At 43.6% G+C, this 67,638-nt stretch overlaps 2 protein-coding genes across 4 annotated transcripts; one reads left to right on the forward strand and one right to left on the reverse strand.

Annotated features, from left to right (window-relative positions):
• Window positions 1-23,863: 23,863 nt before the first annotated feature.
• Window positions 23,864-52,047, forward strand: LOC110302492 (zinc finger protein 809-like). 3 transcript variants are annotated; one of them, XM_085844486.1, is made up of 6 exons: window positions 23,864-24,037; window positions 30,956-31,082; window positions 32,122-32,214; window positions 33,805-33,914; window positions 34,671-35,382; window positions 37,270-39,635. In XM_085844486.1, exons 1-6 carry the CDS (start codon window positions 24,035-24,037, stop codon window positions 37,350-37,352), a joined length of 1,128 nt encoding a protein of 375 aa, XP_085700612.1. In that variant the 5' UTR covers window positions 23,864-24,034; the 3' UTR covers window positions 37,353-39,635. The 3 variants fall into 3 exon arrangements, with proteins under 3 accessions (XP_085700612.1, XP_085700614.1, XP_085700613.1); XM_085844488.1 differs by lacking the exon at window positions 37,270-39,635 and adding an exon at window positions 51,918-52,047 and having other exon boundaries at window positions 23,865-24,037; XM_085844487.1 differs by having other exon boundaries at window positions 23,867-24,037; window positions 37,221-39,635.
• On the reverse strand, window positions 43,967-58,261 carry LOC110301466 (uncharacterized). The gene is made up of 6 exons (XM_029481406.2): window positions 58,093-58,261; window positions 56,347-56,623; window positions 52,039-52,131; window positions 48,193-48,296; window positions 45,221-47,189; window positions 43,967-45,010 (listed from the first exon to the last, which is right to left on the reverse strand). The coding sequence occupies exons 2-5, from the start codon at window positions 56,483-56,485 to the stop codon at window positions 45,870-45,872; spliced, it is 1,656 nt and encodes a 551-aa protein (XP_029337266.2). The 5' UTR covers window positions 56,486-56,623; window positions 58,093-58,261; the 3' UTR covers window positions 43,967-45,010; window positions 45,221-45,869.
• Between the last annotated feature and the right edge of the window lie 9,377 nt (window positions 58,262-67,638).

The raw sequence follows: 67,638 nt of genomic DNA on the forward strand, positions 1-67,638 counted from the left end.
ACAAGGAGCTGGGGAGGGGGCTCAGCGCTTCTTAGCTCTGAGGCTCCTGCTGAGGACTAAGCTTTGCCCCTGAGACCCTCTTAGTGGCTCACACACATCTGTGACTCCAATTCCAGGCTATCCCATGCCCTCCTTTGACTTCAGTGGGTACCAGGTGTGCGTGTGGTGCCCATAGGTGTATGCGGGCAAACACTCATATATATAAAACCTATAGAAAGCATATAAAAGCTACAAACTGGTTTTCTTTCTGAGTAATAACAATCTCATGTGAGATCTCTGTATTATGGAATTTTCACTATTTATTTCCAAAGAGTCATCGTAAGAAACGTGAGTAGGTCATGTTGGCCTCGTTGGGGTTGTGTTCATCTTAATAAATGCTGTCTGCCTATCCTGGAGTGTGTTGGCTCCATGGCTGAACCACAATGTTTGTAACTCACAGGATTTGAGGAATGCCAGAGTGCCTTTGTCCCATAAAATGTGCTTCTCAGTGGGAGAGTCTTTTCTTACCAATACTTGGAAAAAGATGACTTGTGACTTGTGTTGGCGGAGGTGTGCACAGGTGTGTGCACATCTCTAATCCCAGCCCTTGGGAGGTAGAGACAGGTGGATCTCTGTGAGTTTGAGGTCACTCTTCCATGGTTGTCATTTCTTTTGATATCTTTGTTACACATCTCCCCCATCAGTTTGCTGAGAATGTGTGTGCTCTCTTGAACATCACAGAGTTCTCTGTGCTCTACTCATTTATTCTCAGTGTGTTCTCTCTCTTTAAACAGCATGCTGTGATACTGTAGGACCCCAAATATGGGGACCCCCAACTCTAGTCCAGGGACAGGAAGCACCCACGAACACAAGAATCCTCTCTTGTTGCAAGACGCACGAGGCTTTATTGGCAGAGCTCTGGGCCTACACGTACCTCACACAGGAGGCAGGGGAGTCGACCCTGAGGCTCGGAAGCTAGGGGTTTTTAAAGAAGCAAAGGGTTAGGAGTACAAGGAATTTTGACAAAGGCACGGGATTGGTTCATTTAAACATTAACAGAAAGATTACATGTCAGCAAAAAGGGGCATCAGGACTTTGTTCCAGTGGGCTTGGGGCTTATCTTTGTTCACATAACAACCAGTTGATGTATGACTTTACCCGGCACCAAGGGGTAATAGACAGAGGGGAGGTTCAGGCCAGATGGTGTGGACTTTAGACAAGATAACCCTGCCTGTCCTCGGATTGAGGGGAGATTCCGGCCAGATGGTGTTAGCTTAGATAATGTAGCCCTATTTGTCCTTGAATACCTTTTCATCTTTACAGCCAAGATGTTCTTAGGAATGCCTTAACAACAGCCCTGCCCTGGCATGCCTGGGGGCTGTTCTGCTTTGTTCTCAATCCCAGGACAACTCACAAGTTACAATATTTCATCTTCCTTTAATACCCATCTGTTTGCAAATTTGCCTATCCTGCCAGCTGAAATCTGATCACAAGGCCCATTGCTTTAGTCAAAAACTTTCTTCTTTGATTCTGTTAGCTTTTGCTGAACTAGGGGTTTAAGCCTGGGGGCCCCCTTTGGGCTAGACAAGTGCTTTGCCACTAAGCTATAGCCCAGCTGCATAAATTACATTTTTAAATTTACAGTGTCAGCATTTTACTGATTCCGGGTTAGCATAGAAAGTAATCTTTTCTTCCATTTCCCAGATGATGTTCCTTCTGCTTTTTTCCAACTTGTTTGCCCTTTAATGCGCTCCCGACACCACAAACACACACATACCTCTTTTTTTTTTAATTTTTTAAAAGATTTATTTATTTATTTATTATATGTAAGTACACTGTAGCTGTCTTCAGACACTCCAGAAGAGGGAGTCAGATCTCGTTATGGATGGTTGTGAGCCACCATGTGGTTGCTGGGATTTGAACTCCGGACCTTCGGAAGAGCAGTCGGGTGCTCTTACCCACTGAGCCATCTCACCAGCCCCACACATACCTCTTAATGCAGGTTCATTACCAAAGGAAAAGCATGCAGTGCTTGTCTTTGCCAGTCTGACCTATTTTACCAAAATGTTTTCCAGTTCATTTGGTTCTCCTGATTTTTCATTATGGCTGCATAAAACTCTGCAGAATTTTATGAACAGGCTTGTTTGTTTTCAACGAGGTCTCACTATGCCTTAGCTGGCCTAGAACTCACAAACATCTGCTTGTCTCTGCCTCTGGAGCACTGGAATTAAAGGCTATGCCACCACACACATTCATTTTCTTTATGCGTTCATCTGCTGACAGACACCTGGCATTTCCTGGGTGTTGGGAATCGAGCAGCAGATGTGCAAATGTCATTGAGAGGTTGATGTAGAGTCCTTTGGATGAGCCATTAGTTTCAGTTTTTTGAAAAACTTACTTACTGATTTCCATAGTGGCCAATCAAGTTAAATTCCTACCAGCAGCAATAAGGGTTCCTCTTTCCCTATGTACTTAGCTATTTTCCAACAGTTATTCTGCCATCTTCTAGTGTCTCCTCAATTTATTTGTTTGTTTATTGATGTTGTTTTGTTTTTGTTTTTTCAAGATAGGGTTTCTCTGTGTGGCTCTGGCTTTTCTGGAAATCACTTTTAGACCTGGCTAGGCTGTCTGAAACTCAGGGATCTATCTGCCTCGGCCTCCCAGGCTAGGCTGTCTGAAACTCAGAGATCTATCTGCCTCTGCCTCCCAGGCTAGGCTGTCTGAAACCCAGGGATCTATCTGCCTCTGCCTCCCAGGCTAGGCTGTCTGAAACTCAGGGATCTATCTGCCTCTGCCTCCCAGGCTAGGCTGTCTGAAACCCAGGGATCTATCTGCCTCTGCCTCCCAGGCTAGGCTGTCTGAAACCCAGGGATCTATCTGCCTCGGCCTCCCAGGCTAGGCTGTCTGAAACCCAGGGATCTATCTGCCTCTGCCTCCCAGGCTAGGCTGTCTGAAACCCAGGGATCTATCTGCCTCTGCCTCCCAGGCTAGGCTGTCTGAAACCCAGGGATCTATCTGCCTCTGCCTCCCAGGCTAGGCTGTCTGAAACTCAGAGATCTATCTGCCTCTGCCTCCCAGGCTAGGCTGTCTGAAACCCAGGGATCTATCTGCCTCTGCCTCCCAGGCTAGGCTGTGTGAAACTCAGGGATCTATCTGCCTCTGCCTCCCAGGCTAGGCTGTCTGAAACCCAGGGATCTATCTGCCTCTGCCTCCCAGGCTAGGCTGTCTGAAACCCAGGGATCTATCTGCCTCGGCCTCCCAGGTGCTGGGATCATGATACCTGGCTTTGAACTATTTAGTGTCTTAAAATTTTCATTGTGAAATCTTACACCTTCTTGGTTTGGTTTATTTTCTCTGTGATTGGCAAGCTAGATTTAACTGGATTTTTTTTTTGCTACTTTTTGTTCCTTTCAACTACTTCATTGTTTTTCTGCAGAAAGTTACTGGCTCTTGCACATTGACTATATCCTCCTCTGTTGAAATGGTCTATCAGGTCCAAGAGTTTTCTGATGGAATCTTGGGTCTAATATCTATGAGTTTATGTCATCTGCAAGTGAGGATAGTTTGAAATCTTCCTTTCCATTTGGTGTCTGTTTTATTGTTCCAGGAGAGACACTGAACACAGTATTAAAGACAAGTGTAACAGAGAGTTATAGCTGTCCGGCAGCCATGGGCGAACTGGGCTTACCTGAAAGGGGAGCTGGAAATGAAAAGGTAGAGGGGTGAGAGAAGAATGAAGCCAAAACAAAGGTTCTGATCAAGGCTCAAAGTTTAATAATAAGCTTCACATTTATAAAGAGAAAACCCACAAACCTCATTCCCTTCTTCAGCTGGAGAATGTTGTAGAACAAGGTCAGCATAGGCAGCCAAAACAGCTAAGTTCCCATGAGAACCTGCAACTGTAGCCAAGACAAATGTCTCTGTCCAGGTTGATAAGACCTGTTGTGGCAAATATTCAAGGCCTTCTTAGTCTGCTCAAGGCTGGGAAGGTTATAATTCCCCCTTTTCTGTTTTTAAAAGATGAGCAGTACCAGTTACTGCACAGGGTGGGGTGGGGGTGGGGACAAAAATCACTTGTTTTCTATAATCCTGCCTAGGGTATAGAGTATCCAGGCAACAGTGCCTGTCTTAGGTCGGTATCTATATTGCTGCTTCTTACCTGTCATGGAAGCAAACATAGCATTGATGTATATCCTGCCTTAGGGCTACAGGAGCTCAAGAACACTCTTACCCATCTCTGACTAACTAGTCTTCTGTAGCACACTCTTTCCCATACAGACTAAAGCCACAAAGGAAATACCAAAGCTGCACTTAATGCATCTCTCCATAGTGATGAATAAATGACATCGTGAATAACTGAGCTTGCTGAAAGCCATCTTGTATGAAAGCAGCCAACCTTTTTAAAATACAAGGTCCAAAAATTAAAAGCTACAATTTTTTTTAAAGATTTATTTTATTTATTATATGTAAGTACACTGTTGCTGTCTTCAGGCACCAAAAGAGGGCATCAGGTCTTGTTACAGATGGTTGTGAGCCACCATGTGGTTGCTCGGAATTGAACTTAGGACCTCCAGAAGAGCAGTCAGTGCTCTTAACCTCTGAACTATCTCTACAGCCCAAAAGCTACAAAATTATAATTAATGGTCCAAGCAATGTAGAAATTAAAGTTGTAAGCCATGGAGAAGTGAAAAACCAGGATTCAAACCATCCCTGATTCTGGTCTCTTTATCTTTTCCTTTTGGCCAGTCCTTCTTGAACTTTAGCCATAGAATCCTTTACTACTCCTGAATGATAGATGCAAAGACAACATTCTTTGTGGAGGGCTGCACACAGTCCTCCATGTTGACGAAATAAAAGATCAAGTCCTCTCCTGCTTTGAAGGACTACCTCATACAAGGAGGTTAGAGACTCTTGCAAACAAGAAATAGAAGTTTCTATCCTTTCTATATCTGTATCTAGTGCTGTTCTAAGGAACTCATAATTTTTCCTTGCAAAACTAAGGCAGAAGTGCCTGTAGCTGCTCCTCCCATACTGAGCCCCATCAGAACTGAAATAGTTAATGCAATAGCAAGTTCTCTCTTGTATCAAGAGAAGTCTCCATCCCAATGATCCAAGAGCTCATCATAAGGATGATAAATGAGTCTAGGAATAAGTTGAACCAACACACAAAAATCTTTGGAGTTATCAAATACTTGTGTATGAATGCAGGGGGTAAGACCTATGGAACAAACTCACTATCCCTCTTTTGGAGGAATAAACTAAGATGAAGAGGTGGAAACAGTAAGCATTTTATTACATAAACTCTGTCTTTTACCTTTATGAATTTTTCACTATGCAGGTACCTAGTCCAGAAACTTCATGTAGAGAAAGACCTATGCCAGATTTCTGATTCCATCAAAAACCACAAGAGCTATTAGAATAAGAAACATTGCTGGATAATAAAGCAATACCTTCATAGTAAGGAGGAGCTATATCATAGCAAAGCCAACAAGAGTGAGTGATATTAGGATAAGTATCATTATGCATATGAAACATGCCTACCATTAATTCTGTTAGGTGAGTAGCAAATGTAGAAAAGGTAGTGGTGGCAACTGTAGGGCTATGAGGGATACCAGACACTGGAGAAGAAAGTAAGAAAGCAGTATTACTCCTATTCCTATTAGCATTATTCTTCTCTTTATCTCGGTTGTTCCTCTTTTTTGGCCTTCTTTATGATCTTTTTAGGTCCTACTGAAAAAGACATAGGTGCAATTTTAAGCTTAATGGTAAAGAGTAATCCTTCATCATAACCAGTTTTTTATAGTCTAAATCCCCAAGTCCTTCCTTTAAGCCAGTCTTCTCTAACCTTTTTGTCAGACTCAGTGACGTTCACTACAATAGGGTTACAAAAAACCAAACCAAACCAAACCAAACCAAACCAAACCAAACCAAACCAAAAAACCTTACACAAGATCCCACTCCTGTCAAGGACCCAGACAACACAATTGAGGCACAACTAAAGCCACGACAAAAATAATGTTCATTGCCTTTGCAACTAGAAATAAACAGGCCAGGACCGGTTGAATTCCTCACTACTGTAATTAAATCTCTTTGCGGCTTCCAATAAACATTTCCTGTGGTCTCACGTCCCCAAGCAGCACTGAAAAAAATCTTTTGTACCTCCACAGTTGTGAGCCTGGGATCTAGTCCTGCCATCCTGGGGCACACATAAAAAGAACAAGTGCGTAGATTGTCTCTACACACCGGATGTCCCCATCCCAAATTTCCAATCAAACCTTTATGTGAGTAAGGTTTGGGGGAGGAGGAGTCTTTTCCATCACACTCAGGTAAACCTCCATGGGGTAATTGATTACATATATCCCAAGTGCCTAGGCCTGCTGCAAGCCGACAGGGATCAAAAACAAGATTGGGCCACCAGGTGTAAGGATGGTGTCTCAGGGAGCTGAGTGTATTTGATCTCCAGTGGCATAGAGACAACACTCCAGGTCAACTTAGCTGGCTGATAGGGATTCTGAACTGTCTTCACCATTGTATTACAAGGGCCAGGATCCATGTCCACTTGATGAACCAATCTTTCAGGCAGTCATTGAGCTCCATTTTCTTTCTGTGGGAAAAAAAAAAAAAAAAAAAAAACAACCACAAGCAGAACCTTGCCCCCATATTAAAACAGGGTCAGGACCATTCTGTGTATTAGTTAGAGAGTCTCGCCATTTAACCACGGCATATGAGCTGGAAAGTGACTGGATGCCAGTGCTGATCCGCTGCAGACTGACCTTTAGCATCAGTTTGCAAACAATTTAAAACAAATAAGACAAAGCAAGGTATGCTTTTGGCGACCTTGGAGGGCATAACTCCTCCTTTTTTTGTTTTCAGAAGCCAATTTTTCAGAGTGTGATGTGTGCATTCAACAATTCCTTGTCCCATAGGACTATAAGGAATTCCAATTTTATGTTCAATACCAAATTCCTTACAAAACTGTATAAAGTTGTTTCAAATATAAGCTGGCTGGAGATGGAGAGATGGCTCAGTGGTTAAGAGCATTGACTGCTCTTCCAGAGGTCCTGAGTTCAATTCCCAGCAACCACATGGTGGCTCACAACCATCTGTAATGGGATCTGATGCCCTCTTCTGGTGTGTCTGAATGGTATACTCATATACATTAAATAAACAAATAAACAAACAAACAAATCTTAAAAAAAAAAAGAAGTTGGCCCATTATCTGTCTTGATAATTTTAGGCAGTTCCATATTAAAGGCCTGTATGCAATGATCAATTACATTTCTAGAAGCTTCTCCTGTATGTAGAGAGGCAAAAATGAATCCTGAACAACTGTCAATACAGACACACATATATTTCAATTTTCTAAATTCTGCATAATGAGTCACACCCATTTGCCAAATAAAAACAAAAACTTGAGGGGAGGTAGGATTAGTACTCTCCATAAGAATATCAAAAAAGGATTTCAATTCTCCCGTAGTAATCTTTAAATAAGGACAAAGCCAATTAATATCACCTAACAGCTTTTGAAAATCATTTAAAGTTTTTAAACTTTCCCTACGGATAATTATCTTCTGGGGGATAAATGTTTTGATCTGTAAACCTAAAACCTAAATAATTATAAGGATCTTGAGTTTGCACTTTTTTCTGGAGCTACTTGTAATCCTTTATTAGCTAATGCCTGTTGTAAATCTCTATAACATAAAAGCAAGCCCTGAGGATCTTTTCCTGCTAACAGGATATTATCCATGTAATGTATGATGTATATTATTGGCCATTGCTGTCTTATAGTTTGAATGGTTTGTGCCACAAATTTTTGACATAATGTAGGACTGTTAGCCATGCCCTGAGGGAGAACTATTCATTGCTTCCTTTTCATTGACTCTTTAAAATTAATAGAAGGAACCCTGAAAGCAAATCTTTCACAATCCTGAGTGTGCAAAGGAATAGGAAAGAAACAACCTTTCAAATCTACCACAATTTCACAATATCCTCTAGGAATGGCTACTGGAGATGGAACCCCAGGTTGTAAAGCTCCTATAGGTACCATGATTTATTAACCTTTCTTAGATCTTGTAGCAATCTCCATTTACCAGATTTTTCTTACTAACAAATACCGGAGTGTTCCAAGGTGACTGAGATTCTATTATATGTCCTGCCTCTAGTTGCTCCTGCACAAGTGATGAGGCAGCTTCTGTTTTTTCTTTAGATAAAGACCACTGATCAACCCACACTGGGCCATTATTAAGCCATTGAATTTTATCAGCAGTGACAGTGGTCACTACCAAAAATACCCTGAGACTCAAGTGTTAGAGTGAGACTTAGGCCTTTCAAATGTCTTAATACCTTGTCCTTCCTTTCCCAGTCCTTGACCAGGTAAAATCCTTGTCTTAGCATTTGTCTAGTCACTACTTCATTAGGACTGCACATCATAAGACCCATCTGTGACAAGAGATGTCTTCCTCAGAGAGTAACAGGCAAATGTGGCATGACATAGGGTTGGATTTGTCCTGAATTACCTTTCTCATCTTTCTAGGGTAGAAGTTTGGAACTTTGTTTTGGGTTATTGGAATAACCAATTCCTTGAAGGTGAGTGAGAATATCAGATAAAGGCCAAGTTGATGGCCAATCTTGTCCTCTAGTAATTGTTACATCAGCCCCAGTATCTATTAATTCTTCAAAACTTTTTCCTTAAATTAATAATTTAAGGTTAGGCCTCTTATTAGTAATAGATTGAACCCAGTACATGTCAGAGGAACCAAAGCCATCCTTTCCTCTTTTACTCTTAACAAATTTGGAAGGAAGTGGATACAAGGGAATTAAAACAAGTTGAGCAGCTCTTTTATTAGCAGGCACAGCTATAATACCATGGGGGGAAGCAACCATAATTCTAATTTCTCCTGAATAATCATTATCTATAACTCCTGGGTAAATCTGTAGTCCTTTTATATTAATGCTGCTTTAGCCCAGACATAATCCCCAGGCCCCTGGAGTCAAGGGCCCAAAAACTCCTGTAGGCATCATCTGACCCATTTCTAGGGTTAGCACTGTGAGGTGGTGGAACTGAGGTCCAATCTTGCACTTCCTGGGGGTGATCTGAAAAGTTCAGAAATGGATTTCCCTGGTTTGGCAACAGCTTCATGGCCCTATAAGCTGAATGCTGTGGGTGTCTGGGGGCCTGAGGCTGACCCCTCTGCTAATTTCCTGACAAGGGATGGCCCTGATTATCTGTTTTACATCTATAATCCCTGGCCCAGTAGTTATCCTTCTTGAATTGAGGACAAATTCCTGGGACACAACCTGATTGTCTGTACATGCCTTTGTTCCTAGAGCAATCATCTTTAAAGTGACCCTGACCTCCACATTTAAAACATTCTTGGGCTGGAGAAATGGCTCAGTGGTTAAGAGCACTGACTGCTTTCCCGAAGGTCCTGAGTTCAAATCCAAGCAACCACATGGTGGCTCACAACCATCTGTAATGAGATCTGATGCCCTCTTCTGGAGTGTCTGAAGATAGTGTACTTACATATAATAAATAAATCTTAAAAAAAAAAACAAACCCAAAACATCCTTTATTCCCTTGTCTCTGTGAATGCATCTCTTGCACATTGGTTCCTTGTAAGACAGCATCCATAGCCAGACCCTGATTGTATGAGGGCCCAATTTCTGCACAAAGATGAATGTATCCAGATAAGACTGTCTTTGCTTTGTATGGCCTGATAGTGGTGTGACAGGCTGCATTAGCATTCGCATAAGTGAATGTAACAAAAGGAACTCCTGATTGAGGATCTCCAAAAAATTCTACCAGCTGCTTTTAGCAGTCTGTCCACAGATTCCTGAAACGGTTCATCAGGACCTTGTTCGATGCCAGATGAATTCCCACTGAGATCCCCTTTAGTTGGGAAACGATTCTAAGCAAGAAGAGCAGCCATTGCAACCTGGGCATACTCTCCTGCAGGTAGCCTGATCTGATTAGCATTACCTTCATATTGACCTTCTCCTAAAAGCATGTTAATATCCTATTGAGCATTACCTGCCTCAGCATCCATCAGAGCAGTTCTTTTACTTGCTTCACACCATTTAGAAATCCAAAGTAAGTAATCTCCTCCTGACAAAGTAGCCTTACATACAGTTTTCCTGTCTTGAGGGGTTAAATGAGCTTCCATCACAGTATCCAACAAAGCCTGTGTAAAGGGAGCTATCGGGCCATACTATGCCACAGCTGTTTTTAACTCTTTTATCACTTTGAACTCTAACATTTGATATTATCTGACTACATTGCCCTGCTGATCAACTATCTCAACTACAGAAAAAGCCAACACTTCAGATGTATCCTGCCCCTCTCTGCAAGCCTGATTCACAGCTTTCTAATGGAGATTGGCATATCAGGATTGTTGCTCTTTCCTGTACTTGATGCACTCTTTAATTCTTGTAGTTCATTAGTCAATTTCTGAAGCTTAACTTCTAACTCTAATTTATAGACTTGCATGTCCTTCTGAGCAGCATTTCCTACATTAGAGGCCATAGGCAGAGCAGAAAGTACAAAAGGAGGCCAATCCTCATTATAGTATTTGACAGCCTCTTCTTCTAAATCTTCTTCCTCCTCTGCATCTAATTCATCATCAGTGCCACCTTGACCTTGTCACTAGAATTCCCCTGATGTTGATAGCCATGATTTAATAGCTGTGACGTTAATAGCTGACCCATAAGTTCAAAACATACTGCTGCTTTGCTGACCAACCACAAGGGCAGGCAGAGTGATGGACTAGGCCAAAGGTGACTTAGTCACCCTATACAAACCAACCAATGCCTGAAAGGGTTACTTGCTACACCAATTTGAATAAACCAGCTAGCTGGGCGTAGTGGCGCACACCTTTAATCCCAGCACTCGGGAGGCCGAGGCAGGTGGATTTCTGAGTTCGAGGCCAGCCTGGTCTACAAAATGAGTTCCAGGACAGCCAGGGTTATACAGAGAAACCCTGTCTCAAAAAACAAACAAACAAACAAACAAACAAAAAACCAAACCAAACCAAACCAAAACAAAACAAAAAACCCAAAAACAAAAAAACCAACAACAAACAACAAAAAAGAATAAGGCAGCTAACCCTGTTGCCTAAATCTGCCCCTTACAGGGTAGAAAAAGTGTGTTCTTTCTTTGTTCTGGGTCTCTCCTCTTGCCTGCGTGCTGAGGGGGTCCCCCAACATGTTGGGTCAATTAAAAAAAAAAACTCTTGTGGTTTTTAGCAATGGTGGTCTCTGTGGTCTTTGTGAGTGGGGATCTTTTGGCAGACTCCAACACAACAAAGGCCTGTCTACTCACTTTTTGAGTGGGTTGGACAGCAATGAATGGCTGGGTACATATGGATGGGAAGTCATTTTTGTTGTTTGAGACAGGGTCTCACTTTGTAGAACAAATTGACATAAATCAGCCTGCCTCTGCCTCCTGGGTGCTGGGATCAAAGGTGTGCCTGATTTTAGATCCTCCACAGCAGCATGTTGGCATTCCCATTTACCATAGACTCAAACACTTGTAATCTGTTCTATTTTGCTCTTCATCTGACAGCTGTGTTGAGACCTGGGCAGTCAGATATTTGAGAACCTCATTCTCATGCTCTAGTTTGTAGCTTGCTGCACCTGGGTGAACTTAACTAGACTTTCACAAACTACTGGGCTGGCAAAAAAGACCCATGTGGTCTCTTCCAAGTAGAAATAGTTCCAGAGTGGGCTGGGGAGACGGTTGTCTTGGTGTGTAAAGTGTTTGTTGAATAAAGCATGAGACCTGAGCTTGGATCCCCAGTACCCATATTAAAATCCCAGTGCTTATAATCTCAGTGTCAAACTCCACACGCAGTGAGAGAGCCTGTCTCAAAATAAAACACAGGAGTAATATTAACCTCTGACCGCTACACATACTCAAACAGTATGAGATCACACATGTGCACACATACACACATGCATATGTACACACAGGCTGCACACACACATACACACACATACTCACACACACACTCACACACACTCACACAGACACACACTCACACTATTTCTGAGGCTCATCTTGATACATTCCATGTATACATCTTAAGCTAGTCTCTGGTCGACATTTTTCTGTTAGGTTTTCGGTCTGGAACCAGTGCAGATGCCACAGAACTGTCTTTCTTTCCAGTCCTGTAAATTGTGGAATCACATGTACAGCCAACATAAATCTCTGCATGTGTGTGCCGAGTACCTACCTATTAAGTCCAAGTATAAGGAACACCCCTGTTTATTTTCCAGCTATTTGTGGCTAGGGTTGATTAGGGAAAATTCCCCTGATATGTCCATATGGCGATGCCTTCCAGAGACAGCTGTGGGAAGGAGATGGCCACTTTAACAACCAGCAGGCCAAGTCTCACCTGCACGGGGCTCTGAAGTGTGTTTAATTAAGACAGCTCATCTCTGGGGGGATTTCTGGAAGAGAGTGATGGGCATCATTTAAGAGACCTCAAGCAATTGGTACTTGGACGCAAGAAGTTGGCATAGATGGACCCAGGGAACTGTTAAATGGGAAGAGTATTCTCAGAGCCACCAGGAAGACGCTGTGGTGGTGATTTCCTATGCAAATGTGCAGGGCCAGCACATGGGGATTTTCTGCACCAGGTGCCAGAGTGTCAGCCATAGAGGACTCCCCACAGAGCAGGAAATGGCTTAAGTTAGTCCTGGAATTGCTCACAGCCTAGTCATCCAGGGAAGACTGTCCTTCCTTCCTTCCTTCCTTCCTTCCTTCCTTCCTTCCTTCCTTCTATTTTTTAAAGATTTATTTATTTATTTTATGTATGCGAGTACACTGTAGCTGTATGTTGTGAGCCTTCATGTGGTTGTTGGGAATTGAGTTTTTTTTAAGGACCTCTGCTCACTCTACTCACTCTGATCGGCCTGCTCTCTCTAGACAACTCTGCTCACTTAGGCCCAAAGATTTATTTATTATTATATCTAAGTACACTGTAGCTGTCTTCAGACGCACCAGAAGAGGGCATCAGATCTCATTATGGGTGGTTGTGAGCCACCATGTGGTTGCTTGGATTTGAACTCAGGACCTTTGGAAGAGCAGTCAGTGCTCTTACTGTCTGAGCCATCTCTCCAGCCCCAGGAAAGACTATTCTGATGTAATAGAAGCCCCTCAAATTGTATTTTGTCCCAACACAACCAGACCAGGTCACACCCACCTGGGGCACTTGTTAAGAATCAAGACATATGCTGGGAAATGGTCCACTCAGTGAAAAATGCTTGCTGTGCCAGCATGAAGCCCTGACTTTGATCTCCTATGACTTACATGAGAAGATAGGTGCACGCTGCACACAGTCATCCCAATACCAGGAAGGTGGAGGCAGGAGGATCCCTGAGGTGGGACAACCAGTTCTAGATGAATTTGTTTAGTGAGGGACTCTGTTTCAGAAAAGTATGGTAGACACACACACACACACACGAGGGCAGTTTTCAATAGGCCCCAGCCTCTGTCCCAAAGATTCTGATTCCATGATCTGTGGTAAGATATCTTACCAATACCTCAGAATTTCTAGTTGGTGTTCCCTGGCCATTCTTTGGGAATCCCTTCACAAAATGCTTCTATCATGGCCTCTCTTCAGAACTCCTGGTTCAGATATCAGCGTATGTACCAAGCTGTCCCAGCCTATCTCAGTGACATCATCCTCTCCTGGGGTCGTCCTACAGGAGGGCTACCCTCACCACATGCCTGTGCTCAGGTTTAGGAGCCACTCCTACACTCTTCCTCACGTTCAGCTCAGCAGCACCCTCCCGACACTGCTTCTGTTGAGCCACTGTGGTCCAGCTTCTTACCCTGTATCCTGAAGCAGCTGCCCACGTGACAAGACCCCCCCCCCAACCCTATATTCTGCTGCCCAGTTGCTCTCAGGATAGGCAGTGCTACTCCCTGAAGTAGCACTAGAGGGCCTTTCACAGCTGTGCCTGCCCACTCTCATCCCCCAGGGCTCCCTCCCTGGTGACAACTCCTGGACCTGCTTTTCCCTTCTCCCATTCCACTTGCATGATGGAGTGCCTTCCCAAGCCTGTCCACTAGCTGACCTTCTGCTGGAGAGCAAGGATCAACATGGACTTGACTTGCCCTCTCACCATCTGATGACTAAGCCCAGGAGGTCGGTGACATGCTCGCTTCCCTAGGATTTGTATCCTACAGGCTTACCCATCCTAAGTGCGCAATTTGTTTTGTGTAGCTGAAGAGCTGGGTGTTTGCTAATTTCAGAACATATCATTAGCCCAACAGAAGTCTTGAAGCTACTTATAACCCCTGCCCCACCTCCCACCCTTGTTCCAGGCAGCCAGAATTTATTTTCTGTGTTCACAGTTTTACACACTCTGGACTGTGGGTGGCAATGGGATGATAAGGTGAGTGTCTCCCTCCCTGCTGAAGCCTGTATCTGCTTGCCAAGCTGCAGCTCCCTGGGTAGACATACTCCCATTGTATTTATTGGGTCCTCAGAGGATGGGCACTTGGGTTGCTGGCACTTTCTAACTCTCACAATTGGTGCTAGCATGAGTGTTCACATACAAGTATTGGGTTGTGTTTTTCCATCCTATCTCTGCTTCAGTTTGCCTGTGAAATGTCTACCCAAGGCCTGTGGCTTAGTCACCAGCTTGTAGCACTGTTGTGAGGCAGTGGGACACACCCATGTCATCCCCTAAACCCAAGTCCCAGTAAGTGTCAGTTGCTGTGAGAACTTGGCTATCTGGAAATTTTCTGTCCATAAAGCACATGGTTCCAGAAGCCCCCAGAAACATAGGTGACATTTTGCTGCAAATCGTGACAGCTATAAAGGTGGTTCATGCAGTAACAAAGCCAAAGCAATTCTTTAGACTAAGAATCCTTCCAGACTCTTGGTTGGGACAAGACCTCCTTCAAGAAGCCAGCAGTGCAGGAGTCAGGGAGCTAGCTCATTGATTAAGAACACTGGCTGCTTTTCCAGAGGACCCCAGTTTGATTCCTAGCACCCACATGGAAGTTCACAACTGTCTTAGTCAGGGTTTCTATTCCTGCACAAACATCATGACCAAGAAGCAAGTTGGGGAAGAAAGGGTTTATTCAGCTTACACTTCCATACTGCTGTTCATCACCAAAGGAAGTCAGGACTGGAACTCAAGCAGGTCAGAAAGCAGGAGCTGATGCAGAGGCCATGGAGGGATGTTCTTTACTGGCTTGCCTCCCCTTGCTTGCTCAGCCTACTCTCTTATAGAACCCAAGACTACCAGCCCAGGGATGGTTCCACCCACAGGGGCCTTTCCCCCTTGATCACTAATTGAGAAAATGCCTTACAGTTGGATCTCATGGAGGCATTTCCTCAACTGAAGCTCATTTCTCTGTGATAACTCAGCTGTGTCAAGTTGACACAAAAATAGCCAGTACAATTGACCCCTTGTCAACTTGACACACAAACACATCACTAGTAAGCCTCAACCCTTACATTCTTATTCATCCCCAAGATCTAAATAACTTTAAAAGTCCCACAGTCTTTACATATTCTTAAAATTTGAATCTCTTTAAAATATCCATCTCTTTTAAAATCCAAAGTCTTTTTACAATTAAAAGTCTCTTAACTGTGGGCTCCACTAAAACAGTTTCTTCCTTCAAGAGGGAAAATATCAGGGCACAGTCACAATCAAAGCAAAAATCAATCTCCAACTGTCCAACGTCTGGGATCCAACTCACGATCTTCTGGGCTCCTCCAAGGGCTTGGGTCACTTCTCCAGCCATGCCCTTTGTAGCACACACGTCCTCCTCTGGGCTCCAGATGCCTGTACTCCACTGCTGCGGCTGCTCTTGGTGGTCATCTCATGGTACTGGCATCTCCAAAACACTGCATGACCCCTTCAGTCCTGGGCCTTCAATTGCAACTGAGGCTGCACCTTCACCAATGGCCTTCCATGGCCTCTCACAGTGCCGAGCCTCAGCTGCTCTGCATGACCCCTTCATGCCTTCAAAACCAGTACCACCTTGGTGAATCTTACATATTACCAAGTCCTGCTGCAGCAGGAGTACAACCTTGGCTATCTCTGGAAGACAGCCTCTTTGTGCTTTCAGAAAACACTTCCCAGAAGATATCACCTCAATGATGCTGGTCTCTTCTTAATCACCGCTAATTTCTTAGCTCCAGCTAACCAGCATCAATAGTCCCAGTAATGCAAAATTTTTGCTTTAGTAGTTCTGGTGTCTTGTTAATCACAGCTGATTCTTCAGCCCCAGCTAACCAGAACTACAAAATCTTCACAATCAAAGCAGCAATGGCCCTGAAAAGAGTCTTTAATTTTCCCTCTGAAATTTCACAAACCAGACCTCCATCTTCTGCACTGTTCTCAACATTATCTTCCAGGCTCCTACAATATCTGACAGAGCTCTTAACAACAAATGGATCTTCAAGCCCAAAGTTCCAAAGTCCTTCCACAGTCCTCCCCAAAACATGGTCAGGTTGTCACAGGAATACCCCACTCTGCTGGTACCAATTTGTCTTAGTCAGGGTTTCTATTCCTGCACAAACATCATGACCAAGAAGCAAGTTGGGGAAGAAAGGGTTTATTCAGCTTACACTTCCATACTGCTGTTCATCACCAAAGGAAGTCAGGACTGGAACTCAAGCAGGTCAGAAAGCAGGAGCTGATGCAGAGGCCATGGAGGGATGTTCTTTACTGGCTTGCCTCCCCTTGCTTGCTCAGCCTACTCTCTTATAGAACCCAAGACTACCAGCCCAGGGATGGTCCCACCCACAGGGGCCTTTCCCCCTTGATCACTAATTGAGAAAATGCCTTACAGTTGGATCTCATGGAGGCATTTCCTCAACTGAAGCTCATTTCTCTGTGATAACTCAGCTGTGTCAAGTTGACACAAAAATAGCCAGTACAACAACCATAACTCCAGTTCCAGGGACTTGGTGCCCCAAGGACGCCAGTACAACCTGGTACACATACATGCAGGCAAACACACGTACATATAAAAGAAATGACATTTTTTAGAAAAAGCTGGATGGTGCAGCAACTGGCACTTGCGTATTTGCTTACTATAAGAATGTGCTGGTATTTGTGGACACTTTCTCCAGGTGGACAGAGGCATTCCCAACTAAGGTTGAAACAGCAAAGGTAGTGGCTAAGGAATTGCTGGAGAACATGTCACCCAGGAATGGATTTCCTCATATGATAGGGTCAGACAGTGCACTGACATTTGTGTCCAAGGTAAGTCAGGGTGTCGTGAAGTTTATTGGGGCAGATTGGAAATTGCATTGTGCATACTGACCCCAAAGTTCAGGACAGGTCAAAAGGGATGAATAGAAGATGAAAAGAGACCTTAACTATATTAGCCTTAGAAACTGGCAGGGACTGGCTGATTCTCCTTCCCTTTGCCCTATATCTGGTGAGGAATTCTCCTTAGCAGATGGGACTAACCTCCCTTCAAATTATGTATGGTATCCCAGCCCCCACTGTACCCAGCCTGCACTCGGCAGCCACTGCAGAACTGGAAGATGATGATTTAATACTTAGGGTTACACTCAACAAATAACAGTTATTGTGTGTAACCAACATTCACTGAGGTGAATTCAGAGAGAGAAAAAAACCAGAGATGGGGGGGGAGAGGGAGAGGGAGAGGGAGGGGGAGGGAGAGGGGGAGGGGGAGGGGGAGGGGGAGAAGGAGAGAGAGAGAGAGAGAGAGAGAGAGAGAGAGAGAGAGAGAGAGAGAGAGAGAGAGAGAGAGAGAGACTGTAGGCTATCTCCAAGTGCAGCCTCAGAACAACAATAGGTCACTTGTCAGCTTGCATCTGCATCCTTGCCTGAGACTCTGATGTAGTAGCTACCCCATAAGCTTCTAAACATGTTTGGCCTAAATTATGTGCCCTCTATGAAGCAGGCCTGATTCTGGACTTGCATAAGTTTCAACCAGGAGACTTGGTCTATGTAAGGAAATTTCTCCAAGATGGTCTGAACCCAGGTGGAAGGGACCCCTTACATCATCCTGTTGACAACTGCCACCAAAGTGGATGGAATCACCAACTAGGAGCAGTATACTCACACCAGACCTGCTAACCTGTTCTTTACTAGATTAGACTACCTGACTCCAGCCACGCCAGAGTGGAGGGCTCTAAAGAGCACCAAGCCCCTCACGTTAAAATTGACTCTGTCCTGTGTCTACATCTCTGCTAACAGTACGGATTGCAGCCCACTCTGTCCTGTGTCTACATCTCTGCTGACTGTACGTATTGCAGTCCCTAACCCACACCAACCTTTTGATTTAACTAGGGTAACTGGCAATCCCAAGACTGGCTATTGCACCCAACTGGCCTATACAAAAGGGCCAATCAGAACTTCCTGGTTCCCAAACTTGATTTTTGATTTGTGCTGGCTAGCTGATAACTCATGGCCCAACACCCAACAGTCTCCTCAAGATTCATACCCTAAATGCCGATGGAGGACTTTTTATGTATGTCCAGGGGAAAAAGAACGACCAAATGTGGGGGTCCTGAAGAGTTTTACTGTGCTGCCTGGGGATGTGAAATGGGGGGTGGAGGATTTCAAGAGTGTCTGCAGAATAACTGCTTTTTGCCTTTGTGTACTATCTGAGTCTGGGGTATCAGCCTCAGGTGAATCACAGACCCTTATGGGGAGATTGGAACAGGACAGCCAGGACTACACAGAGAAACCCTGTCTTAAAAAACCAAAAAAAAAAAAAAAAAAAAAAAAAAGGAAGGAAAGAAAGAAAGGAAGAGAGAGAGAGGAAGAAAGATTGGAACATACTGATTTGACCCTCTGACATTGCCTGCCTAAGGAAACTAGGGTACAAGCTCTAAGAGACAGAATTTGGGCTTCTGAGGGACCCTTGGGGGAAGCTGCAAGGGAAATTAATATTTCGTGTGGAAAAGAGTTTGAAAAGCATTGTAGAAACCGATATTTGGATGAGCTCAATAAACAGGAGGAAGAGATTTGGCAAATTTAGACAAGCTAAAAATATGAACATTAATTACCCTGACCTGTTCAGCACCTTTGTGTTCTCAGGCTAACAGTGTAGCCACATGTTGTTGCCCAGGTGAGCTATGATTTGGAGGCTTTTCTCAGAGTTAAAAGTTAATATATAACTTGCTTTTGCAGACAATGAACTGTGCCTTTGTATGTACATTGTGCTTTCTGGTGACATAGCTACATGAAGCTTTGTGGGAAAAATAATGGGTTTGAGGAAAATAATGAAAAGGTTTTTGATTATGTATTATTGTATAACAAGGAAGTGTGTAACCGATAAAAGACTGAGGTGAACTCAGAGAAAACCTGAGAGGAGGGAGGGAGAGAGAGAGAGAGAGAGAGAGAGAGACTGACAGATGAGACAGACAGACAGACAGACAGACAGACTGCAAGCTGTCTCCAAGCACAGCCTCAGGACAACAATGGGTCACCTGTCAGCTTGCATCTGCATCCTTGCCTGAGACTCTGATTTCACTCTGTCCCAATTCTCCCTTCTCGAGACCCTGGAAACGACTGAGGCTGGTCCTTGGTAGGACACGTACAAACTACAGACGTGAGACTGAAAGCATGGGGAAGTCACCTACTCTTAGGCAGTTTCTCCTAGGTTTTCTCAGCGCTTTTGTATTGGAAGACTCCCTCAGCCTGAACCCAGTGAACTTCAGCTGGTGAAGCAGAATCAGCTGCACAGAGCATGTCACAGCCTGCTCCTTCTGGCTCCATTCCCACGTCGTGAGAACCTGATCCCAACCAGAGTTGACACTAGCTCCCTTACAGTTTCTCATAAGTAAGGGGACACATGTGGTTACAGAGAATCCCAGATGTCATTCTTGATGAAGGGCTCATTTCTGGGGAGGTGTGTCCTATTGTTAATTGATACTAATGTTTAGTTATCTCCATAATACATAACAGTGTATTACTTATACTGTTTTTAAAAGGAGGTTCTTACTGTGTAGATTCGTCTGGCTTGAAACTCTCTATGTAAACCAGGCTGGGCTGAAACTCTCAGACCTCCACCTGCCTCTGCCTCCTGAGTGCTGGGTTCGATAACACCGGATGATAAAGTTGCTATCAGTATTCAGATGCGAGGTAGGTGTGTAGGCACATACCAATAATCTCTAGATTTAGCGATGAGGATAATTAGGAGTTCAAGTACACAGCTACTACATAGATAATTGGAAATTTGAAACTAGCCTTGGCCACACAAGACTCTGTCTAAATCAATCAGTCAATTAAACAAAAGCCCAAACAAAATGAAAATCAGAGCAATCCCCGGGTCCTAAGGGAAGGAAATATAGAGAAGGAACACCAGAAAACATTCCCGAGATGATTAAAAGAGTAAATATTTAAATACATATGTAAATCAGAATAATTGTAGAATTCTAGTTTGTTTTAAAGTGGTTCACACAAGTTTGTATTCTCAGTATTTGGAGTCAGAGGCAGATGAGGGTTCAAGGCCTGTGTGGGGTATACTGAGAGTTCCAGGCTAGCTTGAGTTATATAACAAACCCTGTTTCATAGAGAAAAGAAAGGAATGAGAAAATAAAAATGAGTGGATATGGTGAGTATCCTATCTACACAGGATGGAGTTTAACACTTTGGGGTAGTTATTATCACAGCCTTTTTAGTCACGCCGAGATCTATTTGTTTGGATACAAATTTGTTGACTGACACGATTCTTACTTTTTTTGTTTTTTAACCAAAATGTCTACAGTACAAAAGTCTCCTGAAGGTGAGGACACTACACAGTTCCCCTCAGATCCTAGCTCACTACTACATTGGGCTCAGCCAGGAACAAAATTCGTAGTAAGGATTGCACTGTGTAACTGTAATGAAAGACCCCCGAAGGGAGACCCTCACTCAAGTCTCGGGACAGCCGCGAACCCAAGAAGACACTGAGACCGAACTCAGAATATAGGAAGGAAGATTTAATAAAGCAACAACAAGCAAGCACATGAACCAGAGCTCTGGGGCCGAAACTCATACACCAAGCATGGTGTAGAGGAGAATCGACCCCGACCCAAATTTTTCACAGGCTTATATAGGAAAAAGCCAGGGGGGAAGCAGGGTAGGAAAAGTACAAGTTTGCGTCACTAAGGGGTTTTGCCAAGGGTTTTTCCAAGGGGCTTTCCAAGGGGCTTTCCGTAACCAAGGGGTCGTGTCCTATATTTTGGCAATGTACCCGATCTATTGGAACATTCTGAGGTTGTTCTCTTTTTTTTTTTTTTTTTAAAGATTTATTTATTTATTATATATAAGTACACTGTAGCTGTCTTCAGACACTCCAGAAGAGGGCGCCAGATCTCGTTGTGGATGGTTGTGAGCCACCATGTGGTTGCTGGGATTTGAACTCTGGACCTTCGGAAGAGCAGTCGGGTGCTCTTACCCACTGAGCCATCTCACCAGCCCCGAGGTTGTTCTCTTATCTCAAAAATGTTCTTGGGGTTGCTCCAGGAAGCCTTTATCCTTTTATCTAAAAAATGTTCTTGGAACAGTCTTCAGTTGGGAGGGGTTGGACTCTGGGGTGAAGAGTTCAGGAATGTACTCTGGGGTGAAAAGTTCAGGAGTGTTCCGGGAATCAATCTCCAGATGGGAGGGGTAGGACTCTGAGTTGAAGAGTTCAGGAGTTCAGTAATTTTCCTCCTTCAGTAACACAGACGCCGCTGACAGGCCTCACACAGCAGCAAACCGTTTCCTAAGCCAATCACTTCACGTACATCCACACAGACGACTATTGAACAGTGTGGATGGTGGAGTCTCCAAACCCAGATTCTGACTGAACTGGATGATCTTAAGTTCTTTTTTTTTTTTTTTTTTTTTTTTCGAGACAGGGTTTCTCTGTATAGCCCTGGCTGTCCTGGAACTCACTTTGTAGACCAGGCTGGCCTCGAACTCAGAAATCCACCTGCCTCTGCCTCCCGAGTGCTGGGATTAAAGTCGTGCGCCACCACGCCCGGCAAGTTCTTATTCTGGATGTATATGCTACATGGATTCAACCATTGTGTTGCCATCAGTTTCTGTTTAGGAAAGGTTTTTCCTTGTGAGTATCAACAAACTCAAGGCACAATTCCTTGCTTTGCTGTGTTCTTAAATGGACACATCTGGACAAAATGGACAATGTTAGTTCATTTTACTAAACCATGTGTAAGCACAGTATCATAGCCTACAAATACTCAACGGAATGGAGGTAAGACGCATATGTGGGGCACATTATACAAGCCTTTAAATTTTCCTACATTGTTAATGCTGAGATTCACCAGAAAAAACCCCAACTCCACCATTTTGAGCCAAATTTGAAGTAAACTTTATTAAATATTGACCAAGAGATGGACTTTGGTTAGAACCACTTATTTCCTGTAATTTCCCAGCTGAAAGCGGGCCCGGGTCACGTGCTGCAGGCCCGGGTCACGGTCACGTGCTACAGGAGTTTGTAAAGACAAACCCATAGGCTACCCTCTACTTTCTTTGCCATGCGGTTTCCTTATTTTCCAGGAACTACAGCTTACAGATTTCCAGGAAGTTACCTGGTCCCCGGGCAGGTGGGGCTTACACGTTAATTTGGGATATTACAACATGACAGATTTAAAATGTTGTTGGTCTTCTATTTGGTTATTATAGTCTGAATGTTAATACAGAATGAATGAAAACAGTATAATTACACATCTGCATGAAAGGGCCATAATGCAACTCATTACTCTGAGCATTAGCCGTGGTTTTAATAAAAAAGTTTTGCAGTACTGTTTTAAATTTTGTGTTAAAAATTGCTTCTCAGGCTGGAGAGATGACTCAGCAGTTAAGAGCACTGACTTCCAAAAGGTCCTGAGGTCAAACCCCAGCAACCACATGGTGGCTCACAACCATTCGTAATGAGACCTGACGCCCTCTTCTGGTGCATCTAAAGACAGCTACAATATACTTAGATATAATAATAAATCTTAAAAAAAAAAAAAAAAGAAGGAAAGAAAGAAAGGAAAGAATAGAAAAAAAGAAAAAATTGCTTCTCAGCCGGGCGTGGCGGCTCATGCCTTTAATCCCAGCACTCAGGAGGCAGAGGCAGGCGGATTTCTGAGTTCGAGGTCAGCCTGGTCTACAAAGTGAGTTCCAGGACAGTCAGGGCTACACAGAGAAACCCTGTCTCGAAAAAACAAAACAAAACAAAACAAATTGCTTCTCATGTAAAGCCCCAGAGGGGCTTTGCCTGCTGGAAAACCCCAAGTGAGACAAGATCTATGCAAAAGCAAGATGTTTATTTTTTCTGGTGCGCAGGGATAGATCTTCAGCAGTCTCGCAAGCAAGAGACAGGAGGCGATCCCGGTTCTAGCTTACAAGCACCGTATACTTTTTTTTTTTTTTTCTTTTTTTTAGAGGGCAGATTACAGTAACAGCTTCTAGGCACTTGGTGATGGCTAGACCTTTTGTCTGATTGGCTGGGTGATATCTGATCATCCCTGGAGAATACCTTCGTTCCCCACAGGTAGCCTTGAGCCCGCACTTTTTTTTTTTTTTTTTTTTTTTTTTTTTTTTTCCTGGTAAGTGTTTTGTCGGAGTCGGCCTGGGAAATCGTCCTGGAGCCCGGATCGCGAAACTCTCCCGTGGGACTTAACGCCCTTTCCTGGAGCCTTCTCAGGTCTGGGTTGGGTCAGAGTTGCTTAATCTTATCATTTATCCACAGCTCAGCAGCACCACCACCCCCGCCCCCAGACACACACATACACAGAGAGAAACACACAGACACACACATCACATCACAGTAAGAAAACTTCACGGAAATGAAAAAATTATTGTGATACCGTTTTTCTGTCCGCTAAGACTTTCCGTATGATCAGACAGCCTTATGCCCATTGCTACGCCCCGCCTTCCGTCATCGATTGGTGCCTTTGACTGTCACTCAGGCCCTGTGACCGGACTGCTCTGACATGAGGAAGTTGGGTGGATTTAGAAAGTTCAGCGGAGGTCTGAGCCTGCCATCTTGGGTCCTGTGGTCCCCAGGCGTCTGTTGGGGACAGTTGTGCTGGTGGCGGAGACCGAGTCGCAGGACGCTCCCAGCCCCATCATGGTGAGCTCGGCGCGGCGTCCCTGCGGAGCCGGTGTGGATGGCTGTGGGATGGGGGCTGGGCGGGCTCCGGGCACCCCGAGGCGTCCTATCGCGTCCGGACCATGCCTGGGGACTCGAGCTGGCTGCAACGCCCTGCACAGCTCTGCCACCCACAGGCAAGAGACAGGAATGCCTGACCGCTGGGTCGCTTCAGCGCCGGTGTCACACTAGGAACTCTGGGCTTCCGATACCTGCAAGGTTGGGATGGGGAACTCTGCGCCCTGTCTGGAAACTCTCGGAAGCTGGGTGCAGGGAGCTGGGTCTAGTAGGGGTGACTCTCCATCTGTCTGTCACTCTTGGATAGGCCTGTCAGTGTCCTGGCTGTCACCGAGCTGGTGAAGCCCACATCTGCTCAAATCAGGAACTTTATAGACTTGGGAGATGTTGATAGAACCTATCCTTAGGATGGGTGAGAGACTAGTGGGTCTGAAAGGATCCCTGAGGATTAAATATTTGCGCATTAATTGGAGGGAGTGGGGAAGATAAAAATTCAGTTCCTTATCCTAAACAGTAGTTTTAAAGTATCTGATAGACTTAATCTTAAAATTGCTGAGGTACAGGAATAGCCACGCATTGGATGTGTGTGGTGCAGACTGTGACGTGGTACCGAGGAGCAGAAGGCAAGGGGGAAGCAGTATGACTATGAGATCTCTCCAGGCCCTGAGTTGGTTTTTTGGTTTTGTTTTGGTTTTTTTTTTTTAGATTTATTTATTTATTTATTTATTATATGTAAGTACACTGTAGTTGTCTTCAGATGAAAGACCCCCGAAGGGAGACCCTCACAAGACGGGACAAGAGCTCAAACCAGCAAGCTGGGGCCGAGACTCATACACCACGCAGGGGTAGAGGAAGGGGTAGAGGAGTTCGACCTCTACCCTATTTTTCAGCCCCGACCCTATTTTTCAGCAGGCTTATAAAGGCAAAAACCACAAACTAGGGGTGAGTCTGGGGGCGGATATTTACTTCAAGGCACCTGGGACATTGAAACATTCTGCAGTTGTTTTTCTCAAAAGTTCCGGGTGATTAGGCCATCTGGCAGGGGGTAGGGGGCCGGAGCCCCGGGGCAGGGGGCCAGGCCCGGGTGATAAGTTCATGTTCTCAAGGCAGTCAGTATTTTTCCACTCTTCACAGACAACACCAGAAGAGGGCGTCAGATCTCATTAGGATGGTTATGAGCCACCATGTGGTTGCTGGGATTTGAACTCAGAACCTTTGGAAGAGCAGTCAGTGCTCTTAACCGCTGAGCCACCTCACCAGCCCCGAGTTGCTTTTTTTTTTTTTTTTTTAAGGCAGGGTTTTAGTATGTAGTCCTGGCTAGCCTGGAACTTAATATGTAAACTAGGCCAGCCTATAACCCACAGAGACCACCTGTTTCTGCCTCTGAGCAGGATTGCAGGAATGCACACACACCTTGCTTTTCATTTTTGACAGTTTGCTTTATTGCGTTTATTTATAAGGGGGTATGCTATAGTGTGCATGTGGTGGACATCAGGCTTGGTGGCAAGTACCTTTTCTAGCTTGGCTTTAAGACCCCAACCCTCGATCCACTAGTGGTACTTACTTCGAGATGCCCCCGAGTGAGACACCGAGACACAGATCGATGCAAAAGCAAGAGGCCTATTTTCCGGCACATCAGGATCAACCTTCAATTAGACCCTCAAGACAAAGTGACTAGGTGACCCCCGAATGGCTATTACAAACAGTTTTTATAGTTTTTAGGGGGCACAGGTTACATCAGCAAGGTTCCAGTTTAAACTTATTGGCTAAGCATATTGACTTTTAAATCTATTGGCTAGCAAGCATGGGCAGATCATGGCACGCATTTGAACTCTATCTGGGACTTTGCAGAGGGTCAGGTGACTATCAGTACATTTTCTCAAGAATGTTCCTGCTCCTCCCAAGAACTGTGGGTGGAGAACAGAACTTTGCCTAGCCTTGACCCCCAGCAGAAAAGGGAACCTGTGTGTGTGGGGTGGTGGTGGTGGTGTAAGACTGGCAAAAGCCCTTAGGGCCCTTCACAGCCACTGTCAGCCCAAGCTTTTAATTTTTTTGTCCATTTTATCTATATTTTCCCAGTGACTAGCATAGTTAAATTGTTGAAAATGGGTGCTGGCAGCACAGACGCTGCATTCAAACTTTGGCAAGATTTTCCAATAAAGCCTGGCATTTACAAGGAAGAAAAAGCCAGTGTTTGTTTAGTTGTATCTGAGACCTATTGAGTTGAGAGCTTTCAGGGTCAGATACGGTTTTTAAATTGGCTGGAGCTAGTTACTTGAATGACTCTCTTTGTAGGGACTGTAGATACCAGGACTCAGCAGAGTACGGCGAGGATGGTTGGGAGTTGGTGGATTTCATTTTGTAATACTATTTGGGATTAGCCTTTTCTCCTGGGTGTTTAAGACCTTGTAGATAGCCACACATTAGACCCTGTTATGGTTAGACAGGGCTCCTTGAGGGTTTCTTTGAGAAGGTTGTTTGGAGAACCTTAGCCTCTTTTGCTCCTTTCAATTAGTTGTGTGATGTGCGGGGTGGGTCAAGGTCTTGGTAAGAAGTCTTTATCCTCTGGTCTCCTGTGACCTAGCTAAAATATTGATTGTCATCTCAACCCCTTGTCTTACTGGTCTTAGATTCCAATATAACTGTTAAATGCCCATAGTGTAGTTACAACAGATTTGAAGGACAAATTGTGGTTTGAAACACTGCTGTTCTGTAATGCTAAAAACTTGACGTACAATAAGACTTTTTATAATTGAAATATTTTGTTTTAAAGTTTATCTATTTAATGTATGAGTGCTCTGATGCACAGGAAGAAGAGGGCATCAAATCCCCTTATAGATGGTAGTAAGCCACCATGTGGGTGCTGGGACTTGACCTCAGGACCTCTGGAAGAGCAGCCAGAGGTCCTGCTCTTCTTAACTGCTAAGCCAGCTTACCAGCCCCATTTTTTAAAAAAGCATTTACCATTATGCTCATCTAAATATTTATTTGTTTTTATGTATGAGTACTCTATCTGCATGTACATCTGTATGCCAGAAGAGGGCATCAAATCCCATTATAGAAGCCACCATGTGGGTGCCAGGAATTGAATTTAGGACTTTAGGAGAGACTGAGCTATCTCTCCAGCCCTGCATTTAAAATCTTGACAAACTTAGTAGAAACTGCAAAAAAATTTTTTAACAAAACATATTGTCTTTGCTCTTTGAAAGCTTTATGTATTTTTAGCAATGTCCCTTAAGTTAGTTTGTGTAAGTCTCATTGTGACATGAATTTTCTGGGTTTGTTTTTTTTTTTTTTTTTTTCTGATCTCCTTTTCACAATCCTTTACTTCAGTACAAAACTATTTTATCATACAAAGCCCTTGCCAAAAAGCACTATTTCTCATCAGGATAGTGTCTCAGAGTGAAGAGGCCATAAAAGCCTGCACATAGATCACATCTAATTACTAAATTTATAATAGTTAAGCATTTATCTTTCTTTAAAAACTCTCTTGAGAAGTTCGTATGATATATGTGCTTTGTTCAAATCCTCTCTCTAGCTCCTTCCATACCCACCAAAACAAAAAATTTTCCCCCAACTAATGTAATTTAAAACAAAAACAAACCCTCACACTACTTAGCGCTGCCAGCATGAGAAGGGTCTAGGGTCTTTGCTGAATGTGGGCAGCCTGGGCTACAGCCACGGCGAACTTTACTCTCCTTGCCTCGGAGCCCCTCAGCCCAGGCATGTTGGAATTTCACCTGACTTAATCTTGAGCCTGTAGTCATAGCTTCTGTGAGTTCATGAGTTCAATGTCCCTGACAGGTCGGGAAAGCAGTGTTTCAGAGCAGTCCTCGGTAGCACCTGCCTCTTAGACTCTTTCTTCCCCTTCTCCCAAAATGATCCCGAGCCTTGGGCATAGGGAATGTGGTAGAGGTGCGCCATTTGAGGCTCAGTTGTCCAGTGCCTTGTTCTGTACACTTTGACCAGCTGGAAGTCCCTGCATTAACCACTGCCTGCTGCAGAACAAAGTGTCTTCAGGTTAGAGGGGATGTTGGCAGCTGCAGTTTCATATCATGTCTGTTTAAGTAATGGTAGTTAGTTCTTCCCTAGAGCTGTGCATCTTTATAGCTTGAAAGAGATATTCATGTGTCCAGGTCCCTTTGTTCCCAGAGCTTTCTGAATTATAGCCTGTATTCCCACAAGCCAACTGTTAAAGATATGGCAGCAAGTATCTGGACAAACTCCTGATGAGAACTGGAGGGTCTGGGTCTGTCTGTGCAATGCACTTTCATCAGGCTGCTGGAGGTCTAAGGATTCCTGCCCTGTTAGCTCCCTGGAGCAGGTTAGAGGAAAGCTCGACTGACTGTCAGCAACAGCAGTTAACAAAATGCCCTACTAGAGAGAAATGGGACCTTTGAGGTCAATTTTTCAGGACTGACCAGGAAACGAGTGGATTGTTTTCCATTAGCATATAGAACTGAGAGTTTGCTCTGGATCTAGATAGGTTACTGTAGACCTCTATGCACTGGACAGTAGGGTTCTAGCTATATGTACCTAGTCTTCCTTTCCTCGGGGTGACGTGAGGTGACTCGACTCATTTCCAGGTCTCTGGCGTGTTGTCTGGGGTGGAGGTTGGTGTGCTTACTTTCACAGTGTAATCTGTCAATTCATTTTTGCTTTTGAGGGGACTTGATACATGTGTAAATGTTTATTGACCTTGTTACCTTTGTGTGGAAGTAAAGTCAGGGATTCTGAAATGCTTTATACTTGAGACCCCATTTTTCCACCAGGAAATATTTTTATGTCCTTAGATATTCATCTGTACAAAATAGATGTGCATATGAAACATTTGCTGATAATAAGAACTTTATTTTAAAATAATGTTTTGCCACATATCTAGCATTGATATTTTTTAAAGGTGCAAACAATTTTGCATACTAGTGAGACGGATTGCTAATGCGTCTGACGTATTACAGTGCACGGATAAATGGCAAGGGGTGGTGGTAGGATAATGTGAAATGTGTTTGTTTTCTACCAAAAAAAAAAATAGGGCTGGCGAGATGGCTCAGTGGGTAAGAGCACCCGACTGCTCTTCCAAAGGTCCAGAGTTCAAATCCCAGCAACCACATGGTGGCTCACAACCATCTGTAATGAGATCTGACTCCCTCTTCTGGTGTGTCTGAAGACAGCTACAGTGTACTTACATATAATAAATAAATAAATCTTAAAAAAAAAAAAAAAACCCAACCCAAAAACCTGTGATTCAGAAGAGCAGATAACTATGTAAGGAACAAGAACTGCAGTTTATAACATACTTAAATCTGAACCAGGGTCTTACAGCTGACATGCATTGGTGGTGTGATGGCATGTACTATGCACAGCATGCATGTTGCATATTCTGAATGTAGAATCCAAAATAAATTCAAGACCACTCAGCCCCTTCCCCCTCTGAAGGGACTTTCCAAACTACACTAGCAGGCTAAGTACAGAGCCAGATAAGGAAGCTGGCTGACTAAACAATGCTGAAAAAAACAAAACAAACAAACAAACAAAAACCCATAAGGGCAGGCAGAGTGAGGGACTAGGCCAAAGTCCCTATGCAAACCAGCCAATGCCTGAAAGGGTTACTTGCTACGCCAATTAAAATAAGCCAGCTAGCCTTGTTGCCCAAATCTTCCCCTTACAAGGTATAAAAAGTGTGTTCTTGGTTTGTCTGGGGTCTCTCCTCTTGCCTGCATGCTGAGAGGAGGGTCCCCAATGGGTTGGATCAATAAAAAAAAAATCCTCTTGTGGTTTGCAGTGATGTCGGCTCTTGTGGTCTTTGTGAGTGAGGGTCTTTTGGCAGACTCCATCATTAACAGATGCTACAGTGAAGTCACGCAGAAGTGCAAAGTTGAGCCCTGTACTGTTGGATTCAGTACCCATTTGATTTTGGATTAATCTTTGGTTGCATGTTCCAAAAGCTTTTAGTTTTTTCAGTTTTTTGACCTGTACTATCAGTTGTGGGACCCCACATGGTGCTGCAACTTTGTGCTGGATATCAACTTGACACAAGCTAAAGTCATTTAAGAGGAAGGGATCTCAATTAAGAAAATGCTTAGTTAAGATGGAGCTGTCAGCAAGAATGTAGGACAATTTCTTAATTAGTGATTGATGGGGGAGGGTCCAGCCCGTTGTGGGAGGGGCCATCTCTAGACTGGTGGTTCTGGGTTCTAAGAAAGCAGGCTGAGCAAGCTGTGGGAGCAAACCAGTCAGCTGCACCACTCCACAGACTCTGTACAGCTCCTGCCTCCAGGTTCTGCCCTGCTTGAGTTCCCGGCCTCACTACTTTTGATGATGAGCTGTTATATGGCACTGCGAGGGAAAGAAATCCTTCCCTCCCCAAGTTGCTTTGGTCATGGTGCTTCATCACAGCAATAGTAACCCTAACTAAGTAACCCTAACTAGCTGGTTAGACTTGTTCTGTGGAAGGTCCTGAGAACTGAGCTCAGAGCTCTGCTCCTGCTAGGCAGACATGGTAACATAGTGTGGTGACACCAGTCTCAGGATTTGCATTTTTTTTGGAGATTGTTATTTTTGTATTGTTATGTTTATGTATTCTTTCCCTTTGCTCTTAATGACACCTACTTTACACACACATGTGTCCTATGAGTTTTGTGTTTGCTGGAATTAGAAAACTTTCTTCATGTTTACTTGAATCACTTTGTTGAGAGAGATAAAGATGCTTGTATTGATTTTTCTTTTTTCCATGATATAGACTACAGTCAAGTTGTACTTTCTGTAAGAAACTAGTAACACACACACACACACAAACACACACACACACACACACACAGGTTGGGGTAGGAGGAGTGGACTCCCATTTTGTGCCCCTTAAGCTGAAGAGAAACGTCATTCCAGGGGTTGGTGTCCTTTGAAGACATAGCTGTGTACTTCAACTTGGAGGAGTGGCAGGACCTGGACACTGCTCAGAGGACCCTGTACAGGGACGTGATGCTGGAGACCTACAGCAGCCTGGTGTTCCTGGGTGAGTCAGACTCAGCAAATAACTTTTCCTTGATTAACAAGTGTGGGGATCATCTCTCACTCTAGAGATGTGTTCTTACTTGAGGCTAGGTCTATGTGTCTGAGTGTGAGCACCATGTGTGGGCACCTGAGGACACTAGAACTCACTGAATCACAGAGCTAAACAGCCAATTGCCAGCTGCCAGGGTTGGATACTGGGAACTGAACTTGGTCCCTGTGGTGGTTTGAATAGGAATGGCCCCCATAGAGTCGTGTATTTGGATGCTTGGCCCATAGGGAGTGGCACTATTAAGAGGTATGGCCTCACTGGATTAGGTATGGCCTTGGAGAAAGTATGTCACTGCGGGGACAAGCTTTGAGGTCTTACATGCTCAAGCTATGCCCAATGTGGCACACAGTCCCCTTCTGCTGCCTGTGGATCAAGATGTAGAACTCTCAGCTCCTCCAGCACCCTGTCTGTCTGCATGGTGCCCTGCTTCCTGCCATGACAATCATGGACTAAACCTCTGAACTGTAAGCCAGTCCCACTTAAATGTTTTCCTTTATAAGAGTTGCTGTAGTCACCGGGCGGTGGTGGCACACGCCTTTAATCCCAGCACTTGGGAGGCAGAGGCAGGCGGATTTCTGAGTTTGAGGCCAGCCTGGTCTACAAAGTGAGTTCCAGGATAGCCAGGGCTATACAGAAAAACTCTGTCTTGAAAAAACCAAAAAAAAAAAAAGAGTTGCTGTGGTCATGGTGTCTCTTCACAGCCATAAAACCCAAACTAATACAATCTCCCAAGAGCAGCATTTGCTCTTAGCCCTGGAGCCATCCGTTTAAGCCTTCTGAACTTTGTTAATATTATTTTGGTTTATTTATCCTGCAGTTTAATGCCACATGAAGATGCTCTTGTAGCCAGTGAAGAGTGAGAATTTAGATCCTTTCTGACCAAAGTCTCTTACTCACTCATGAAAGAACAGTTCCAAAGGCAGCTGTGGTTTCTTGTTAGGGAACTGGGCCAGCGCTCTGGCACCATTTGCTTACTATTTCCAATTTACAGACCCCTGCATTGCCAAACCTAAGTTGATCTTCAATTTGGAGCGTGGATTTGGGCCATGGAGCCTAGCAGAAGCTTCAAGCAGGAGCCTCCCAGGTCAGTAAATGTGTGCTAGGAAGTCAGCAGCAGACAGAACACTCCTTAGATAATGGTCGTGCTGAGGTGCTCTTATTGAATTTCATCCAACCCAGCCCTGAAACAGCTAGTCACATGCATTGTTTTTATTAAATCATTTTCATTTTACTAAGTCCAGTTTTAAAAGAACATTCTTGGTGTTACTCTATCTCTGTATTTTGTTGCTAAACTTATTTCATTTTCATTGCTGGGTCCCACATTAGTGGAAGAAGAGGACAGACTCCCTTCAAGTCGTTCTTGGACTTCCACACGTTATGCACTATGTGTAACACACACACAATGAATGAATGTATGAATGAATGAATGAATGAATGAATGAATAAAATTCAATGAAAATAACAGAACTGCAGCTTGTGAGTCTGGCATACAGAAGAGAAACCAGAGCAGAACTAGAGCAGAGAAATGTAGGCACACTAACCATTACTTAGGTGTGGAGTAATGTAGGCACACTAACCATTACCTAGGTGTGGAGTAATGTAGGCACACTAACCATTACCTAGGTGTGGAGTACTGTAGGCACACTAACCATTACCTAGGTGTGGAGTACTGTAGGCACACTAACCATTACCTAGGTGTGGAGTAATGTAGGCACACTAGCCATTACCTAGGTGTGGAGTAATGTAGGCACACTAACCATTACCTAGGTGTGGAGTAATGTAGGCACACTAACCATTACCTAGGTGCAGGAGTAATTAGAATCACAAATTCACATGATCCAAAAAGACTTTTTTAACGGTCATTAATATTATATTATATTTAATATTGCTAAAAGTACAAAAGAAAGAATACAGGAAACTGGAGGAAGAGGAATGTGCTTAGTTAGTTTAGGAGGCAAACATATTAGCATAATATATTTCTTAGCAAAGACTGTAATGACCAGAAAGCATGGGCTCACATATTTTAAACAAAAATTGTGAAGCAAAATTACTTTGACCAACAAAGTTGTCCTTTAAAATTGGAAAGAATTGATGGCTTTCTGCAATAAGCATGAATTAAACCTACGTTTCCACAGTAAAACAAAGCAAAGAGATGTGAGTTAGAACCCTGGTTTCTTAGTGTAAATTACTATTTATTATGAAATATGTACCCTTACCATAGGCCTGTAAGTGTCTTAGTTGGGATTTCTGTTGCTGTACTAAAACATCATGGCCAACTTAGGGAGCAAAGATTTATTTCAGCTTACAGTTCTGCAGCTCAGTCCTTCACTGAGGGCTGTAACTCAAACAGCAGGGTCTAGCACAGAGACCTTGCTGCCTACTGGCCTGCTCCTGTGGCTTGCTTCTTAGGGGGCTTAGGACCAGCAGCCCAGTGGTGGCACTGATTATTGGCCCTTGCACACCATTCAAGAAATGTACCACAGGCATGCCCACAAGCCAGTCTGGTCGGGGCACTTGCTTAGTTGAGGTTCACTCTTTCAGAATGACTTTAACTTTGTCAAGTTGACATAAAACTAAGGAGTACAATAAGCATCTGAAGGCATGAGCTTACTTTTATGTTTAAATTCTATAGAAATACCCATGTATTATTGAGTTGTGATATTTCTAATGATAGGTGTTCATAACGTGAGTACTCTGATTGACACCAGCAAGAAAATTCCTAAGACACGTTTGCGGCAACTCAGAAAAACTAACCAAAAGACACCAAATGAAGACATGATTGAAGTAAGTAAAACATGTAATGCGAGGTCAATAGGAAGAGTTTGCATGCCCACACACAGGAAGTGAACATGAAACTGTCTCGTGTTTAACCCTGGCCGAAGGTGGTGCTTTCCCTTCGTGAGCCTGATAGATGCAGACTGCGGGAGAACCTGGTAATGGTCATCTGAGTAAGTGACCAGACTCATCAGCATCTTGGTTTGCATGACAATAAAGTTCATAGTGTTATAGTCAATATTTTCAAAGAGGGATAGCTTTTGAAACAAAGGCGATAGTATTGATACATAAAGGAGTTTCATGTCAAAGAGACTTCTCATAAACTCTATAAATAGTTGAAATATTTTCCTGGCCCAAGACATGGCTTATGTAGAAGCAAAGTACTAGGTGTAGTGTTTGTATAAGATGTTGTGTAAGGAGACAAAATCAGTAAATGGTAAAGTGCACATGGGAAATTTAGTGATTATTAGAAACCTTTCATTAAGAAATCATAACTCAGAGGCTGGAGAGATGGCTCAGTGGTTAAGAGCACTGACTGGTCTTCCAGAGGTCCTGAGTTCAATTCCCAGCAACCACATGGTGGTGGCTCACAACCATCTGTAATGGCATTGGATGCTGTCTTCTGCTGTGTCTAAAGACAGCTACAGTGTACTTACATACATTAAAAGAAAAAAATCTTAAAAAAAAAATCATAACTCAGAATATCAAGCAGCTCATTCTAGGAAAAACAGCACCAAGAAATCTAACAAATTCTTTCGTTTCAAGGCAGAACTAAAGGCTCGACAGGAAGTCTCCAAAGGGAAAACACCCCGACATAGAAGAGCCCCTGTAAAATCTTTGTGCCGCAAGTTACAGAGAACCAAGAATGAGACATCATACAGTGATGGGAATCTCTATGAATGTAAGGACTGCGAGAAAGTTTTCTGTAATAATTCAACCCTAATTAAGCATTACAGAAGAACTCACAATGTGTACAAGCCCTATGAGTGTGATGAATGCAGTAAAATGTACTATTGGAAGTCAGACCTCACGTCTCATCAGAAAACGCACAGACAAAGGAAGAGGATCTATGAGTGTAGAGAGTGTGAAAAGGCTTTCTTCCGCAAGTCTCACCTCAATGCACATGAAAGAACCCATTCAGGTGAGAAGCCTTACGAATGCACAGAGTGCAGGAAAGCTTTCTATTACAAGTCTGACCTTACTCGACATAAGAAGACTCATCTGGGTGAAAAACCTTTCAAATGTGAAGAGTGCAAGAAAGCTTTTTCTCGAAAGTCCAAACTCGCTATACATCAGAAGAAACATACGGGTGAGAAACCATATGAATGTACAGAATGCAAGAAAGCTTTCTCCCATCAGTCACAACTCACTGCACATCGGATTGCTCATTCATCTGAGAATCCTTATGAATGTAAAGAATGCAATAAATCGTTCCACTGGAAGTGTCAACTCACAGCACATCAGAAAAGGCACACAGGTAAGTATGGGGATACCTGAATAAATTAAAACTAACAACACTCCTGCATATGTATCCAATCAAATGAGGCAAATCGTTGCCTATTACAACATAAAGCACGTAACTGGTATACCACACAATCCCACAGGACGAGCAGTTACGAAAAGAGCCCATTGATGCTTATTAAACAAAAAGAGTAATAAAAACCTCCAGGGACAGACTAAATAATGCTTTTTTAATTCTAAATTTTCTTACTGTTGGTGAAAAGAGAACAAGAGCAACTGAGAGACACTGGGTTATTGAAAAAACTGAGGAACTAGACCAACCAATAGACTACAAGGATGTGTTGACATTAGGATGGAAACCTGCAATAGTTTTAAGATGGGGACATGGTTATGTGTTGTGGGAAATAATAAAAGAACCAGCGCATTCCCTCGTCTTGTGCTGGCAACTCAAGCCCTGGTTGCCTGGCCGGCCATGCACTCTAGGGCAATGACTGACCTGTTTTTATCTCATGGAGACTCTGACTCAGAACCCCAAAATCTCTCCACCCAGCTCACTAAGTTCCTACGGGTGGGCTGTTACCACGCCAGCCCCATGCTTCAACTCCCCCAAGACCTTTGCAGTGGACCTCAGGCAAACCCACACTTTGCTGCCATACCTTTCTCTCTTGAACCCAGATAAGCCACCACACGAAGGAAAACGCAACACAAATGTAGTTCAGAAACAATGGTAACTCAATTGCTGAGCACAACAACTAAAATCCTAACTTGTAAGCCTTATTAAACCTAAGTCCTCTGGTAATCCGCCATTGAAACCAGGAGGCACCTTTAATTACATCTTTTCCTCAGCTGTCCCCGTCCAAAAAGACCTAACTCTCTCCTGCTTCCTCTCTTTTCCCATCCAACCCAGAAGTCCCACCTCCTTGCACCGTGATTGGCTCCTTTATTCATTAGGGGATTGGTTCACAAGAAGTCACCTGAGTACTTAACTCCTTGTCTTCAGCCCCTCCCAGGAGAGCGGAGTTAGCATCAAAATACAAACAGTACCAGGCCCATCCACAATAGTTATGCTCATGTATCTATAGAAAATGATAAAATATAGTTACCAACAAAACCTAAAGATTACATCTGACCAGGGAAAAGCTCTTATCAGCTGAGACATGAATGTCTTCACAAAGCAAGTAGCCCGGGTGATTTACTCTCACAGACTGTCTTCAGTTACTGATTGCTCCCCCAAAATGCATGCACATCACCCTCAAAAGGGCTAGCCCGAATAACCAATCACACAAAAACTGGATAATAAATACATAGACTTGACAACACAAAGACTGGGTAGACAACACTGAGAATACACAACTCAAAAACCGGGCAATAAATGCTACAGCTAGCTTTTTCTAAAAAAAACTAACCATTTCAAGCTGGGCGTGGTAGCGCACTCCTTTAATCCCAGCACTCGGGAGGCAGAGGCAGGCGGATTTCTGAGTTCGAGGCCAGCCTGGTCTACAGAGTGAGTTCCAGGACAGCCAGGGCTACACAGAGAAACCCTGTCTCAAAAAACAAAAAAACTAAAACAAAACTAACCATTACCCTCTCCTCAGGCCCCAAACAGAAATTGTTCACTCCAATTCAACAGGAAGTAATTATAAAGGCCGTTGTCCCGATCCCTTAAGTCGGAGTGGATGGTTTTAGTCACTTGATGTATTATGGTTGTTATCATCTAGGGTGTTAGGTTGTTTTGTTTAATTATTCCATATTAATCGAAATTTAAGATTGATTTGTTTAATTATTATATATTAATAGACATTTAAGATTGTTTTATTTAGTTATATTATTAAAATTTTTAATTGTTTTGCTAAGGGCTGGCAATATGGCTCAGTGGTTAAGAGCGCTGACTGCTCTTCCAAAGGTCCCGAGTTCAAATCCCAGCAACCACAGGGTGGTTCACAACCATCCGTAATGAGATCTGATGCCCTCTTCTGGAGTGTCTGAAGACAGCTACAGTGTACTCACATATAATAAATAAATAAATCTTTAAAAAAATATTGTTTTGCTAAATTATTTTTTATTGATAGAAATTTAAGGTTCTGTTGTTTGACTACATAAACTGGTTAAGGTGTGATTTAAAGTTCTAGTTTTATGGTTTTTTTTAAAGATTTATTTATTTTTTATTTATATGAGTACACTGCAACTGTCTTCAGACACACACACACTAGAAGACACACACACATTACAGACGGTTGTGAGCCACCATGTGGTTGCTGGGAATTGAACTCAGGACCTCTGACAGAGCAGTCAGTGCTCTTTCTTAACTGCTGAGCCATCTCTCCAGCCCATAGTTTTATGGTTCTTATAATTGTTTCTACTGTGTGTAGATTGTTAGAAAGAAAGAGTTTTTTAAAACAGAAGGGGATATGAACTAGAAATTTCAGGTTTCTTTAGTGACTCAGTTCTCATGTGATGTTTTTCTGGAAATTGTCTTATGAGAACAGATACCTGGTGTTTCTCTGGAAGATGCCTGGAAAAGGGTCATGTGACTCACTTGATCATGGTTGCCTTACCAGCTTGGCTGTACAACAACAAAAGCCCTTTCAGTTTGAGTCTTACATGGCCACCCAGTTGTACACAGAATATTTGGGCTTCATCTTGACTTTATGCCTTCCTTGTCTTGATTTATCTCATCACCACATTTGTAAGCACTTTATGTCCTGACAGTCTTATGACAGTGAACGTTAATGAACTGTCTCTCACGTGGCCATTCCAAACACCACACTGCCTGGAGATGTGTAGGAGTAGTGAAATTGCTATTTGTAAGGCATAGCTCTCAAGGCACTCTTACTGACAGTAAATTATGGTAAACCAGGAGACAGCTTTGAAACCCCATTCCTCCCACTGTAAATAGCTCCACTGGCAGTGATGACTTCCCTTGGTGTGGGTCGCCAAATATTCATGGGTCACAAGTCTCAGCTACAAGAATATATGTAATTTTATAGTTAGACCATGGTTATCTTACTGTATGGAAAACCTGAAAGTGAATGTAGATTAATTTTACTCAGTAAAGTTGGTGATTAGACAGAAACATTTTAAAAGTTAGAACATAGTGTCTAAGAACAAAATTCCACAACTCAGTATTCTCCTGCATGAGGAGAATCAGGAAAAGGAATGATATACAATACCACTGGTAAATACATTCAAATCTGTCTGCTGGTTTTAGAAGAGTAATGGAATATAGAAACTTGGAATTAAAAATGTACATCCAGGGCTCTGGAAGAAGGTTAAGTGGGTAAGTCATTTCCCATGTACTTCTGACGACCTCCTTTCACGTTTCCATAAGCTATGTAAAGGCCAAATGTGGTAGTGACACAGGCATCTGTAATACCAGCCAGAAGCGTAAGAGCACAGTGGCAGAGTGAGAGAGATCCTGCCTTAAAAAACAAGGGTGGAGGGAGAGAACTGACTTCAGAAAATTGTCTCCTAAGGGGCTGGCGAGATGGCTCAGCGGGTAAGAGCACTGACTGTTCTCCCAAAGGTCCAGAGTTCAAATCCCAGCGACCACATGGTGGGTCACAGCCACCTGTAATGAGATCTGACGCCCTCTTCTGGTGCATCTGAAAACAGCTATAGTGTACTTACGTATAATAATTAATAAATCTTTAGACCGGAGCAAGCAGGGCCAACTGGAGTGAGCAAGGTTGAGCAGAGCAAGCAGAGGTCCTAAATTCAATTCCCAAAAACCACATGAAGGCTCACAACCATCTGAAGAGCTACAAGTGTACTCATATACATAAAATAAATAATTGTCTCCTAAATGTGCATGCATACACACAATAAACAAAAGCCTAAATCCATTCCTTAGTTAGTTCCAAAAAGTTAATGTAACAATTCTCACTATTAAATATTATTTAGTAACTAACACTCTCCTGTTTGTTGGTTATTTATGCATTTTTCAGGGGTAACTTACTTTCAAGAGGTAGTTTTCCAACAGATCACAGTATCTGACTGGACTGGCAATTTGAATGAGAATGGTCCTCATAGACCAACATGGACTTTGGGCATATGGCATTATAGACTTTGTGAAGGTGTGGAGCAGGTGTATCATTGGGGGTGGGCTCTGAGATTTCAAAGACTGGAACTGTTCCCAGTGTGTTCTCTGCCTTTATGTGGATCATCATCACGTGAATGAACCTGTTGCTGCTACCATGCTTTGCTCTGCCGTCCTGGACTCTAACCCTCTGAACCGTAAGGCTAAATAAACACTTTATTTTTTTTTTATAAGTTGCCTTGGTTGTGTTTTGTCATAGTAATAGAAAAGTAACTAAATATACCTGTCATTCTTCATTGTACCCCAGTGATCACCTTGCACGGCTGTCACCTAGAATGCATGAGGCTCATCCCTTCTCCCTTATTCCGTTACCTTTTAAAAATGCATCATGTGCCCTTGCTCCTTGCCTACAGTCTCACTTGCCTATACTGTGTTCAAAGTGGCGTTGAACAGCTTTGGTCTAGGAAACCCCACATTTACTGTGGTTTTTGTGCATGATCTTTTTTTTGTTTTGTTTTCCGAGACAGGGTTTCTCTGTGTAGCCCTGGCTGTCTTGGAACTCACTTTGTAAACCAGGTTGGCCTCGAACTCAGAAATCTGCCTGCCTCTGCCTCCCGAGTGCTGGGATTAAAGGCGTGCGCCACCTCGCCCAGCCTTGTGTATGATCTTAATCTGAGAGGTTTCATTGAAAAAAAAAATCGGATTTACCTTTCTAATGAATGCTTTATGTAATTGTTTTCTTCTGAGTCTAGCATGGCAGGACATGGTTCCTGCCCCCTGGGACTGGATAGCAGGCGTGGGCCTCAGGAATGTCATTAGCTGCTGTGGTTGTAAGGCTTGTTTGTATAATAATGCACATATTTCCATGTTCTTCCAAGGAATGCTCTCTCTGCTAATGTTAATGACTCCACTGTAATCAGAGACAGCATGAGTCCAGAAGGCGGAGGCATGGCTAATGTCTCATCTGTTGTGCCCAGATTTTAAGACCACCAGGGACCACAACTCTGATGCAAGCTCATGAGAGTCTTTATTCTGGTTCGGGCTCCAGCCCCAAATCCCCCTGACACAGCAGGATAAAAGAACTGCCCCCAAGGTCTAGGGAGAATGGGGTTTATAAAGGGAAAAAAACCTCAAGTGGAGATTTCCAAGCCTTGGCTTTACATGATTGGGTAAGAGGGTACAGGAATGTATAACACCATCTGGTCAAACCGTAAGGAGGGACCACACATCTACAAGGAGCATCTTGACTTGGGAATGACTCATGCTTTCTTAGCCCACCTTGTTATCATCGACTGAGCACACCTGCTGTATCTTGCAAACATCATACACAGCATTGGTTTCTCTGGGCCTGGATTACTTCACTCACTGTAGTTTCAACTTCCATCCATTCACCTGTACATTCCTTTTTATCTTTGAAGCTGAATAAAACTCCATTTTGTGTATGATCCACATCTTCACTATCCATTCAGCTGGACATATAGGCTGCCTACACTTCTGGCTATTCTCGATAGAACTGCAGTGTGGTAGGATATAGAGTCCTTTGGGAATACATGTAGGATGAAGATAAGCTCTAGTTTCCTGATAGCTAAGTATGTCTGGAATTTGTATAGGTGCTTGTTAGCCATGTGGATGCCTATTTATGTCTTTATAACAGGTTCTGTCTATGTAGCCTTGGAACTTGCTGTGTAGACTAGATTAGTCTGGGACTCAGAGATCTGCTTGCCTCTGCCTTCCAATGCTGGGATTAAAGCCATGAGCTCTTCTTCCCTCAATGCAAATAGATTTTTTTTTTTAATTATCTTAAAATTGTGGGTGTATTCGTGTGTGCTCTTGAGTGCACATTCGTCTTGTGCACATGAGTGCATGTACCCTTAGAGGCAAGAGGTTGAATCCATGGACCTGGAGTTACAGGTGGTGGTAAGCCACCAAATGCGGGTGCTGGGATCAAAACTCAGGTCTTCTGGCAGAGCAGTAAATGCTCTCAACCCAGAGCTGTTTCTCTGGTTTTGTAATGTTTACAGTTTTTAGTTCCTTGTAGGATGTTGTTAGATGCATAACTGGTAGTTTGTCACAGTCTTTGGGCAGCCTCTTTTTTTTTTTTAGATTTATTTATTTATTTAATATAAGTACACTGTAGCTATCTTCAGACAGCACCAGAAGAGGGCATCAGATCTCATTACAGGTTGTTGTGAGCCACCATGTGGTTGCTGGGATTTGAACTTTGGACCTTCGGAAGAGCAGTCGGGTGCTCTTACCCACTGAGTCATCTCACCAGCCCTTTGGGCAGCCTCTTAACTCAGCGGACAATTCTTTTTGCTGTACAAAAGCTTTGGAAGTTCAAGTCCCACTTGCTCATGGTTGGTCACACATGGTTTCCTGTGTGACCAGAGGTCTAAGCAGGAAGTCCTTACCTGTGCCTGTGTTGAAGCACACTCCACATTCACTGGCGGTTTTGGAGAATCAGGTCTTCTGATGATGTTCTTGGTCACATCCAGCTTCACTTATCCTTTTAATATCTCCATTAAAAAATTACCCATAAGCCGGCCGTGGTGGCGCACGCCTTTAATCCCAGCACTCGGGAGGCAGAGGCAGGCAGATTTCTGAGTTCAAGGCCAGCCTGGTCTACAGAGTGAGTTCCAGGACAGCCAAGGCTACACAGAGAAACCCTGTCTCCAAAAACCAAAAAAAAAAAAAAAAAAAATTACCCATAAACTAATGTGTGTGTGTGTGTGTGTAAGTTGCCTCCCAGTGTGACACCGCCCTCCTGTGTAGTGATAACCTATGAAGAAAAGAAAGGCAGATAATGGGATGGAAGGAGCGGGAAGAGAGTGACTCCACACTTAAATGAAAAATTTCAAGATGGCAGAGCAGAGCATTAAACTGTGGGGTTCCAGGGAACTCTGTGGTAGAGGCAGGGCCTGGTTCAGAGCACTAGTGTCTGAAAACAAAGGAGCCCTGGAAACAGCTTGTAGATGGTCACGTGTGATCTCTTGATAGCTAGCTTCTTGAAGAAATGAAGTTAGTCAAGGGATACAGTTGAGAGAAAGCTTATGTAGAAGTGAAGCTAAGTTACAAGCATAGCATACAAGCTTAGTAATTCTAAGAAAGGTTAGGCAGCCTATATGTCCAGCTGAATGGATAGTTACTTCTTGGGAAGTGGGTATCTCCAAAGAGAGGTTGGGTGGGCTGCACAGGGCTGGGGCATTGGGGTGGTCAGTGTGAGTTTTAAAGTTATGAATATTTATGAAGTAGGTGGCATGTTCATGAGGTAAGGACGGCCCTTTTCTGTTCCAAATCATGAACTAGATTTCTCTAGGTATTTCCTCCCTGGATCTCCACCAAAGAGTAGTGTATCAAAAATTACAATGCAGGGCTATAGTGATGGCTCTGGGGTGAAGACACACACACACACACAAAAGAGTTTAAAAAAAAAGCAAAAAGAATCTTTGAAAATGTGGTGTTGAGCCAGGCATGATGACACACACCTTTAACCACAGCACTTAGAAAACAGAGGCAGGAGGATCTCTGAGTTCAAAGGCAGAGCAGTAAATCCTGATCTACAAAGCAAGGTCCAAGCCAGCCAGGACCTTACAGTGAGACCACATCTCAAAACAGGCAAAAAACAAAAACAAAAACGCTGAGGTTGGGGGACACTATGGATGAAGAACGGCAGGTATCTGAATGTAAGGTAGCCAAGCTGACCGCCTAAGTGGAAAGACAGCTCTAGGGAAAACCACAAAGCTAGTCTTTGCTGGCTCTGGTCAGATCTCATGAAATTCCACCTGATGGACACTTAGAGGGCACTTTTGTCCTTTCTCATACTCATGTCTATAATGTATCTAACTGCAACAGACTAAATTGTGAGTAAGAACAACTGCTAGGAAAACTCCCAGATGTAGGTGCTGGGAGTTGAACTCAGGTCTTAAGTACAGTCTGAGTTCCTAACCACTAAGCCATCTCTCCACCTCCTCCCCTCCCACCCTTGCCATTTTAACTCTAATGCCTCGACATTGATTTTAACTCACATATTTGTTTTCACTAATTCATCATTTTAATTCATCAACAAACATCATTAAGTCTGTGTCTTCTTGGGAAGTGGGTATCAGTTATCATTCTGTTGCTATGACCAAAAGCGATGTTGAACAAGGTTTCTTTCATCTTTTGGTCTTGGAGGGATAAGAGTCTACCCTGTTGGAGACACATGTATGGTTGCAAGTGCAGGAACAGGAAGCTGAGAGAGCACGCTTCAACTATACGCAGGAAGCAGAGTGAACATGTGGTGATAGGCTATATGGCCTTAAAGCCTGACTGCCTCCTGTGTTTTCTCCAGTAAGGATGGACCTTGCCCGGTTGCATAACCCCCTCTAGACAGTGGCAGCAGCTGGGGCCCAGGGTTCGAATGTTTGTGTCTATGGGAAATTTCTTATGCAAACTGCCATACAGGCTTTGTGGTGATGCATTCCTTACTCCTCAATGGGACCTACATCTCAGACTAGAAAATATTTTAATTAATTATTTGTTTATTTATTTATTTTTGTTTCATGTGTATGAGTATTCTGCCAGCATGGATATCTGTGGACCACATGTGTACATTGCTGTCAGAGACCAGCAAAAGGTGTTGGATTTAGAATTGGAGTTATAGACAGTTGTTAGCTGCCATGTGGGTGCTGGAAATAGAACTCAGATCCTCTGGAAGAACATCTGTTCTTTTAACCATTGAGCCATCTCTATGCTTTCTGAAACAGGGTCTTATGTAACCTGGAACATGCCATGTGGCTGAGGGTGGCTTTGAATTCATTCTCCTGCCTTAACTTCCCAATAGAGATCATGATTATCAAAAGGCTTTCAGACCATTGACAATGGGGCCATAGCTATTCAAACTGCCACATTCTACTTCCTTCCCCCATAGGATTGTAACCATAACAATGCAAAATGCATTTAGTCCAACTTCAAAAAATCCCCACAGTCTACCAGTCTCAACAATGTTTTAAAGTCCAAAGTTCAAAGTCTCTTCTGAGGTTTGTGCAACCTCTTAATTGTAATCCCCTATAAAATAAAATTCAAATTAAATAAATAAATAAAAAGCAGAGCACATACTTTCAATGTATCACAGCAGGATACACATCACCATTCCAAAACATAGGGAAGAGAGCCTAGTGAGGAAAGACTGGACCAAAGCAGGACTGAAAACCAGCTGGCAAACTCCCAACTCTGCATCTCCATGTTTGATATCAAAGTGCTCTTCAGCTCCTTTCAGCTTTGTTGACTACAACACACTTCTTTCTCTTGGGCTGGTTGCACTCCCTGGTAGCAGCTTTCCTGGGCAGGTATCCCACAGGTCTGGCATATCTAACCTCTTGGGAGTCTCTAGGCCTCGCCTTCACATTTTCACACAATAGCCTCTCTGGACTTCCATGCAGGGACACAGACACCTCAGCTACATGCCTAGCCTCAGCAACCTTCTTCAGCTGCAGAGGGAGATTCAAGGATGTTGAATTACCTGGAACTGGAGTTCCTGGTAGCAGAAGACCTGGAAATTCAATTCAGGTTTTCTGTGCCAAGGACCAGCCTCAGCTTGGAGAGGGGTGTTTAAGAGCGGTAAAAAAACCTCAAAGTCGGGGCTGGTGAGATGGCTCGGTGGGTAAGAGCACCCGACTGCTCTTCCGAAGGTCCAGAGTTCAAATCCCAGCAACCACATGGTGGCTTACAACCATCTGTAACGAGATCTGGTGCCCTCTTCTGGAGTGTCTGAAGACAGCTACAGTGTACTTACATATAATAAATAAATAAATCTTTAAAAAAAAAAAAAAAAAAAAACCTCAAAGTCAATCATGAGTACAAGCTGACAACCAACCTGTGTTCTGCTCAAGATAGCTCTCTCTCTTGGACCCATCTTTTATTTACATATCAGTTCAATCATTTACCCCAGATTCCCTTTTGATTATCCCATGAATCTGTATCCCCTGACTCCAGCCCCTTGATTCTTAGAAAGAGACAGCAAACACCTTTTTCTTTCTTTCTTCTTTGTCTCTTTCTTTCTCTACTTTCTTTCTTTCTTTCTTCTTTTCTTTCTTCATTGCAAATGAATTCAGAGATCTGTCTTTGTTAAACACAGACAATAACTTTAGTTGGGTGGGATCCAGTCCTGAGATTACAATTCCCACCACACCTGGGTCTATTCCTTGCTCTGTTCCAGGCTGATCTTGAACTCAGGAATCTGCCTGCCTTTGTATCTTTTTTCAACCTGGGTCATAGTGCAGCTGCTGTTCTTTTAGGTTTGTGAAGCCTCTCATAGAATTCATATTGCATCTTTGTATTTTGCATAGTTGGGAAACTATGTATCTTGAACTCATATTTTCAGAGTTCTTTCTCACAGCCTTACAGTATAAAGTTTTCTCTCTCTTCCCATTCACAGGGTTCTTCATCTGAGTTGTCCTCTGCTGTCATTTGTGGCTTGAAGTAGAAAGCTATCCTGCATTCTTTTCCTTCAAAATGCTTGGCGCATGCTTGTGTTCACTGAGGTAAAGTGAGTGGGCGTGAAGTGAGTCTTGGCTTACAGGGGAAACCTTTCCCACATTTGCTACATTCAAATTGTTCTTATCTGTGTGAGTAATGCTTTGATGTCGAATGAGGTGTGACTTTCGGGAGAAAGCTTTCCCACACTCTCCGCATTTGTAGGGTCTATCACCCGTGTGAGTTCTTCCATGGACAATGAGCTGTGACTTATAGTAGAAACATTTCCCACACTCTGTACATATATATGGGTGTTCATCTGTATGTACAGTCTGATGTAGAGTGAGATGTGATTTGCAATAGAAAACTTCCCCACAGACTGTGCATGCATAAGACTTCTCACCTATATGATTCCTCTGATGTAGAGTGAGTTTTGACTTCTGGTAGAATGATTTCCCACACTCCTTACATTCATAGGGCTTCTCACCTGTGTGGGATCGTTGGTGCACAGTGAGGTCCGACTGGCAGTAAAAGGATTTCTCACACTCTATACATTCAAAGGGCTTCTCATTGGTGTGAATTCTCTGATGTCGAATTAGGTGTGCCTTGTAGTAGAAAGATTTTCCACATTCTATGCACTCAAAAGGTCTCTCACCTGTGTGAGTTCGCTGATGTAGAGTAAGCTGTGACCGGCAGGTGAAAGATTTTTGGCATTCTGTACAATCATAAGGTTTCTCATTTGTGTGAGTTCTCTGGTGCAGAGTAAGGTGTGATAATCGGTAGAAAGCTTTCCCACATTCAGCACATGCATAAGGCTTCGTGCTCATGTGAATTTTCTGATGCTGAGTGAGGTATGCCTTGTGGGAGAAGGCTTTCCCACATTCTGTACATTCATAGGGCTTCTCACCTGTGTGAACTATTTGATGTAGAGTAAGTTTTCCCTGAGAGCAGAAGGCTTTCCCACATTCCTTACATTTATAGGGCCTCTTACGTATGCGCGTTCTTGGATGACTTGTGAGTTTTGAGTTGCAGGAGAAATCTTTTCTGCACTCTGTACATCCACAAAGCTTTGTATCTATAAGAGGTTTCTGACATCTTGGAACGTGTGAGCTCTGGAAGATGGTTTTCCTGCATTCTTCATACTCAGGGCTCATCTCCCCTCTGTGAGGTCTCTGACATTTAGTGAGAGTTGCCGTGTAATGGAGAGCTGTCTGACGTGTAGGAGACATCTGAATCACAGTGCTCTGGGCTTTCTGAAAAAATGTCTTCCCATGTGCTTCTCTTTCACAGGATTTTGACCCTTGATGGATCTTCTGTTGCTCCTTTAGCTCTGCCTTGAAATAAAAGGATTTGTTATATTTTGTATATGTAAGGAGAGGCCCTTTTCCTAGCTTATGTTCTTGAGGTTCTGTGAGCTATGGTTTTCCACAGTCACACATTTCTCATACATACACACTTTTGTCTACTGAATCAACTTTTATAGAAAAGAATCCTGAATAGATTAATAGTGGTTAGATAACGTCCCATGATCCCTGTCTTGGGCTACATATGTATCATATGCATCATATGCATCACCTTATTATTGAATTTACTATAACATCTTTAAAATGAGACTTTACTATGTGTCAGACACATTGAGTCAGTGCAGAATGATAGCCCTGGTCAAATATACTGAAGCTTTGTTGTTATGGAAAAGAAGATATGCAAGATGCAAGAGAGATTTGCCAATTGCTCTGAAAAGGGGAGAGGGGAGTAGGGAAAGAGTATGGGAGGGACTGAGAGGAGAGGAGGGAGGGGGCTGCCATCAGGATATGAAGTGAATAAATAAATTAATATTTTTTTGAGTTATTCTCTACTCTGCAATTTATGAGACTAAATATCAAGAAACAGCACACTGTTGCCTGGGTTGAGTGTAAGTGTGGGGGGCACATGAGCATATCCATGTTTGTGCATGTGTGTCTGGTGGTGTGCAAGTATATGCATGCGCTTTGTGTGTGTGTGTGTGCATGTGGAAACCATTGGCTGATATCATGTGCCTTTCTCAATCACTCTCCACCATATGTTTTAAGAAAGGGTCCCTCACTTGGATAGTTTAGATGTCCTGAAGTCCCAGACATCCTTCCTCCCCGTTCTTCTGAGCACTGGGCTATCGGCTGCCTGTGGCCACACTCCACTTTCTACATGGGTCCTAGAGATCCAGGTCTTTGTGCTTACAAGGAGCACTGTTCCCACTGAGCCTCTTGCCAGACACCCAGAACATTCTTACAGATGACAGGGTCCCCTCTTTATGGTCAGGTTTGAATTAAGTCAAGTGCCCAAATTTAATGCTTTACTTACAATCTTTTCATTTGATGCCTTATTTTCGGTGGTTCCAGCTTGCCACATATATGCCTTGTGATTTTTCTGGCTGGTCACAATTGGTGCAGTCAATATGTGAAAATCTAAAATTAGAATAAAAATGTCCTTATTTACAAATCCCACCAGTCTTTTTAATGCAATTCTAAAATGAATTGGGCTTCTTTTTCCTCATGGAAGTTGTAAAATAATAAGTGTGAATATTCTGGTACTTCATGGATTCGTATAATGAGTGAGACTATCACATGACACACTGGGTCATGGTCGTGCTGCCTTGCCTTCTGGTAAAGTGCAGGGTAAGCCCTCACCTTCGTCTGTAGGACTCAACAGTGATTTTTATCTGCTGTTTCCTGGTTTCTCCATTTCTCTAGGATATTAACTATACATACAACGTCATCTATAACACCCCTCATTCACATGTGAAAAGTTACTTTTAAGATATATAGAGAATGTAGGTATAGCCAAACGTTCTTGCTCCTAAGCTGGAATATATGTCGAGAAAAGATTCCTACATCTGTGTTTAAAAAGGCTTACTTCATCCTGGGTAAAAGCAATAGAATAATTAATACTCCACGGGTTTTGTTAGGAAAAGCATCTTCCTCTAGAAGTAGAAGACACCCTCTCCCAACTCCTCTCGAGTCATGTTCACACATCTCCTCTGCCTTCTAGACTGCTGTACTTTATAAAGCAACAATAAATAAAAGAGCTAGCAGTTTATTATGCAAGTGCATTTTTCTGCTCATTGGTGACCTTTTTGAATAAAACCAGTCTGTACCGGAGCCAGGGTCTCACTTGCTCACTCCAGCTGGCCTAGAACTTGCTGTGTAGACCAGGATTGCCATGTGCCTCTGCCTCCCAAGTACAGGTTAAAGGTGCGCACCACCAGCCCTCAAGGGCAAAATTTTAAAAACTCACACCAGATTAATTGTACAACACACTCACCAGTTCATTCCCTTCAGCTGGTTCATTTCTTGGCTTTGCTTTCAGTGCATGATACAAAACACAACTTTTCCATATCAACTCTAACTTATTTCACCTGACATGGTAAAGCATACTTCTATCCATATTTCTGGAAGACCATCCATATAGCTTTATTTATATATAAAGATATATATTATATAATACATATATACTTGCATATACACATATATATCTTTGGGGTTTTAAGAAAAAATATACTTGTTTTTTTCCCATTAATCTGTTTATTGACTTCTCATTCTGATCACCTCCCCTCCCTGCCTCACACTGCTCCTCCCCCTCTCCTTGCCCCTCTTCTCTGAGAAAGGGGAGGCATGGCCTGATTTTTATTGAAGGCTGAATCATACACTTTTATGTAACAACTCATCTGTGAGTCTAATGAGCATGCAGGGTGATAACATGCCTTTGTTATTGTAATTTCTCAGTAAACGTGGGCCTACAGGTTTGTCTGCTCTGTCTCTTACTAATTCCACCATGTATGACATATAGACAGGTGAAGAACAGCTGCCACATCTAGTAGTTCTATTTTTCATTTTAGAAAAAATAAAAAACCAAATTAAAAACTTGCTAAGTAAATGGACAACTGTATATTATCAGCAACAGTGTGTAAACTTTAAAAATCATTATTATATGTACAGGGTATGGGCAAATATAGGCATACTTATGATATATGCACACATATGTGTGTGTGTGTGTATATGTGTGTGTAAGTCAGAAGACAAATTTTAGGAGTTAGTTCTTTTCTTCTACTTTATTGTGGTGGTTTGAAAGGAAATGGCCCCAACAGACCCATAGGGAGGTATGCCTTGCTGGAGTAGGTATGGCATTGTTAGAGAAGTGCATCCCTGGGGAAGGCTTTGAGGTCTCAGTTTAGCACTCTGCTCCTGCTGCCTGCTAATCCAGATGTAGAGTTCTCAGCAGCCTACCTCTTCAGCACCATGCCTACCTGCATGCTACCATCTCCCTGCATGCTGCCACACTTCCCGCCATGATAATGGACTAAGCCTCTGAACTGTTAGCCAGCACCAACTAAGTGTTTTCCTTTGTGAGAGTTGCTGTGTTCATGGTGTCTCTTCAGGCAACAGAAACTAATAAGAAATTACTTAAGACACTGTTGAATGGTTTCCCCTTATTTCCTCTGTACTGCATCCGCAATGCTAGCTGGTCTGTGAGCTTCTGGCCTGAAACTCACTATGAAGAAGAGGCTAGCCTCAAACTGAGAGTGCTGAGATCAAAGGCTTGTACCGCCTCTTACTGTAGACTTTATATTAATGAGAAGGAAGAGAAAGAATGAACACTGTATCATTGCTCACATTAAAGGAAATGCTCTACTTTGAGCATGAAACAGAGTTTCAATCTTGTTAAGTTTGGATTTGTCTGGGTAGGCTATCTTTTCAGGAGTGGGTACTGACATTAACTAACGTAAGTTGGCACTTTGAGGCATGTTATTTTTAAAAACATTGGTTAACAAATGTTCAGGGCACATATATTTATATTTGCGATCTCTTCATCATGAAATAGCCCATAAAGTTGCATAATAAACAAACTTACTTCAGTTTTTCATATGCTTCAACTATTATTATTATTATTTTTTTTTTTTTTCGAGACAGGGTTTCTCTGTGTAGCCCTGGCTGTCCTGGCACTCACTTTGTAGACCAGGCTGGCCTCGAACTCAGAAATCCGCCTGCCTCTGCCTCCCGAGTGCTGGGACTAAAGGCGTGCGCCACCACGCCCGGCTCAACTATTATTAAAAAAAACCTAATATTAGTTTCTTTCACAGTTAGTTTGCATCAAACATCAGTTTCTCTCTGTAAGGTCTGTTTTCATTAGTGAGATTTCTTCTCAAAGTAAACAAAATCAGATGTTTCTAAGAATTTAGTTTGGTTGTTGTCTTTTTTTTATTTGTTTGCTTTTCTTTTTTCTTTTAAATTAAAGATTTTATTTATTAATTTATGTATGTGAGTACACTGTTGCTGTCTTCAGACACAGCAGAGAAGAGGGCATCAGATCCCATTACAGATGGTTGTGAGCCACCATGTTGTTGCTGGGAATTGAACTCAGGACCTCTGGAAGAGCAGTCGGTGCTCTTAACCGCTGGGCCATCTCACCTGCCTGTTGTTGGTTTCTCTGTGCAGTCCTGGCTGCCCTGGAACTCACTCTGTAGACCAGGCTGGCCTCAAACTCAGAAATCTGCCTGCCTCTGCCTCCCAAGTGCTGGGATTAAAGGCGTGCGCCACCACAGCTTGGCTTTTGCTTCTTGTCTTAGATTTCCATCGCTGTGAAGAGACACCATGATCATGGTAACTCTTATAAAGGAAAACATTTAATTGGGGCTGGCTTACAGTTTCAGAGGCTCAGTCCATTATCATCATGGTGGGAAGCATGGCAGCATCCAGGCAGACATGGTACTGGAAAAGCCAGGAATTCTACATCTTGATCCATATGCACCCAGGCTCTGCACTGGGCAGATCTTGAACATAGGAGGAGATCCCAAAACTCCTGACAGTGACACACCTCCTCCAATAAGGCCACACCTTTGAACAGTGCCACTTACCATGGGCCAAGCATATTCAAACCACCACTTTTGTGTACGACTTGATTGGCAAGTTGAAATGATTTACATTAAGGGCTGCTATTGAAAATCAGGAATGTCTCCTTCCATCTTAAGAGGCTTTCTGATTTAAGCTAATATCGAACACTGTCTTCATTCATGCCAATGTCTATTCTAGGAGTGGAACTTCTTCATCAGGAGTAGGTTTAGATATAAGTCGGTAGAAAACGATCAACATGACCAATGGTGGATGAACTTTCTTCTTGCTGACCTTCCTTGCCCAACATGTCCTCACTGACCTGAGAGGTTCCTGTCTGAGGCTTCTGCTACACTCCATGGCCCAAGTCCTTGCTCCAACTTGAAGATCAACTCAGGTTTGTTCGTACAGTGTCCTGTAAGTATGAAAGACATGACACCAGAGTGCTGAGTCAGGCCTATAAAAAAAACCAAACAGCTCCAATTCATAATGGCTGCTGTGATCAGGATTAGAAACCTTTGGTGGAGTTTACTCCGTCTTTGTTGACTGGAATACTATCTTCAGGGTCATTAAACTACACGATAAATAACATAACATGGTGGTTTTTAAAGAAAACAGAAGTAGAGATTCCTCCCATGCACCCACTCTCCTGCCCTCCAGGTCCTCTGGGCATGCCCAGCTGCCCTGATTGGCCTGCTGTTCCCCTGGAGCTCCACAGTTCCACCACCTCTCTGCCAGTCTTCATCAGACCTGCAGAACTGGAAACATATAGGAACATCCAGGGGCAGTCAGATGGCTAAAGACCAGTGCAAGAACAGAACCAACAAAAGCCAGGACAATATGACAACTTCAGAGCACAGCTACCCTAATATAGCAAGCCCTGGATATCCTAACACAATCAAAGCACAAGAAAATGACCTTAAGTTCAATCTTATAGAGTCCTTTAAAGAGGAAATGAATAAATCCCTTAAAGAAATACAGGAAAATACAATAAAAAAGGTAAAGGAAATAAATAAAACTGTTCAAGACCTGAAAATGGAAATAGAAGCAATAAAGAAAACACAAACTGGGGCTGGTGAGATGGCTCAGTGGGTAAGAGCACCCGACTGCTCTTCCGAAGGTCCAGAGTTCAAATCCTAGCAACCACATGGTGGCTCACAACCATCCGTAACGAGATCTGGCGCCCTCTTCTGGAGTGTCTGAAGACAGCTACAATGTACTTACATATAATAAGTAAATAAATCTTTAAAAAAAAAAAAAAAAGAAAACACAAACTGAGGGAATCTGGGAGGTGCAAACCCCAGGGAAGAAAACAGAATCAAGAGATGCAAGCATCACCAAGAGAATATAAGACATGGAAGAGAGAATCTCAAGGATAGAAGATATAATAGAAGTAATTGATGCATCAGTCAAAGAAAGCGTTAAATCTAAAAAATTCGACATAAGACATCCAGGAAATCTGGGATACCATGAAAAGAACTAACCTAAGAATAGGAATAGAAGATGAAGAGTTCCAGCTCCAAGAATAAGAAAATATTTCCAACAAAATCGTAGAAGAAAACTTTACCAACCTAAAGAAATACAACATACAAGACACCATCAGTAGGACAAATCGCTGTCTGCAGAATGGGAAAAGATCTTTACCAACTCCATATTTGACAGAGGACTAATATCCAAAAAATTTAAAGAACACAAGAAATTAAGCACTAAAACCCCAAATCAATTAAAAAGTGGGGTACCTAGAATTTTCAATAGGATTCTCTAATGGCCAAGAAGCACTTGGAGACATGTTTAATGTTTTAGTCATCAGGGAAATGCAAGTCAAAATGACTCTGAGATTCCTCCTTATACTTATCAGAATATCTAAGATAAAATTTCAAGTGACAGCAGATGCTGGCAAGGATGTGGAGCAAGGGGAACACTCCTCCACTACTGGTGAGAGTGTAAACTGCTACAACCACTGTGGAAATCAATTTGTCAGCTTCTCAGAAAACTGGGAATAATTCTACCCCAAGACTGGGCATATACCACTATACCACGCCTGGGCATATACCCAAAAGATGCCCCATTATACCACAAAAACACTTGCTCAACTATGCTCATAAGCAGTCTTTATTTGTAGTAGCCAGAAACCGGAAACAACCCAGATATCCCTCGATTGAAGAATGGATAAAGAAAATGTGGTACATCTGCACAATGGAATGCTATTCAGCTATGAAAAAACAAAGACATCATGAATTTTGCAGGCAAATGGATGGAACTAGAAGGTAAGAAATAGTGAGGTAACTCAAATTCAGAAAGACACGTATGGCATGTACTCACTTAAAAGTGGACATTAGCCATGAAATGCAGGACAACTATGCTACAATCCAGAGATGCAAAGAAACTGGGTAAGAAGGAGATCCCAAGGGAGGATTCGTGAATCTCACTCAGAGGGGAAACAAAACAGTCATCTGTACTGGCTAGAGAGAGGAACTGGGTGGGAGCGAGCATGAGGAGGGGGATGGGGATGTGGGAGTGGGCCGGGAGTGAGGACGGCAGTCGATGGCAAGGGCATCTTTGGGAATAGCTGGTGACCTGGAAAGGAGGAGGTTCTGGGAGTCTATGGGGGTGAGTGACCCTAGCTGAGACTCCTACCAGCAGTGGATATAGGGACTGAAGTGGCCACCTCCTGTAGCCAGGTGGGACTTCCAGTGGAGGACGGGGAACAACAACCCACCAGCAAATCTGAGACCCAAACTTTGTCCTGCCGACCAGATGTGCAAGGATAAAGATGGAGCAGAGATGGATGGAATGGCCAGTCAATGACTGGCCCAACTTGACATACATCCCATGTAAGATAGTCCCTGACACTACAAATGATACTTTGCTGTGCTTGGAGACAGGAGCCTAGCATGACTGTCTCCTGAGAGGCTTCATCCAGCTGCTTATGGAAACACATGCAGAGACCCACAGCCACACATCAGGTGGTGCCTGGGAAGTCTTGTGGAAGATGGGGGATAGAATTGACTGAGCCAGAGGGGTCAAGGACATAAGAAGACCTACAGAGTCAACTAACCTGACTTCATGGGGGTTCATAGAGATTGAATCACCAGTGACCAAGAGCATGCAGAGGCTGGATCTAGGCCCCCCACATCTGCAGCAGTTGTGCAGCGTTATGTGGGACCCCTAACAGTTGGAAGGGAGCCTGTTTCTGACTTCGTTGCTGCCATCATTGGATTCCTTTCTCACAACTGGACTGCCTCGTTGTGCCTCAGTGAGAGGATATGCTTAGGCCTATGGAGACTGGATGTCCCAGGTGGGGTGTACCCAAAGAGAGGCTTCCTCTTTTCCAAGGAGAAGGGAGGGATTTGTAAGGGTCGGACTGGCTGGTCTCTTGCTGATATCACAGCCAAGAGGAATCAGAGAGAGCTTGGTGATAGCATGCGATCAGGGTTGCCAGACCAGAAAAGCAAAAAAAAAAAAAAAAAAAGAAAAGGACCAAGCTGGCAGCTGAGAGGACAGCCATGGCTGTGCTGATGCCCCACAGGAACGGTACCCATGAAGGTCTTTGTTCCCCTCTTGGATGGAAACCACTAAATAGGTTGTTCAGATGTTTAAATAAAGATGCCTCTGTGACCCTAAAACAAATGAACTGAAAACAAAACCACAAGCAAAGGCAGACCTTCGCTCCTTTTAAAAATGTTCATCTCCATGGTTTTGTCAGTGCTATGGACCCACCGCCTGATTTTCAACCAATCTCATGAACTCAGTCAGAAGGAAGTTCTCAGATGTAAGCTATGATAAGAAACTGGGGCAATGGACGCCTCATTGCCACCATTCAAGAAGTCTACTAAAAAGTTAGATATGAGACTTGAAAACTGTGAAGGTCCTAGAATATACAGACAACATTTTGAGGCAATGATGTAGACAGTGTTTTCATTAATACATGTGAAAGAACAGGGCATATGGAAGACATCAACCTCAAAATCACGCATCCAGAAAAGCAAGCAATTAATAAAGAAATCAACTCACAGAATAATTAATAAGGCATTCATTTCCATAACATATAAGGCCACTGAACAGTAGGGGAAGGGACTCCACATTTGTAGCAAGGGGATGTTTACTCTCTATTTTCCCAGAAAAATCAAAGACATAAGCGAAATGTGCGTGCACACACAGGCCTGTATATTATCCAAACTCCAAGATAAAGAATACAGCAGAGAAGTAGAGATGAGAACCATGTTTACTCTGGAGTCCGGAAAAACACATGAGGGGGATGGGATGGGGGAACCATGAGTGGTATTTACTGGGATACACATGGATGGAATGAGTAATTTATATTCTACAGAACAGCAATACATACATATATGATTGAAAGCCATTAAATCCTTCAAAACATTATAGAGGATTTTTAAATGTTCATAATAGGAAGGAATAATGCCTGAGCTGGTAAATTTATTTCTTAATTTCATCTGATCATCATAAATGTTGTAGGTACACTGCAAAACCACACAGTTTCTCAAAAGCACGCATGCTACTACAGTATGTCTACTAAAATGTATACGACAGAATTAGTATTAAGTTCACAATGATTTCCCCCTTAAAAGAGCGAGTAACTGCTACTGAGAGCTCCAGGAGTCAGACTCACCTAGGGACACCAGACTGATGTAGGTCTCCAACATCACGTCCCTGTACAGGGTCCTCTGAGCAGCACTCAGGTCTTGCCATTCCTCCCAGGTGAAGTCCACGGCTATGTCTTCAAACGATATCAGCCCCTGGAATGACATGTTTCTCTTCAACCCAAGCGGTCAGCTTTTGGAACAGAAAGTGGGGTCCATTCTTCTCTGTATGTGGTCCATAGCAGGGTTCCATGGAAGGTGACGTTTGATTTGTCTCATGGGAGAAAGAAAACTCAGCATCGAGATCTGTTAATGTAAAGATGTCAGAAAACATGGCCAGAGTGTTCCAAAGGATTTCAACACGGACAGTTATACTCTGGCTTCCCTAATTAAAGTCTCCAGGTCTACTGATATCTTTCATTTCCTGGAAGGGGATGGCCCATGCACCAGTGACTTCAGTATTAAAAGCGGTTATTGAATATGGAAAAGCCCAGAGCTCTGGAAAAGAGGACATCTTCTCAGATCTCAAAAGAAGAAGAGCCTGTAACCACCTCCATGACCTAAAATCTTCATCCGCATGTGGGAAGGGCTGAAAAAAATGGAACTCTATTTACAGACACCACTTGGGTGCTCTCTCCAATGGCTGTTGACAGCTTGAAGTCTAACAGAGTCACACCAGATATTGAATGCATCAGATAGCAGGACTCCTAAACTCTAAACAAAACTATAAAAATTGGGTGGGAGCCGGGCGTGGTGGCGCACGCCTTTAATCCCAGCACTCAGGAGGCAGAGGCAGGCGGATTTCTGAGTTCGAGGCCAGCCTGGTCTACAAAGTGAGTTCCAGGACAGCCAGGGCTATACAGAGAAACTCTGTCTCGAAAAACAAAAAAAACAAAAAACAAAAACAAAAACAAAACAAAAAAACAAAAAACAAAAAAAAAACCCTACTCTGTTCTTAGTATGAAAACTAGTGCAAACATTTTATAAATTTATAGTCCAGTTCCTTAAAGCCGTAAACATAGAACTACCAAAGGACCCAGCAATCACTACCGCCGCGATGTAGTAGGAACAGAAATCTGAAAGTTAGAAAATGGCCTCAAGGATGAAGATCAGACAGAGGACCAAGGTCATCCTCAGCTACAGAAGAACCTGTCTCAACGAAAGCAAAACAGCACGCCTTTAATCCCAGCCCTGGGGTGGCAGAAGAAGGGAGATGTCTATGAGTTTGAGGCTAGCACAGTCTACATAATGAGTTCTAGGCTAACCAGGGCTACACAGTGAGACCCAGCTGCCAAAAGAGTAAAAGGCTTCACATCCATGTTCACGGTGACACAGTTCAATCCCAACGCCGACACAGAAAATGGAAGTGCTTCCTAGGGGTGGGTTCAGAGTTCATGCCACAGATAGATGGGGTCCCAGGATCCTGGGAAACGGAATAGAGCCTGAGGTCCCAGGGACAGGATCGTCTAGGCACCAGACTTAACACCTCAAACTCCAGATACAGCGTCTCAGGAATTGGACTGCGGGAACCATGGGGACAGAGATGTGTGGCCAAGGGGCAGAGACAACAGAGAGCCGATCGACTGGGTCCAGGTTACGGTTTCCTGTGCAGGCCCGCAAGTCCCAGGCTCCAGGCCAGAGCTGCGGCAAGCGCCGCAGCAGGGCTCGGGTCCCTGCAGGGACCAGGGACAGGACGGGATTCCCAGAGCCCGCTCAGCCCCCACCCCGCAGCCCGGGGACAAAGGGCTCGGCTTCCGGACCTGCCACAGACTCACCATCTCAGGATTCCGGGACACCCAGAGCTCTCACTGTGGTTCTCAGTGGGAAAATGTGACACGCGGCGGCAGGCAGAACCTCTCCGGACTTCTGGGCGAGCGCGGAACACCTGGACAGGACCCAACATGGAGAACATGTGGGACAGTGGGGCAGGAGGTAGTCAGAGCCCAGGACTACACAAGATTGAGGCCCGCCCCTACTCTCTGTCTGTGTGTCTGATTGGACATTTGTCGTCACCATTCTCAGAGACAGAGCTTCCCTTCTCACCTTCTCAGACCCTAAATGTCACCAACCATTGGTGAATTTTAAAAGATTGACAAGTTCTTGGCTGTATTGTAAGGCAGGGCTTCCTGTGGGAAAAGCAGCGCCAACCTCTACTTAAGGTTATATCATCTAATATGTGTTTATAAAGAGAAATAGTATCATTACTTTTTAAAAAAAATCTATGTAGTCCTGCTCTGGAACTTGCTATGTAGACTAGGCTGGCTGTGAACTCACATAGATCTACCTGTCTCTTCATTCCCTGTGATGGGATAAAAAGTGTATGCCTCTGCTATTTCCACAACCGGAGAAGACCACCGACCAGATCATCAGGGCCAAATTAATTAAAGCAAGCTTTTAAAAATTCCTGCCCACGGGCTGTCTCTCCCCAAAGGTAGGTTTCGAGAGTTCGGCATTTGGGCATGGGTAAGATTGGGGCTTTTATAATTCAGAAGCAGGGGGTTTACAGATGGAGGGTTTGACAGGCAGGTAGTTGGAGTTACAGAAGCAGAACACAGATGTAACAAGTTGGTCACAGGTAACTTTTTGAAACAAAAGCATGGTTGACTTTTCCTGGAGCAGGCAGCACAGAACCATTTGTAGTTAGGTACAGTCAAGACGTAGTCCAATCCTTGAGCACATTTATGCATAATAGGAATGAACCTAGTTTGTCTTTATTATAAGATGGCTTGCAAACCTAAGCTGGAGGCAGACTGGTTGTGACTGTCTTTGTAGAAGTCATCTTTATGATTATAAAAATATATGTTCATGTAGTATGAAATAAATACACTCTGAGATAAAATTTAAGCAAATACAGCATTGTTCAATACTACAAATGGTCAAATGTTAAGTGTTTTATGTCTTAATAATTCTTGATTAATAGACTATAAGTGAACAAATTTATTTTTTTAGATTATAAACGATGTGACATTTCCCCTCAGTTCCACAAACTCCATTATCAAATGAGCTAATAGAAGGTTGAGACAGACAGAGACAGAGAGACAGAGAGGGAGGGAGGGAGAGAGAGAGAGAGAGAGAGAGAGAGAGAGAGAGAGAGAGAGAGAGTTTTCTGCCCAGCTGGTTACATTTCTGCACTTGCTGGTTTAGCATCACAGTCTTGGGTGGTACATACCTATGTCTGAAATAGACATGAATAAGATAAAGAGAATGCAAGTAGGAAAGGGTTAGGACGAGTTTGGTTAGTGCCTTAGTGTTGTGCCTAAGAACCATTTTGTATAATCTCTTGTCTTCTGGTTTCCTTTGGAAGGGTGAACACAAGGGATTCCATCTTGCTGGTTTGAGACAAGGTCTTATCATGAAGCGAATGCTGATCTCACACTTCTTGTTTCAGTGTCACAGGTGCTGGGATTACAAGCAAGTGTTTCCTTGTCAGTATGACTTTATTTGAGTCCTAACCCCTCCCCTTTGTCTCTGAACTCTGCTGATTCACTATCTGGGAGGTTGTCCTCCTCTGCCCCAGGATGCCACACTTGGGGGAGGGGCAAGTGACAGACATGGAGAAATTAGTGCCAGGAAATCCCTTAGGCTTAGTTAAAGCACCTGCAGTCTAGAGATGGCTCTTAGAGGCACACTGGAGTCCACTTTGTTTGTCTTGTTCTTAACATGTTTGTGTTTGTCAGAGCAGCACTTCTACAGGATAGTGGCAGTTTAGCTATAAGTGAACAAGAGTAAAGCCATTTTGAAAATTAAATAATTGTGTGCAGTTATATATTATTCAAAACCTATCGATCTTTTCAAGGTTTACATAGCTGATGAGACTCTACACACAGTGCCAACAACAATTAGCACGACACAGAAGAACTATACAAAAGCCATTCCCAAACTAAAGAAACTTTAGTTTGGTGGAATAAGTCTATTCAAAGTTTTAAATCTTGAAAGAAAATATTTTATCAACTATGCAGAATGAGGAGACACTAACTTGGGTGGCAATGAAGAGAAATCATAGAAGTTTTGTGCATTTTTTTAATGTGCCCTGCTCCTTTGCTCTTACTATAGTGTCTTTACCTGCCGTCAACAGTGTCATTAAGTGTATAAACACAGTTATCTGACACTACAAAAAAATCTAGAAACACCAGGGTGGAGGGAATCACAAAATGCTGTATGGTATATACAATAAGGAACAAATATTTAACAGTCTTTCAGAAAGAGGGAGTTGGTGGCTGGAATAGAGACAGTTTGGTAGAAGTTTACAAAATTGTTGCCAGACCTGGGAGGACCCGGGTTGGGGATTATGGTGTTGTTATTCAGCTGGCAGTCCCAGCTAAGAAGCCATGACCCACCCTAGTCATCCTTCAGCAACCGCAAGTGAGATTAACATTTAAATAAGAGGCCCGGGATATGCACACAGGAACAGTCCTGGTCAAGGTGTGTTCTGCCCACCACCAACCCACCATTGTGTGATGTTGTCTCCAGCAAGGCACTTTGACTAGTCTCCAGCACTGTGTGAAATCTGAAGCAAGGTTCCTGCTACAATCTACTACTGAGTTGAAGCCACAGCCATGGTACCTGGATTAACTAGAAAGTATAGTTCATAGTTCCATTTTTGTGATATAAATCCTGAGTTTGGTCAGCTTTTCAGCATTTTCCTTCTCCCAGGATGAGATTCCTGGAAGGGTAATTCTATCTGGGGCTTGTATCAATAATCTGATAGTCAGATTAAGGGACACAAGTGCCTCCTTAGAATATTCGTTTCTGCTAGGCTGGTTACAGTTATAGACCTAAGACACTTCCCAAACATTTTGAAAATTCAGGGTGAACAAGTGACCCATTCTGAGAAAGGAGGGACAAATTTTTCCAACATATTATTACTATTATATAACATCCCTCCATATCCTGGGCCCTCCAATAAATCTTTCCTGAGATTTCCCGTCCGGTATGACTCTCTCATTGGAAGAAGCCAAGAAGGAAAAAAAAAAAGCAGCAAAGAGAAGAAGAAGCGCAAAAAGGAGGAGTGGGGCTGGGGCTCCTGAGTTCCTCATCCCGGCTGGGGAATCCCCTCCCCTGGGAGCTGCAATGCCCCTTCTACAGAGGCTTCCTCTCAGCACTGAGGTTCCTGAGTTCCTGTGTCTCAGGATGCCCTTCCATTGGGACACTGTCCCACATCAAAGCTGTGGTTCCTGGGCCCTCATGTCTCAAGATGCCTTCCACTGAGATAGCTTCTTCCCCAGAGCTGTATGGTTCCTAGGCTTTGGAATCCCAGGATACCCACTCATCCAAGCAGAAATTCTTACATTTTGGTGCCGTGACTCCCATAGACTCTCTTGGTGCCTGTGCTCCCCCTACTTCTGGGTCTGAGCTCTACCAGCACCCTATCCCTTATCTCCAGCTGACCTGCACTAATCCAACACCTCATCCACCAATGACAATTAGATAAGCTGTCTCTCCTGGTTGATGTAAATGCTTCCCTGAGTCTGAGGGGGAGGAAGTAGAGGAATAGGCCAGCTGAGGCATGCACACACCCAGCACACACTCCTTGCTGGCTGGTCAGGCTCTCAGCTCCCTCCTGTAGTGTCCTCTGCCTAGAGTCAGACATTGCACCTTTCCTGTCTCCAAGCCTTCTGTGTTCTTATCTTACTGGATTTAGTTTTACAGGATTTCAGGTGCCTTTTAGGTATGAGTAGCATTTGACTGTTTTATGCTGTTCTGCCTCAACTAAAATCTGGCTCTGGAGTTGAGTACGGCTCCCCTTCCCAAATATGGTTGCTTAAATGTTTCCTCCAATATCTCTGTCCCATATCGGTGAGCCACCTAACTATGTGATAGAGAAAGGAGAGAAAAGCAAAATAAAGGGTCAGACTATTCACAACAGGGACTACTGCTACTCGTCTCTACTCTGGAGGCTTCACTTTAATTCTCAAAACTTGCAAAGCTATATGATTGAAATCCTGTAAAATCTCTAACCAAGGGGTCAACTTAAAACTTGTGACACCAGGGTAGATAGTTAAAGATCTACACAGAGGTAATCTTAAAGGAAACATGAGGCTTGTTGCCATACTTTCCACTGTGCCTCTGAAGAAGTAACAAAATTCTAGGCCTTTAGGACGAGGCTTGGGAATGTGACCTTTGTGACTCATTGCTCCAAGGTATGCTAATCATACCTTGATAGCGACATTCCTTCCTCCACCCACCTGCTTCCTGGGTTCAAAGAGTGTTCATTCAAAGAAAGTCACCCTGACCAATGCCGGAAACTGCCATGCAAATGTGCTATTGTTAGGGGCTCTTAGAAACTGAGAGTTAACCAGAACAATTACCAGGTAGCCTCCGCGACTCTTGTGACTTTGCACTTCCTTGTGACTCTTAACTGGTATCTTTGGTATTTTCCAACAACGCCCTCCCCACTTCCTTGAGTTGTGGTTTCTTCCTTTAAATATCCCCTTATACAGCTACTCGGGCCGCCATGGTCCTCTACCCCTGCGTGGTGTATGACCATGGGCCCGAGAACGCTCTCGAATAAAAATCCTCTTGCAGTTGCAGCAAGACTGTTTCTTGTGTGATTTGGGGTGTCGCCTCTCCTGAGTCAGAACGTGGGGGAGTCCTCACGTTGTGGGTCTTTCACCTCCACCCTCCAAATCACACTGAGGCAGCCATATGGCTGACGGCATCTTTGCTAGGGTTTGAAATGATGGACTTCAGTAATCTCACTCTCATCTTGATTAAAAAGTGACCACATGGCGTAAGCCAACCAAGGAAAAAACAGCTCCTAGCTCTGAGGCCCAAACCAGAAAATTCTTCCACTATTCTTGGTCGCACTAACAAACCCAGATTCCTTCTCTTCCTCTTCAGCCTCTCTGGTTTCTCTTTCTCTCTTCTCAGCAACAGGCTGCTGACCCAGTCAGGGCTAGGCAGACCCAGACCAGGACCCTAAATGGAATCACAATATCTCAGGGAGTATCCTAGTTAAGAATCAATTTATAACTTGCCTCCTGGCCAGTCTCCACAAAGCTTCCCTTAGGGCTGTAAATTGTGAAAAATTTCAAAAGGTCACCCACGATGAATATGAAAACCCATCACAATTCTAGACTGCCTTATAAAGGCTCTCCTATGATTTACTAATCCAGATCCCAAGACCCCAGGTGAAAAGCAACTCCTTATGAGCTAATCCTTTTCCCAGAGTTCCCCTAATACTAGGACCAAACTTAAACATCTATAGAAAGGACCCTTGACCCCTTAGCCACGCCCTTGAAGGTGTACCACTGGAAGATGAAAAAGCCCCCAAATAATGCCCAGTAATGGCTAAGGCCTCTCAACTGGCCAAACAAAAACCCAGGTTCCCTCATCTCTCTAAGACCAAGAACTGAAAGGAAATAAAACTTAAGACCTGTGATGCATGTAATTTATGTCAAATAGCCCAAAGAGTTGTTTGTGAGCTTTGAAACCTGGGGCTGAGAACATAGCAGAACAGGCCAGGACATGCCCGGGCAGGCCCGTCACATGTCCTGACTGGCCTGGTGCCTCCCTATCTCCCGCCCTTCTGACAGTCTGTTGATGTTTAAATGGGCCAATCATGTGAAACTGAGCCAATTCCCCCCCCCAGCTCCACCCCTTTTCTATAAAAACCCCTAGCTTCCAAGCCTCAGGGTTGAAACCACTGTCTTCTGTGTGTATATGTTTCGACCCGGAGCTCCGCCATTATGGCTCCACCATGTGGTCGACACCTCTGTCTCCTGCGGGAGATACTTGTCGGCCCCTCATGCTTTTACATCAAGATGGCCGTCTGTTTGTGATTCTTGGGTGCGCGCCAAACGGAAATTGAGTGGGGGTTTCCCCACTAGGTTCTTTCAGAACCTCAATATTCCTGTTTCCAAGCGTGGTCAGGAGTGTCACTAGGCTTGGGTCTGTCTAAGCGTTCATAAACCTCCGTGAGCAACTGGCACTATGTTCAAGGTGTCAACAGGAAACATTGGGGTGTTGACCGCCTCCATGTCTCTCGTGGCATGGGGACATCAAACCCTGATAACCTTTCAGCCATGGACAACTGAGGGGGCCTGGGCTCCCCTCTGTCCACGGCCATCTCTGACAGGAAGCCTCCGGTCATTATCACAGTATCAGAGTGTTCAATGTCCTTTCCTCTGGACACAGGAACCACTTTTTCAGTCTTGACAAAATCTGGGGACCCACCTCTCCTTTTCATTCCTCTATTGTTGTAAGGAGACAGCCTTATCAGGCTCAGCAAATCCCACGACTTAACGGTATATTTAGGGGCATCCCCATCTGTTCCTTAGGGGACCAACCTGTGCCATCCCCTTACTGGGAAGAAACCTAGACAAAATGGGAGCTTGTTTCTTTTGCTCCCCACATCTGCTTGACCCCTAGACTCATTAGGCATTTCTCTCCTCCCCCTCCTCCAAACTATACACTCTGCTGCCAAGCCAGGTGTGGCCCTGGTGGGGACAAGGCCCCAGTGTGAGACTCCATGAGTGTCCACGGCTGCTGTGGGTGTAAGGCTTGTTTGTGTAATAATGTACATTTTCACTTTTCTGAGAAAAGTCCTCCTGGTTAATGCTAATGACTCCACTTTTAGAAACATCACAAGTCCAGGAGACAAGGGTGTGGTGCTGGGACCTTCAGGACAGCCCTTAAGGCTATGGGAAAGAGCTCTAAATACATGAGTTTGAAAGTATATAATTTCTCAATGATGCAAAAAAATAAGGATGCAATATGAATTATATGAGGGGCTTCATGAATCTAAAGGAACAAGGCAGCTACACTATGAGCTAGCTGGTCAGAAAGATACAAAGGCAGGCAGATTCCTGAGTTCAAGGTCAGCCTAGGACAGCCAAATTAGGCCCAGCTGTGATAGAAACAGTAATTTCAGGGCACGTTCCCACCCAACATGCTTATCGTTTGTGCTTAACAAAGGCAGATAGATCACTGAATTCTTTTGATAGATAAGAAAAAAATGTGGGCCGGGCTTGGTGACACACACATATCTTTAATCCCAGCACTCAGGAGGCAGAGGCAGGTGGACTTCTGAGTTCGAGGCCAGCCTGGTCTACAGAGTGAGATCCAGGACAGCCAAGACTACACAGAGAAACCCCGTCTCGAAAAACCAAAAGAGAAAAAAAAAGAAAAAGAAAAACAAATGTTTTCTTGCTGTCTCCTAAGAATCAAAGGTCACTGGGGGCTGGAGAGATGGCTCAGTGGTTAAGAGCACTGACTGCTCTTCCAAAGGTCCTCAGTTCAAATCCCAGCAACCACATGGTGGCTCACAACCATCCGTAAGGAGATCTGGCGCCCTCTTCTGGTGTGTCTGAAGACAGCTACAGTGTACTTACATATGATAAATAAATAAATCTTAAAAAAAAAAAAAAGAATCAAAGGAAACCTGAAGTAAATGACTAGATTGATAAATGAAAGTCTGGACTTGTCTTCTGCAGGAAATGAGCTATTCAGACAATATTTATAGGATAAAAAGTTAAACCGCCGGGCGTGGTGGCGCACGCCTTTAATCCCAGCACTCGGGAGGCAGAGGCAGGCGGATTTCTGAGTTCGAGGCCAGCCTGGTCTACAAAGTGAGCTCCAGGACAGCCAGAGCTATAAAGAGAAACCCTGTCTCGAAAAAAAAAAAAAAAAAAAAAGTTAAACCTCTTCTCTCTGACATCTTAGGAGTCTTCTGTGTCCTACTTCTTCCGGCAGTTTAAAAATCCACGGGAACCTATCACTTGGCTCAGGATCTCTGACGTACAAATTCAGCAGTAGTTCCCTTTGACCCCTTAGGTGAACCATTTTATATGCTCTGTAGGGTTAGTGTCCCGTGTCTGCTCCACCACAGGGCATGGCCACTGGCGTAGGGCAGCCCCGGAACACTGCTCCCGGGTGGGGAAGCTCAATCTGAGGTGCAGGACAGCAGAACTGGTTTGGGGGTCCCCGGGACTGTGACGAGGCTGGGGCTATCTGATTCTTAGGCTCTCTGGCACCCAGGCGCTACCTATCATGGATCCACATAGCCTCCTCTCCAACCATCCCCTCAGAGACCTCCCATTCCTCTGTCTTATTTCTCAAGGATAGTATTTTTATTCCTCTGGACCTCAATCACAAAACATCTTAGCCTTCACCTGGACTGACTCAGGCACATTTCTACTCAACTCTCAGGGACCGTCTTACCTCAAGGGTTCCAGAAAGCTCAGATTTATTTGGTTAGGCTCTAGCCTCTAACCTACTTTCTTTGTTGCTTTCAAAATCCAATACAAAGATGACCTCTCCTTCACAGTCCATCCTTGCAATTAACCAGGCAGACACCTCTGTCCAGCCTGGGACACAGAGTCCCACTCTCTTCTAAGGGTCCAAAAATATCCGGAGGAAGACCCCAGACTCAGATAGTATGCAAAACCAAAGAGTGTTTATTCTGTAGAAACATTCTCTAAAATGGTGACCCCAGACAAAGGCATGCAGGCCTTTTTATAGGGAACCGGAGGGAACTCTCTAGAAGGACTAGGTAATCTAAAATTTCATTGGTGGGTGCTAGGGTCTCACAAGTGATCAGTGATCTACATTCCTATGCTATGAACATTCAACCATGTGATGAATGAGATAGGGCTGCCCAGCACAGATGGCCCATTCGGAGATATTTCCCCATTTTTGTTGTTATCCTCTGGCTGTTCTTTGGTAGGGGGTTGTATGATCTTGTTCTGGGTTTTATGGTCTGTTCCTAGAGCTGATGTCTTATGACCTAGTTTCTGGAACTTATGGTCTATTCTTGGAGATGGTGCCTTATGGCCTGTTTGAAACCAGGCCTGGTCCTTAAATGGAGACAGATGGGGTTTATGTTGTTCTTTCACTCCACAGCCCAGTTGTCCACTCCTCAGGTTACTTATCTGAGACTAGATATAGCACCTACTCACAAGGACATTACGATAAATTAAAAAAAAAATCAATCCAGTCACTCACAGTCTCCATCACCAAAGATGAAATTCTATCGTTTCTAGGGATGATTGGCTCTTATGCTCTTGAATTTTCTTTCACTCTCCTCTTGCTTTGCCCTTACATGAGGCAACCCATGGCTTCTCTCATGAACCATTCCTTGTGCCCATTACCAAGCCCTTGCATAGACTTCAACAGGCCCTTCTCCGAGCTCCAGCTGCTCTCTCCATGTTACTAAAAAGGAGGGATATGCTCTGGGAGTCTTGGGTCATGAGAGCACACTATACAAAGATGGGTACCTTCTCTGCTAGCCCTGACTGCAGCTGGACTTCCTATACATGAACTGAAGAAGTTAACCTTTGGGTCACCCATCACTGCCTTAACTTGTCACATCATATCCTACC

This window comes from Mus caroli, unplaced genomic scaffold (genome assembly GCF_978045245.1).
Source record: "Mus caroli unplaced genomic scaffold, Mus_caroli_1 scaffold_11, whole genome shotgun sequence".
Lineage (NCBI taxonomy): Eukaryota > Metazoa > Chordata > Mammalia > Rodentia > Muridae > Mus > Mus caroli.

Bases quoted from the DNA above. Each gene is read 5' to 3' on its own strand.
- LOC110302492 (XM_085844486.1), top strand. The intron at 31,083-32,121 runs GTGAGTCAGACT...TCCAATTTACAG, and splicing joins CAGCAGCCTGGTGTTCCTGG to ACCCCTGCATTGCCAAACCT. The intron at 33,915-34,670 runs GTAAGTAAAACA...TTTCGTTTCAAG, and splicing joins CAAATGAAGACATGATTGAA to GCAGAACTAAAGGCTCGACA.
- LOC110301466 (XM_029481406.2), bottom strand. From the start codon at position 56,485: ATGTCATTCCAGGGGCTGATATCGTTTGAAGACATAGCCGTGGACTTC. The intron at 48,297-52,038 runs GTCAGTGAGGAC...TTCTAATTTTAG, and splicing joins CTCAGACAGGAACCTCTCAG to ATTTTCACATATTGACTGCA. The intron at 47,190-48,192 runs GTAAGTAAAGCA...TTTTATTTCAAG, and splicing joins AGGCATCAAATGAAAAGATT to GCAGAGCTAAAGGAGCAACA.